The sequence below is a fragment of the Scyliorhinus canicula genome, chromosome 1, assembly GCF_902713615.1.
Source record: "Scyliorhinus canicula chromosome 1, sScyCan1.1, whole genome shotgun sequence".
In the NCBI taxonomy this organism is placed as follows: Eukaryota; Metazoa; Chordata; class Chondrichthyes; order Carcharhiniformes; family Scyliorhinidae; genus Scyliorhinus; species Scyliorhinus canicula.
This window is the reverse complement of record NC_052146.1, coordinates 84500947-84573035: the sequence shown is the minus strand read 5'-3', so window position 1 is coordinate 84573035 and position 72089 is coordinate 84500947.

The window sequence follows — 72089 nt, the reverse complement described above, 5'->3', positions numbered from 1 at the left end:
TATGTAGACAGTACATCACATAGACTGGTGGATCATATCAAACAGCATGTTCCAGCCACTGTTTGCAAAGGACAGGGTATAGACCGTACCCAACTAACCTGTGCTTTCAAAATGCAAAGCGCAGTGAATAATATTAGATGCTGTTCATGATTGGGCAACATTTGCCAAATAATCCACAGCATGCTAAAAATTAAAGATTGTCAGTGGGGTTTGAAGTGTGGTGAATTTGCATGTATTGGAAGCTATATGTTAATACACAGGGCCCTGTTATTTTCATACAGAAAGAACATGCACACATTTTGCCCCTGTTTCAATTATCCAAAAGAAGTGACAACCATTCCTCAGGACTATGCCATAACCAATAAGGGTCAAGCTACCAGGTTTAAATTACAAACAGTGCTTGGCAGTTAACTGTCAGTCACCATCGACTGGTGCATTCTCCATGGCAATACCTCTACTTATCAGAGTCCACTTGTCAACCAATCAGCACTCTCTCCTCATACAGTATAAATTGATTGTTTTCTCTGACACTGGTATTCTTGCAAATTGTCCTGGTGAGTGTAAAATGAAAAGCTTCGACAAAATGTCTCTTTATTGTGCAATAATTAGATAATTATGAGATATCCTTAGAATAAGTTGCAGCAAGAAACAAAATGTCAGATTCACTTCACAGGGTAATAATATTGAGATGGCAATATCCTTCTATTTTAGATCACAGAGCCTCGCAAGCATACGCATGCCAAGATGGGAGATTCAGGGAGCATATAGGCAGTTTGACGCTCATACAATGCAAAGTCAGTGTTTCATTCCACAAGAAATAATTAGAGTAAAATTCTGTGCTTCTGATATCGAGACGTGACAAGACATACAATTCAGGCAAATTTTATTACAGATGCATTGAAAAACGGGGATGATTAGAAACAAATAAGTATCTTAAGATCATTTTAACTAGAATCCAAGACCCTTCAGACAAAGGATATTCAAGGTGTCTCTCAGGTTATCATTATTTTTCCACTAATAAAAATATTACCTGCGATGATGGCATTGTTTCTTTTTGTTGCAAAGTAGGAGTGATGGTCCAGGAGGGTGTTGATATTTGCAGCAGGTTCTCCATTAACAATATCATCAGTGTATTGGCCTTCCCACCATTATAGCCCTAATACCTCACCTATATATTACCTTTCAAAGGGCAGCACGGTGGCCTAGTGGTTAGCACAACCGCCTCACGGCGCTGAGGTCCCAGGTTCGATCCTGGCTCTGGGTCACTGTCCGTGTGGAGTTTGCACGTTCTCCCCGTGTCTGCGTGGGTTTCGCCCCCACAACCCAAAATGTGCAGAGTAGGTGGATTGACCACGCTAAATTGCCTCTTAATTGGAAAAAATAATTGGCTAATCTAAATTTATAAAAAAAAATTAAAAAATATTACCTTTCAATAGAGAGAGCGCAACAAAGCTTCACCAGACTGCTCCCTGGGATGGTGAGATTGTCCTATGAGGAAAGATTGAGGAGACTGGGTCTATATTCGCTCGCGTTTCGAGGAATGAGGTAATCTCATTACAGGGCGTGAGAGGGTAGATGAAGGAAGGATGTTTCCCCTTGCTGGGAGTGGGTGTAAGCACCAGGGGACATGGTGTCAGAGTAAGAGGTAGGCCATTTGGGACAGAGATAAGGAGAAATTTCTTCAGTCAGATGGTGGTGAATCTTTGAAATTCTCTTCACCTGAGGGCTGTGGAGACACAGTCACTGAGTATGTTCAAGACAGATATTGATAGATTTCTATATATTAAAGGCATCAAGGATGTGGGACAGTGCGGGAAAATGGCATTGAGGTGGAAGATCAGCCATGATCTCGTCAAATAATGGAGCGGGCTCCTCTTGTTCCTATTTCCTGTGTTCCTAATGGGCCTCCTGGAGCAATGCAAATTTTGAGAAAAATTCCTGTGTCACATTAAACATTGAACAAAATAAAGCTGTCTGGATAAATGAAAATGTGAATACAAAGGCAGTTGCACCAAAAAAAGAAATGAAAGCTTCAATCCAGATTTTGTGAGCAGTGAACTGAAGACATAAATCGTTAATCCTTGAAAAAAATCTCACAGGCACAAGTGTAATTTAAGTGAGGCATTAGCCTCAGTCAATATTGTTCTGTCAGTAGGTTTGCTGCTCTGAGCCAAAGCCATAATTGGTACACGGTGGTAATGAGGAATTGTTTTTAAAATGTCTGTGTATATTTCTGCCCACCTGCTTCTCTGCTTTCACAACCCTCTCTGTGTTGCTTCTTGTGCATGCTTACCTGACTTTACTAAAGCTCTGTGATTCTGTGCACTGGTGTGTGCGCCCCTCTGACTAGCTCTGTGTTTCTGTGCCCCATGCACACATGTTTCATGTGACATCCAGAGGATAGCAATGCATCATGCATGATGCATTGCTGCAGCACGGTAGCATAGTGTTAGCACAGTTGCTTCACAGCTCCAGGTCCCAGGTTCGATTCTCGGCTGGGTCACTGTCTGCGTGGGTTTCCTCCGGGTGCTCCGGTTTCCTCCCACAGTCCAAAGATGTGCGGGTTAGGTGGATTGGCCATGCTAAATTGCCCTTCATGTCCAAAAAATGTTCAGTGGGGGTTACTGGGTTACAGGGATAGGATAGATACGTGGCCTTCAGTAGAGTGTTCTTTGTAAGGGCTGTTAAAGACTCGCTGGGCCGAATGGCCTCCTTCTGCACTGTAAATTCTATGATTCTATGTTGACAGGAGGGAGCAAACAAGTTAGCGTTGGGGGTAATTCTAGCATCAATGGAATTGAGAGTCAGCGCCAGGACATGGATAATAAGTGACTGGTCCAACATCACCCATATCTCACCGAGTTAAAATGACTCTAGTACGTGCGCCAGAAGCGTCTGGAAACAGGTTTGGAGGAAAATGTATCTAGGTTATTTTAAGACAGTGAATTCACTTTGAATTAATTCATTTATCTGCTGCACATATTTACTATTCTGTGAGAAATGTTTTTTTCTAATATGTCTATTTGCTCAATGACTGTGAATATTGCCTTTGTGTCCTCAAATATTCTGCTCATTGTATGAATGAAATAATTTGTTTCTTCTCTAGATATTTCAATATATTCAGCCCTCTCAATCAGTCTTCTTCTGATTCCGTTCCTTCAGCCTTTCTTTATAGCCTTCAATAGTCCTAGTCATTCTCTTCAGAATGATTTGTGCTGTGATCGTTTGTGTTGGATGCTCAAATTTTCACAGCATACTTCAGAATTGCAATCTCCTTTGGTCTGTACAATGTCAATTTGGTTTGTTTTGATGAGCAATCTTTTTAAAAAATCTTTATTATCTCATCCCCTTGGCCCAATATAATAATAATACTCTTTATTATTGTTATAAGTAGGTTTCCATTAACACGGCAATGAAATTACTGTGAAAATCCCCTAGTCGCCACACTCCAGCGCCTGAGGGAGTATTCAGAATGTCCAAATTACCTAACAACATGTCTTTCGGGACTTGTGGAAAGAAAACCGGAGCACCCGGAGGAAACCCACGCAGACACGGAGAGAATGTGCAGACTCCACACAGACAATGACCCAAGCCGGAAATTGAACCTGGAACCCTGGCGCTGTGAAGCACCAGTATCTGATTTGTCTTATTGACAAGATGCTCCAGGGTACAAATATCATTCACAAATCTGTTTTCCTTCCAGTTTCTATCAGTGGAATGGTTTTGTGATATCCTGTCAGAAGTTTTCATCGCCTGTCTCCACCCTGCTTCAGCTCATCTGCTGCTGAAGCCCTCTTCATACCATTTTTACCTCCAGACTTGCTTGTTTCAATACACTCCAACACTCTACACAATCTTCATTCGTTCGCGATAGGACTTTTCTCTCGGTTTTGCTAGATGAATTAAATTTTGTCGCAACATAAAAGTCTTACACCCTACCAAACTGTTGTGACCTTTAGGTCCTCTGGTGTCTGATTTGCTGTGAGAAATAATTGGAATCTTACCTCATATGAGTTCCAAGTCTCACAGTCTTCATCAAATTCATCCACGGTGCCCGTTTTTCCCACTATTCTGGATACCAGCTCCTAGGATTCTCTACTTCAATCAAATTCCTCCCTTTCAGTTCTTTTGGATGCGTGGCACGAGAAATTCCCTTAGCCACAATGTAACTTAGAGTTGTTCTATTTACCTGACTGTGGGTTGGCTTTTTCCCGAGTAATGGACGTATAGAGCAAGAAGACTTCTGAATCCCCGTACTCGCAGGCTGTTTTGCTTTGACCCATGTGCGGTCCCTTAGCCCAGACTCTACCCACTTCAATGGCAAGCATGTTTTTGAACTGTAGTTCTTCTTACCCGCGGTTGTGTTCTGTTATTGTTTTCATCGGCAGTATGTTTTGCACGGCGTGCGTGTGTGTGAGTCCGGTCCCAGGAATTTGTCCCGCTCTCGACACCTTCTCCACTATTTTTGTCAACTATTGATTTCTATCAGCAATTTGTTTCCTTGCCTCAATTCATATCGCCAGTTTTCTCTTTTGTTTCTTTTCTGTTTCCCGCGAAGATAAAAAGGTCAGAGGTGCCCACAGTCGGGATTCTTAGCAAGATGATGAGAGGCTTTATTAAGAGGTGCTGCTCGTACAATCTACAATGGAGAATTGCAAAGTCCAAGCAAACACTCTGCTGACTTTGCCACAGATCACAAGATGCTTCACCAGCAGGGGCGTATTCCTTGCTATGTAACAGTCTGATAACTCTCTTGTGATGGTTCTGGGATGGTTTCTGTTAAAAGTGCTATATCAATGTAAATTGCTGTTGTTGTCCTTGTTCCAATAGGCATTGTCACTATTGCATCCGATGTTGGGTCAGAAATTCTTGTAAATTCTCCCATCAACAGGTTCTGGCTGGGCCAGATCTTCAAGAAGAATTCCTCTGGTGGTTTTTCTTTAATTCAAGGTATGAATGACCTCTAAATACCAATGGGGGCAGATCATTATTTTTGGCTGCACTGCTAACCCCGAAGTACGTGAAATTGTGTGGGAAGATGTCGGGTGCATGTCTCAACACCATTGCACAATCGCATGGGGACTCACGGGTGTCAGAAGGGCGCCCCCACCCAACAATTAATAATCTAGTTTAATTGTTCAATGATGAATGCAGCAGGGCATGCCAGGAGCAGTACCAGACATACCTAAAAATGAAGTGTCAATCTGATGAAGCGACAACATACAACATAGAACATAGAACGATACAGCGCAGTACAGGCCCTTCGGCCCACGATGTTGCACCGACATGGGAAGTCAAAAACTAAAGGCCATCTAAAGGCGGGCAGCACGGTAGCATGGTGGTTAGCATAAATGCTTCACAGCTCCAGTGTTCCAGGTTCGATTCCCGGCTGGGTCACTGTCTGTGGGGAGTCTGCACGTCCTCCCCGTGCGTGCGTGGGTTTCCTCCGGGTGCTCCGGTTTCCTCCCACAGTCCAAAGATGTGCGGGTTAGGTGGATTGGCCATGCTAAATTGCCCGTAGTGTCCTAATAAAGTAAGGTTAAGGGGGGGTTATTGGGTTACGGGTATAGGGTGGTTACGTGGGTTTGAGTAGGGTGATCATGGCTCGGCACAACATCGAGGGCCGAAGGGCCTGTTCTGTGCTGTACTGTTCTATCTATCTATCTATCTAACCTACACTATGCCCTTATCATCCATATGCTTATCCAATAAACTTTTAAATGCCCTCAATGTTGGCGAGTTCACTACTGTTGCAGGTAGGGCATTCCACGGCCTCACCACTCTTTGCGTAAAAAACCTACCTCTGACCTCTGTCCTATATCTATTACCCCTCAATTTATGGCTATGTCCCCTCGTGCTAGCCACCTCCATCCGCGGGAGAAGGCTCTCACTGTCCACCGTATCTAACCCTCTGATCATTTTGTATGCCTCTATTAAGTCACCTCTTAACCTTCTTCTCTCTAACGAAAACAACCTCAAGTCCATCAGCCTTTCCTCATAAGATTTTCCCTCCATACCAGGCAACATCCTGGCAAATCTCCTCTGCACCCGTTCCAAAGCTTCCACGTCCTTCCTATAATGAGGCGACCAGAACTGTACGCAATACTCCAAATGCGGCCGTACCGGAGTTTTGTACAGCTGCAACATGACCTCATGGCTCCGGAACTCAATCCCTCTACCAATAAAGGCCAACACACCATAGGCCTTCTTCACAACCCTATCAACCTGGGTGGCAACTTTCAGGGATCTATGTACATGGACACCGAGATCCCTCTGCTCATCCACACTGCCAAGAATTTTACCATTAGCCAAATATTCCGCATTCCTGTTATTCTTTCCAAAGTGAACCACCTCACACTTCTCTACATTAAACTCCATTTGCCACCTCTCAGCCCAGCTCTGCAGCTTATCTATGTCTCTCTGTAACCTGCAACATCCTTCCACACTGTCTACAACTCCACCGACTTTAGTGTCGTCTGCAAATTTACTCACCCAACCTTCTGTGCCCTCCTCTAGGTCATTTATAAAAATGACAAACAGCAACGGCCCCAGAACAGATCCTTGTGGTACGCCACTCGTAACTGAACTCCATTCTGAACATTTGCCATCAACCACCACCCTCTGCCTTCTTTCAACTAGCCAATTTCTGATCCACATCTCTAAATCACCCTCAATCCCCAGCCTCCGTATTTTCTGCAATAGCCGACCGTGGGGAACCTTATCAAACGCTTTACTGAAATCCATATACACCACATCAACTGCTCTACCCTCGTCTATCTGTTCAGTCACCTTCTCAAAGAACTCGATAAGGTTTGTGAGGCATGACCTACCCTTCACAAAACCATGCTGACTATCCCTAATCATATTATTCCTATCTAGATGATTATAAATCGTATCTCTTATAATCCTCTCCAAGACTTTACCCACAACAGACGTGAGGCTCACCGGCCTATAGTTACCGGGGTTATCTCTACTCCCCTTCTTGAACAAAGGGACCACATTTGCTACCCCCCAGTCCTCTGGCACTATTCCTGTAGCCAATGATGACATAAAAATCAAAGCCAAAGGCTCAGCAATCTCTTCCCTGGCTTCCCAGAGAATCCTAGGATAAATCCCATCAGGCCCCGGGGACTTATCTATTTTCACCTTGTCCAGAATTGCCAACACTTCTTCCCTACGCACCTCAATGCCATCTATTCTAATAGCCTGGGTCTCAGCATTCTCCTCCACAACATTATCTTTTTCCTGAGTGAATACTGACGAAAAGTATTCATTTAGTATCTCGCTTATCTCCTCAGCCTCCACACAGAACTTCCCACCACTGTCCTTGACTGGCCCTACTCTTACTCTAGTCATTCTTTTATTCCTGACATACCTATAGAAAGCTTTTGGGTTTTCCTTGATCCTACCTGCCAAAGACTTCTCATGTCCCCTCCTTGCTCGTCTTAGCTCTCTCTTTAGATCCTTCCTCACTTCCTTGTAACTATCAAGCGCCCCAACTGAAACTTCACGCCTCATCTTCACATAGGCCTCCTTCTTCCTCTTAACAAGAGATTCCACTTCTTTGGTAAACCACGGTTCCCTTGCTCTACCCCTTCCTCCCTGCCTGACTGGTACGTACTTATCAAGAACACGCAATAGCTGTTCCTTGAACAAGCTCCACATATCCAGTGTGCCCAACCCTTGCAGCCTACTTCTCCAACCTACACATCCTAAGTCATGTCTAATGGCATCATAATTGCCCTTCCCCCAGCTATAACTCTTGCCCTGCGGGGTATACTTATCCTTTTCCATCACTAACGTAAAGGTCACCGAATTGTGGTCACTGTTTCCAAAGTACTCACCTACCTCCAGATGTAACACCTGGCCTGGTTCATTACCCAAAACCAAATCCAATGTGGCCTCGCCTCTTGTTGGCCTGTCAACATATTGTGTCAGGAAACCCTCCTGCACACATTGTACAAAGAACGACCCATCTAATGTACTCGAACTATATATTTTCCAGTTAATATTTGGAAAGTTAATGTCTCCCATAACAACTACCCTGTTACTTTCGCTCTTTTCCAGAATCATCTTCGCCATCCTTTCCTCTACATCCCTAGAACTATTAGGTGGCCTATAGAAAACTCCCAACAGGGTGACCTCTCCTTTCCTGTTTCTAACCTCAGCCCATACTACCTCGGAAGAAGAGTCCCCATCTAGCATCTAGCCACCGTAATACTGTCCTTGACTAGCAGCGCCACACCTCCCCCTCTTTTGCCCCCTTCTCTGAGCTTACTAAAACACCTAAACCCCGGAACCTGCAACAACCATTCCTGTCCCTGCTCTATCCATGTCTCTGAAATGGCCACAACGTCGAAGTCCCAGGTACCAACCCATGCTGCCAGTTCCCCTACCTTATTTTGTATACTCCTGGCATTGAAGTAGACACACTTCAAACCACCTACCTGAACACTGGCACCCTCCTGCGAAGTCAAATCTGTGCTCCTGACCTCTATGCTCTCAATCTCCCGTACCCCAAAACTACAATCCAGGTTCCCATGCCCCTGCTGAATTAGTTCACGCAGGACTATTTGCGTGCCAAACAACATAAGCAGCAAGTTGACTGAATATGGCATCAAGGAACCCTAACAAAACTGGAGTCAATGGGAATCAGTCAGCTAAGCGATTCCACAACTAACGATTATATCTAAGCTCTTCAGTCCAGCTACATCCAGTGAATGGTGGTGGGCAATTAAACAACTCAACACAAATATCCCCAGCCTCAATGATGGAGGAACCCAGCACACCTGTGCAAAAGACAAGGCTGAAGCATTCACAACAATCTTCAGCCAGAAGTGCCGAGTGGATGATCCATCTCGGTCTCCTCTGGAAGTCCCCAGCATCGCAGATGTCCTTCAGCCAATACGATTCACTCCACATGATATCAAGAAGCTGAAGATATTGGATACTGCAAGGACTGTGGGTCCTGACAATATACCAGCAACAGTACTGAAGACTGGTGATCCAGAAATTGTCAGACCCCTAGCCAAGTTGTTCCAGTAGCGTTACAACTCTGGCATCTACCCAGCAATGTGGAAAATTTCCCGCGTAGGTCGTGTACACAAGAAACAGAACAAATCCAACCCAGCCAATTACTGCCCTATGAGTTTAATCTTGTTGGAAGGGGGGTCATCATCAGTGTTATTAAGCAGTACTTATTCAGCAATAACCTGCTCACTAATGTTCAGTTTGGGTTCCAACAGGGTCACTCAGCTCCTGACCACATTCCAGCATTGGTTCAAGCATGGAAAAGAGAACTGAACTCCAGAGGTGAAGTGACAGTGACAGCCCTTGACATCAAGGCGGCATTTGACTACATATGGCATCAAGGAACCCGAGCAAAACTGGAGTGAATGGGAATCAGAGGGGAAACCCTCCGCTGGTTGGAGTCATGCCTGGCTCAAAGGAAAGTGGCTGTGGTTGTTGGAGGTCAATGATTGTCCAGGATGTCACTGCAGGAGTTCTTCAGGGTCATGTCCTAGGCCCAACCATCATCAATGACCTTCCCTCCATCATAAGGTCAGAAGTGGGGATGTTCTCTGATGATTGCAAAATGTTCAGCACTATTTGTGACTCCTCAGATACTGAAGCAGTCTACATCCAAATGCAGCAAGACCTGGACAATGTCCCAGTTTGGGCTGACAAGTGGCCAGCAACTTTTGCCCACACAAATGCCAGGCAATGTTCATCTCCAATAAGAGAGAAACCAACCATCTCCCTTTGACATTAAATGGCATTGCCAGCACTAAATGCCACAATATCATTGAGGAGAACCTGGACTGGACTAGCCATTTAAATGCTGTGGATAAAAGAGCAGGTAAGAGACTAGGAATCCTGTGGCGAGTAACTCATCTCCTGATTCCCCAAAACCTTTCTACCATCTACAAGGCACAATTCAGGAGTATGAAGGACTACTCTCCACTGACCTAGATGAGTGCAGCTCCAACAGCACAGCTTGATAATATCCAAAACAAAGCAACCTGCTTGATTGCCAATTGATGTACTCTCACCTGGGGCGGGATTCTCTCCTACCCAGCGGGGTGGGGGGTCCCGGCGTAGCGGAGTGACGCCAACCACTCCGGCGTCGGGCCTCCCCAAAGGTGCAGAGACAGGGGCCAAGCCCTCACATTGAGGAGCTAGGCCCGCGCCGGATGACGTGAACGGCCTTTGGTGCCACGCCAGCCGGGGCCGAAAGGACTTCGCCGGCCGGCGTAAGTCCGCGCATGCGCCGGAGCGTATTTCTCCGCACCTTTGAGGGCCAAGCCCTCACATTGAGGGGCTAGGCCCGCGCTGGAGCGGTTGGCACCACGCCGATTGGCGCCAAAACCGGAACAATGGCCTTTGACGCCCGCCGCCCAGCGCCGGGGCTGGCCGAAAGGCCTTCGCCAGTTCGCACATGCACTGGTGCGTCAGCTGCCGCTGACGTCACCACCGGCGCATGCGCGCTGGGGGATTCTATTCCGCCTCCGGAAGAAAAAGCGTGCCCCCATGGCACTGGCCCGCCCGCCTATCGGTGGGCCCCGATCGCTGGCCGGGCCACCGTGGGGGCACCCCCCAGGGTCCGATCGCCCCGCGCCCCCCCAGGACCCTGGGGGGCCTGTTCGCACCGCCGATCCCGCCGCCACCAGAGGTGGTTCAAACCACGGCGGCGGGAGAGGCCTCTCAGCGGCGGGACTTCGGCCCATCGCGGGCTGGAGAATCGCTGCAGGGGGCTCGCCACTCGGCGCGGCGCGATTCCTGCCCCCGCCAATTCCCGGGTGGCAGAGAACTTCTGCCACGGCGGGGGCAGGATTTTCGGCGGCCCCGGGCGATTCTCCAACCCTGCTGGGGGTCGGAGAATTTCGCCCCGGTGTGTCTGCAGCTGCAATCTCACTTTCAGCCTCTGCATGTGCCATCTTAGAGCTTTTACAATTATTGTTGTCCTGCGCAGATTGGATGCTACTTGTGATCACCTCGTCACTACTACCAAATAAACTGAATAGACCTTTATAGTCTTCCTCTTACATAAAAGATAGGAGCAGGAGGAGGCCTTTTGGTCCTTCGAGCCTGCTCCGCCATTCATCGCGATCATGGTTCATCACCCAACTCAATAGCCTAATCCTGCTTTTTCCCCATAGCCTTTGATCCCATTCACCCCAAGTGCTATATCCAGCCACCTCTTGAAAATATTCAAAGTTTTTGCATCAACTACTTCCTGTGGTAATGAATTCCACAGGCTCACCACTCTTTGTATGAATAAATGTCTCCTTATCTCTGTCCGAAATGATTTACCCTGAATCCTCAGGCTGTGACCCCTGGGGCGAAATTCTCCCCTACCCGGCGGGACGGGGGGGTCCCGGCGTAGCGGAGTGGCACCAACCACTCCGGGGTCGGGCCTCCGCAAAGTTGCAGAATTCTCCGCACCTTTAGAGGCTAGGCCCGTGCCGGAGTGGCTCCCACTCTGCCGACTGGCGCCAAAACTGGCTCCAACGGCCTTTGGCGCCACGCCGCCCGGCGTCGGGGCTGGCCGAAAGGCCTTCGCCGGTCTGCGTGAGTCCGCGCATTCGCCGGAGCATCAGCGGCCGCTGACGTCACCACTGGCGCATGCGCGGTGGGGGGGGTCTCTTCCGCCTCCGCCATGGTGGAGGCTGTGGCAGCAGCGGAAGAAAATGAGTGCCCCCACGGCACTGGCCCGCCCGCCAATCAGTGGGCCCCAATCGTGGGCCAGGCTACTGTGGGGGCACCCCCCGGGGTCCGATCGCCCCGCGCCCCCCCAGGACCCCGGGGGCCCGCTCGCGCCGCCAATCCCGCCGGCACAGAGGTGGTTTAAACCACGTCGGCGGGAGAGGCCTGACAGCGGCGGGACTTCGGCCCATCGTGGGCCGGAGATTCGCCGCAGGGGGCACACCGATCGGCGGGACACGATTCCCGTCCCCGCCGATTTCCGGGTGGCGGAGAATTCCAGCCACGGCAGAGGCGGGATTTACGCCGGCCCCGGGCGATTCCCCGACCCTGAGAGGGGTCGGAGAATTCCGCCCCTGGTTCTGGACACACCCATCATTGGTAATTTCCAGCTCATCATTTGATTCTTCACTTTCCTCATCATAATTGTTGTCATCTTAATTATCACCCTCGTAATCACCACCTTCGTAATGGTTATAATTGTAATCATCATCTTCTCCTGTGAAGTATAGTGCTGCTCGTGGAATTATTTGTTTATGCAACAATTTCCAAGTCATCAGCGAGCCTGGCCGCAGAACCTTCATCCCTGAGGGTGACAGGAAGAGGCTACCTGATGCAGCAGTGGCACCTCCCGGTTGATTGTCCAATTCCTCCTCCTCTCCCACCTTCTGTATCTCTGCGGATGAGCTGCCCCTTCCAGGGACTAATCATCCTCAAGATCCACAGCTTTCTGGAGGATTACATCATGGAGGGCATATTAACCCACCAAAATAATTGTTACCCATATGGGTGTATACTGGAGGGCACCGTCCAATCAGGCCAGGCACTGGAAGCATATCCTCTGAAGTCCAATGGCCCACCCAGTGGTTGTTCTGCTGAGCAGGTGGCATTGGTTGTATTGCTCCTGTGCCTCTGTCTGGAGCTCCCAAAGAGGGGTCAGTAACAATCTCTTCAAGGAATTTACCTTGTACCCGAGGATCATTCATGCACTTTGTGGGTTGGAATGAAGATCTGATGTGCCTGAGCTGTCAGAGGGTTAAAGAACCATGGAAACTGGCAGAAACGTGGACACAGCTATGGAGAGAGCTCCTCTTGTAGTCACAGACCATGTGGACATTGAAGGAGTGGCCTTCCCTGTTGATGAATCTGATAGGCCTGTTGCTGGGTGCCTTGATGCCCACATGGGTATAATCAACTGTGCCACACACCTGGGAAAGCCAGCGATGAAGACAAACCTCAGTGCTCTCTGTGCTTGCGAGGCTGTACCTGTTATGAAATGAATTCACTATCCAGGTTTGCAAAGAAGTTCAGGGCCATAGTGACTTTGACAGTCATTGGCAGGGCATGGTGACTGGTGTTGTGGGGTGTGAGGTTTGCAGCAATGGGAGCACAGATGCCAGAGACTGTGGGTAGAGTTACAGTGTTTGCTGCAATGGATCTCAGCTATCTCCAGATCATCTGCCTTCAGAAGTCAATCCTCTGTTGAGGGTTGGGCCTCTGACTTTGCCTTCCTACCTTTTTGTTCTTCCTCCATTCACTCCTGATGCCCTGGGCTCTGCCATTCCTCCCACTCATCACCACGGTGTCCACAATTTAACATTATGACGCTCATTTTGTTCCTTCTGGCAGCTCGACCACATTCTCCTTGTTCCTTGGTCTTCTGCTTCCATGATGCCAGGGGTTTCTGACACTGTTGAAAGCCCAGATACTGAGTGCCCACACTCTCCCTACAACCTATGCAGTGCCAAGATCACTCCTCACCAAGCACCTATGGCAGGATTCTCCCCCCATTTGGGCGGAGAATCAGGTTTGACACCAAATTGCAATTCCCAGGTGCTTCGACAGCGGCATCAATGCGTTCTACTCCGCACGTATAGTCAAGGCCATTTGCATTTCATTAGCAGGCCTTTTCCGGGACCTCCGTGATTCTCCACTTCCACCAGGGGAAATTCCCAACGGCGAGGGTCACTTGTGCTTTCAAAAATCATGCAATAGGCTTCTGAGGGAGAGAAAGAGGGTACCGAAAGTGTCCAATATCGCCAGACAGTTATGCCGCTGACTGGAAAGCTTCTGTCAGGGGTGGGGGGGGGGGGGGGGGGGGGGGGGGGGAGAGTAACAGGGGTGTGGCCAGGAGGTGGGTTTGTAAGGCCAGGGTGGATGAGCATAGAACACCATTGCCGCAGCATGCACGGCAGCCATGCAGCTGTGTAGGCCGCTGACTGCCCACTGTGAACTTAGTGCCACGGGTCGTTTAGGTGTCCCCCCAGGCCCTCCCCCCATCAGGTGCCGGTACTGGCCCCTTAGCGATCGTTGAATCGGTCCAGGTATATAGAAGTCCAAAAATTCTGCCACAGCTTCAAATCTTAGGGCGCAATTCTCCGGCCTTGTTGCGCTCTCGCTCGAGGGTAACAAGGCCAGTGAATAGCAGGAGATGCCAAAAACGCGATCCGCGTAAGGCGCCAAACAGTTTGCGATGCAACCAGTCCACTCTAGTAGGTGAAATGGGGATCTCCCCGTAGCACGGCGTGAAACCAATTATCACCACTTAAGCCCAATTTCCATACAATAACGAGAACAACCTCATATCTAACAGCGGCGTCTCCAGCAAGTGGTCATGCTGGCGCCATTTAGTACTCCTTTTGAAAAACGTGAACCTGGTGGAACGGCTTCCATGGGGAGCCGAGGAGGTGAGTAGCCATCTTTGCTTGGCAAGAGGTGTGGGACCCTCCACAGGGGAGGGTCTCCATGGGGGAGCAGGGGAGGCATGCTTTGGGGCCAACCGGGGTGGGGGGCAACCACTCCGGGCACCACCATGCCAACCCTGGATCATATGTTCCCATTCTGGGGCAGCACTTGACCCTGCCGGTCTCCCCTGACAACCACCCATAACCACCACCAACTGCTGAGGTGCCTGGCTGCGCGGCTGGTAAGGAATTGGCAATCATGGTTAAGTGAGAACTTCACAGGTGCCAAGTGGATTCCCGTGGGTGGGTGGGCCATGCAGCATGTGGGAGTTATTGCCTAGCAGCGCAATCAAACCTTGATGCCTGGACACTGTGCCTGAACACTGCAGGAGGCAACACCACACACACAACATCCAAACACCCAGGGGATGGGACACAGCTCCGGGGACTTGTCCATGGCCTGAGGGTTGGTGGGTACCAAGGGGAGGGAGCAAGGCGGAAACGCCTGGAGCGATGGCCAAAGAGTCTGGGGTTCAGCCCGCATTGCGGAAGAAAGTGACAGAGGTATCACAATGGTTGTGCAAAAAGGAGTTTAATGTGTTGGTCAATACCCCACTCCTGGTGGTGTCACCCCTCCAATCCCCCCCCACCCCCTACCTACCGCGCCCCCCCCCCCCCCAACAACCCCTCCTGTCTTTCCCGCTGTTACCAAACTCCTAAACGATCATCTTACTGACTGACCTGATTAATGCTACACTCCCGTATGCTTCACCCGATGCGGGTGTCTATGTAGTTACATTGTGTACCTTGTGTTGCCCTATTATGTATTTCCTTTTTATTTTATTTTATTGTCATGTACTTAATGGTCTGTTTGAGCTGCTCGCAGAAAAATACTTTTCACTGCACCTCAGCACACGTGACAATAAACAAATCCATCCATCCACCCCCCCTACCCCGGTGCCCTCAGTGATTCCCAACAAACTTGGCCCTCCTAGCTCTACCGTTACGTCTAGGTGTGTCCCCAGGATGCACATCAGAGGTGGAGGCAGCCAGCTGCCAACCTCGTCCCATGGCCCGAGATGCCACTGGCTGGCATCCTCTGGGGGCTCTGGGGCTGGAGGGCCTCGGCTCACTTGTCAGCAGCACATGCGTAGCTGTGCTGCCCTATCCTGTGTGCTGACTCCGAAACGCGGGCTCATCTGAGAGGTGGTGACCAACGTCACCACTCCATGGGATGGGTCTGGGTTGGCACCCAGCGCCCCCTCTTCCCGGTCGATGCCCAGAGGGTGCTGAAGCTCACCTTGGGGCGGAGGGGCAGCTGGTTCGAGCCCCGGCTACCCCTGCATCATTTGGCTCTGCCAGCCCTGGCAGTTCCCGATGGTCTGCACCATCGTGTCCGCACCCTCGGCGTGCTCTTTAGTGACTGGGACATGCTCTGCAACGCCTCGACAATGTCCACCAGCGACTGGGATGAGCTCCACAGCGACTCGGCCATGCATACCTGAGAGCGGGACACATCCGACAGAACCTCATCAAAGTTAGCCTGATACTGGGTGACATCCCCCAACGAGGTGCTCATTCTGTCGAGACCCTCAGCCATGGCCATCACCGACTGCGCGACGCCTTGGACACCTCCACTTATGGTGCTGATGGCGTGATCCAGGCTCTCGACTACGGTCGCCACCCTAGCAGTGTTGGCCTCGGTGCCATGCATTGCCAGTGACTTCTCCTGTGCCCATAGCCTCTGGGACTCCTCCAAGTGGCTATGGATCTTCTGGAGCGACGCTGACATCTCCTTCTGAATGCCCCGGCCGCTCCCTATTGTCTCCATCAGTTCCGGGTAACCCACTTCCAGAGGCTCAGCATCAGGCCATGGGATCTAGCAGCCCATCAACTGCTGTCTCACCTGGGGGCGTCCTACCTCCACCAGATGTACATCATCAGCGGTGTGGTGCTCACCAGTTGTGCCCCAGAAGCCTGACCACTAACATGTCCCATCGAGGTGTGTGAATCTGCGCTGGTGGAGGGTGGGGATGACAGCTGTGCTGCGACTATAACAGTGGCATCCTCGGAGCTCTCCTCCGAGGTGGTCTCCTCGGAGTCAGGAGAGGGGTCCGCCCGGGATGGGCCAGCGGCGTCGGCTGGAGGACCTGCAGGAGAATGGACATGTGGTCAGTGGGATGGATGGGTCACTAAGGCAGTCAGCACTCACATTTGACAGGTCCTCCAGGTGGAGCCCGGTGGTTCCTCACCTCTGCGGCGTCCGCCAGCCCTCCATTGGGACCGCTCTGGCCTCGGCCATACTGGTCACCTCCAGGGCCCGTTCCTCGAAGGAGGTGAGAATTCTGATGTTTGGCACCCCACCCCCAATCTCTCCAGCCGATTGTGAGAGAGCTTTTCCTGAGGAGACACGGAGAGAGCATCGTTATCCACACACGTATTCACAGTGGTAGGAGGTGGGGGTGTGAAGGAAGGGTTAGGGAATTGAATGGGGAGGGGGGGGAGGAAGGGTTGGGGGAAATGAAGGAGGATGGGGGTTGATGGGGAGAGGTCTCAGCAGGGGGGGGGGGGGGGGGGGGGAGAAGCATAGGTGTCTACTCACTCGTGCTGCCCGGTGTAGGTCGTTGACCTTTTTCCTGCACTGAAGGCCAATCCTCCTGGTCATACTTCCCAAGCTGACAGCTGCCACCAACTCATCCCAGGCAGCACTGGCTGCCTTGTGGCTCACCCTTCGGGACCCTCGGGGGAACAGGACATCCCTCCTGGCTGCCATCACATCCAGCAGCCTCCCTAGGACAGCATCCCCGAATCTTGGGGCTGGTCTCCTCGGCGCCATTGTTGAGAGCTGGCTGGGGTTGGCTGGGCAAGTGCAGCTTAAGCGCTGCTCGATGTTGTCAGTGGGGGGCTGGTGAGTGAGGTTCCGGCGAAACAGCTGGCGAGCATCATTTGCGGCGAGAAGACCGTGAGGCCTCGTTAAGTGGACCAATTAATGTTGAATATTGAATAGCATTGTCGGCCTCGTTGGCAACACGGCAACAGAAATGTAGATCTCCTAGTGCGGTTGGAAGAAGGAGACTCCAGTCGAAGGTTTCAAACGTTAATTCCTGAGGAAACTTTCCATCTCACACAAGACAACGATTTATGCTGTGCCGTATTAAACATGGCCTGGTGTGACTCAGGAGCTTCACTCTGGCACAGCAGTCTCTGGCTGTATTTGTTGTGAAGGAAGACAGTGGGTTGAGAAGGTGCACAATTCACTGACCTGTTTCACTGGGCCCACTTCTCGCCAGCTGAGCTTTCCATTTCCGTTCACGTCTTTCAATGTCCTTGCAAACAGTCAACCTCCAGAAGTCATGATCACTGAAGATATTCCTTGCCGAGGAATGCCAGTGCAGCGCTGTCAGCATAGAGCAACTCTCTTATAAGGACTTAGTGAACCATTGTTGTCAATCACAGGTGAACGAGATTTTTTTTTTAATTTAGAGTATCCAATTCATTTTTTCCAATTAAGGGGCAATTTAGCGTGGCCAACCCACCTGCACTGCACATCTTTTGGGTTGTGGGGGCAAAACCCATGCAAACATGGGGAGAATGTGCAAACTCCACACAGACAGTGACCCAGAGCCGGGATCGAACCCTCAGCGTGTGAGACAACAGTGCTAACCACTGCACTACCATGTGCCCCATAGGTGAACAAGGTTGAACAGCTTCTTGTCAGATCTGGTGTGTAAGTAGACACCCTCTGTAGGTGACTTGAAGATCGAGGACAGCAGCAAAGAAAAGAATGTGCCAAAGATGTCAGTGTCAGAACACAAACCTATTTGACCTCAATGTGGATCTCAAAAGATTTCGATGTTGCCCTGTCATAGCCGACCTTACCATTATGTTGTCATGGATACAGGAGTTCACACTGAGCAGCTTCAGTGAACAGCCAATTTTCTCCTTAAACAGACCGCTTCAGCTCACATAGTCGAATACCAAAGAGATTGATTAAGGGAACATACAGCAGTCTTCATTATTCAGGGCATTTCTCTTGCAACTGCTGGACTGAGAAGATCGTGTCAATTGTAGATCTTCCCAGTTCTAAAACCATTCCGGGATTGGGGATAGCTGTGTTCAGTCAGGATCTGCAGTCTGAGGAGGGAAACTCAGGCAAGTACTTTTCCCACAATGCCCAGCGGAGTGAGGCCGTGATAGTTGCCGCAATAACTGCGGTTCACATTTGTTCTTATATGGGGTCAGAATCTTTCCATACCCTGCATACCTCTGCATACCCTGCGGCTCTGCCTCCCTACTCCCAGCATAAATGGAGAGATGCGTGCAAATGCTGCAGGAGTGTCGGTTTTCTGTGCTTAATGAGTTTAGGCAGTAGAGCATCATCACCTGGAACTTAGTCAATGACAAGTGAGTTAATTGCTTTGCTGAGCTCTTCCACTGCAGGTTCAATATCCAGCTCTACCATCATCACAGGCAGGCTCCCTATGGTGTTTGTACCCTTGATTAAAGGCTCAATTATCTTTCAAATTTCAACTTGAATGAAGGCTCCAGATCCAAAATATTCTCTTTCCAGTTACAGACAGTTTTCCTGTGATTTCAGGCCTCCACAATTTGCCATGTTTAGTTAGTTACAGCTTTTCCTTCAGGTAAAGGTACAGCTGAGTGACCAGCACACCCAATGGGCGCGATTCTCCACCCCCCACGCGGCGTGGGAGAATCGAGGGAGGGCCCCCCGACAAAATTCATGCCCCCCTCGCGATTCTTCCCCCCCCCCCCCGGGCTCGGAAGAATCGCCGCTTGCCGTTTTTCACGGCGACCGGCGATTCTCCGACCCGGATGGGCCGAGCGGCCTGCTGTTCGCAGCCGCTTCACGACGGCGGCAAACACACCTGGTCGCTGCCGTCGTGAAACGGGAGTGAGAAGCCCATTTGGGGCTTGTAGGTGGCCTAGAAAGGAAAGAGCACCACGACTGTGCTCGGGAGGGGACAGGCCCGCGATCGGTGCCCACCACCGATCATCGGGCCGGCATCCAAATCGGACGCACTATTTCCCCTCCACCGCCCCGCAAGATCAAGCCACCATGTCTTGCGGGGCGGCGGAGGGGAAAGAGGGCCACCGCGCATGCGCGGGTTCGTGCCGTCAGCGTCATGACGTCAGCCGCGCATGCACGGATCGGGACTGGCCAACCTGCACATGGCGGCTGACGTCATTAGGCACGCCGGCCGCGGCCGAGATTTATGGAGTGCCACTCCTAGCCCCACCGGGAGGGGAGAATAGGGGGTGAGGAGCGGCCTCTGAGGCCGTCGTGAAACTCGGCCGAGTTCACGACGGCCCTCCCGATTTTTCCCGGGAGCGGAGAATTCCGCCCATTATGTCTTAGTTATACGAAGGATACTTTTCTGTACCATCTCTCCAACACTGCTTTGGTGCATTGGTGCCTCTTTCTATCCAGTTCATCCAGCAAGTGTATCAAGGAGAGATTCATTACAAATTAAAATGAAACTATTCCTACCAGATTTCATTGGTTTCTACATGAATAATTGTTTTCTGTCCTTTTCCAAAAAATGCCGACCCATTGAATTAATTCTAGCACCCGAGAGGACAACACAGCATCCGAGGCTTCCAGTGACAGTTGCACATCAGCTGTCTGTATCTTCCAATAACTCTACATCTAATATACACCTAGGGCCAAATTTTACACTCAGTGAACAGGATGTGGTATGATGATGATTGGTGCCATTTACACTATCATCACGCCAGTTTCCATGATACAATGCGTGGGCGGATCAAAAGTCAGGATCCCACCCATATTATTCCATATTTAAATGTCTATTGAGGCAATGCATAAGCAATCTGACTGAAATGATTTGCCCAGAAGGCAATAAAATGGCCTAAAGGACAGATTCCCGTCAGGAGTGAAAGCCGGTTTTTGTTTTTTAAGGACAGGTTTTTAAATTGCAGCTGCGTGGAGATCATAGAATTTACAGTGCAGAAGGAGGCCATTTGGCCCATCGAGTCTGCACTGGCCCTTAGAAAAAGTGCCCTACCTATGTCCATACCTCCACCCTATCCCCTCACCTCCACCCTATCCCCGTAACCCCACCTAACCATTCTTTTGGACACGAAGGGCAATTTATCATGGCCAATCCACCTAACCTGCACATCTTTGGACTGTGGGAGGAAACCGGAGCACCCGAACAAAACCCACACAAACACGGGGAGAACTTGCAGACTCCGCACAGACAGTGACCCAAGCCGGGAATCAAACCTGGGACCCTGGAGCTGTGAAGCAACTGTGCTAACCACTGTGCTACCATGCTGCCCAACTGCATCAGGCTTGCAGATGAACATGTGGCCGAAGGGAGGCCTCACTTCACTGGGCAGAATTGAATTTTGGATATTTGCTCTTCAGAAAGATTCTCGTCTCACATAGAGAGGTCTTTGGAAACTTTATTTAAAGTTCTACAGTCTGTACCCAAGGATGAGTCACGACCACCAGTGAGGAGGAGAGGCGGATTAGGAGGAGGAGAGTGAGAGGACTGCCTTGTTATGCTCTTGGCGTAGCATAAGCGGCTTCCTTGATGTGCACTCTGACAAAGGAAGGTTCAGATGTGGAGATAACTTCAACATGTTTATTGAACTATTTACAATTCTCCTACTTAGGTTTGCCTCTACTGTTAATCCTTCTATAGCTACTCAGACTGACGAACCAGTCTGCTACAATCCACGTGGTGGGTATGATGTTGAATCAACCCTGTGTCTGTACTCACTGAGTGGCTCCACTGGAAAGAGGAAGATCATGTGTGCTGTGTCCTTTATATATGGGTTGGTGTAATGCCCCCCTGTGGTAGTGTCACCCCTTTGTGTATCGTGAATGCCCATTGGTCGTGTCCTATCTTACTGACCTATTGCTGGAGTGTCTGTGTGTCATGTCTCTGGTGCCTCCTCTAGTGTCTAGCTAGTCTACATGTACTTACATTAACCCCTTGTGTATCTACAGTGAAGCATATCACCACAAGGACAAACGGATCAGAGACAGGGCCAGGAACTAGGAGTCCTCAGGATGGGGACCGAGCAGAATCTGACCCCAATGTTCCGGAGGAGTCACAAGACCTTCATCGGAGGCGCAGCAGACATGATGCTGCACCAAGAGTACACAGACAGAGATTCAGCTCCCTGCAGATATGCAAATAACTGAGATTCAGTGCTAAAGGTGACTGAGGCTCTCAAGGACATTGGGGGCCACCCGATCGATGTCTGTCACCTTGAGGGTCGCAGTGGTGCTGAACCTTTTTATGACAGGCTTTTTTCAGGCAGCCTACGGTGAGCAGACAGGACAACCCAGCTGTCCTCAAACCATCGCAGAAAGATCTTCATGATGGGATGTTAGAATTAATTAATTATGGAAAAGTTACAGCTCAGAAGGAGGTCGCTCGGCCCATCTTGTCTATGCCAGCATGAGGACACCAAGGTGCCATTTCTACTGCCGCCTTCCTGCACCTGATCCATAGAACTGTAGCTTAGAGCACTTAAGGTGCAGATCCAGATGCCTTTTGAAAGATTTTAGGGTCCCTGCCTCCACCACCAACTTAGCCAGTGAATTCCTGACTCTCACTACCCTCTGCATAAAAAGATGTTCTGGAGGGTCGCCAATTACATAGCTTTTATCCATGATGCCCAAAGCCAAATCAAGAAGTGCCGAGGATTTGCTGCCATTGCTGTTTTTCCCCAGGGTATGGGGAGCTATCGATTACACAGACGTAAGCATCAGAGCACCTGCAGGGCAGCCCTGCACATTCAGTAACAGGAAGGGATTCCACTCAATCAAAGTGCCGCTGGTTTGTGACCACAGACAGCACAGGCCATGCAAATGTGTATCAGATATTCGGGCCACTGTACCCCCAGGTATTCACAAATTCCTCACCTTCTGACTGGCACGGTGCTTTGGGTGGTTGGCTTAGAGGCGAAAGGGGCTGTCCGCTCAAGAAATGGCCTATGATGCCTGTCAGTATCCCAGGATCTGAAGAACAGAGGAGGCACAATGAGAGTCACAGCAGCACAAAGGTTATTGTGCAGCAGACAATCAGCCTTCTTAAAATACCTTTCCGATCGCTGGACCATTCAGGAGGTGCATTGCAGTACTTCTCCTCACAGGACTCCCTGAAGATCCTGTGCCCGCTTCAACATTGCCATTCAAAGAGGGGATGCCCTGGAGGGTGATGAGATGCCAGAAGAGGACCAGTCACCTGAGGAGGATGACAAGGATGGGGCAAACGATGCTGCTGGGAATGCCTCTTGCCGCGAGCGAGTAGATCGCCCTGATGCTTGGGACATCTTAATGTGGCAATGGTTTGTGGAGAGCCTTGTAACACACAAACATAACAAGATGATTCTATGATGTCAGGAAACATATCCCTCCATTCTCACCTACAAAGAGCAGCTCTGGCAGCCCTTCCATGTCGAACCCCTCCACTCACCCACAAGAATTGAAATGTACTCCAGCCCTCCCTCAAATTTGGATATCCTCCCTTCACCTGCAGACACTAGTCACACATTCCACACCTATCAAAAAGAATACACGCATGAGGAAATGTGACTTTTGAGTTTAATTACAAGCCTTCACAGCCAAAATTGTTAAAGAAACATGTCACCGTATGCTGTTATTTGCGACTCCAGTAAATATGGACAAGATCATATCTCCAGCAAGGTGCTCCCCTCTCACTTCCAGCTGCACTGGACTGAGGTGTCTGATCTGCCAGCTTCATTTCCCTGGATGCCTTCAGTGGGCTGTGTCCTCTGTGCTGCTTCGGCCTTGAGATTCTGGCCACTTCAGGAAACTCTTCTGCAGATGCATGTGAGTCTTCAGTCATCATGGCAATGGTTGAGGCCTGTGTCAATGGCTGTTGGATAAAGGAGATGCTGCCCCCCTCACAAAAGGCACGAGAGTGGTTCAGAGATGGAGGCAACTGCTGCCCATCTCCCACTACTGGGGCCAGTTGATTCACCTTGCCAACCGGTGATATTCCCGGAGTTGAGGCTGTGCACATGCCCCCAGTTTCCCTGTCTCCCTGGCTCTGGGCACCTGAACGCAGAGCCAGGTAGATGATATGGATGTCAGAGCTCATACTGATAATTGCATCTGCAATGTGCTGGATTTGCCCCTCCAGCACAGTCACCAGTCTGACTATGGTAGAGGCTTGGCACTTTGAGCATGTTTTGTTAAACCTCGTGATTAGGATGTAGTCACCGTCAGAGATGTTCCAATAAAGGTAATGTTTTCCTTACCTTGACAGAGTCTGTAAATATTCTGTGTTAGCACAACAAATCCAATTATATTATAGTTCTCACTTCAGTGAGTTGCACACTGTGTTACCCTGCACCTCAGTGTTCAGTGTTCAGTGAGTTGCACACTGTGTTACCCTGCACCTCAGTGTTCAGTGTTCAGTGAGTTGCACACTGTGTTACCCTGCACCTCAGTGTTCAGTGTTCAGTGAGTTGCACACTGTGTTACCCTGCACCTCAGTGTTCAGTGTTCAGTGAGTTGCACACTGTGTTACCCTGCACCTCAGTGTTCAGTGAGTTGCACACTGTGTTACCCTGCACCTCAGTGTTCAGTGTTCAGTGAGTTGCACACTGTGTTACCCTGCACCTCAGTGTTCAGTGAGTTGCACACTGTGTTACCCTGCACCTCAGTGTTCAGTGTTCAGTGAGTTGCACACTGTGTTACCCTGCACCTCAGTGTTCAGTGTTCAGTGAGTTGCACACTGTGTTACCCTGCACCTCAGTGTTCAGTGTTCAGTGAGTTGCACACTGTGTTACCCTGCACCTCAGTGTTGAGTGTTCAGTGAGTTGCACACTGTGTTACCCTGCACCTCAGTGTTCAGTGTTCAGTGAGTTGCACACTGTGTTACCCTGCACCTCAGTGTTCAGTGTTCAGTGAGTTGCACACTGTTACCCTGCACCTCAGTGTTCAGTGTTCAGTGAGTTGCACACTGTTACCCTGCACCTCAGTGTTCAGTGAGTTGCACACTGTGTTTCCCTGCACCTCAGTGTTCAGTGTTCAGTGAGTTGCACACTGTGTTACCCTGCACCTCAGTGTTCAGTGAGTTGCACACTGTGTTACCCTGCACCTCAGTGTTCAGTGAGTTGCACACTGTGTTACCCTGCACCTCAGTGTTCAGTGTTCAGTGAGTTGCACACTGTGTTACCCTGCACCTTAGTGTTCAGTGTTCAGTGAGTTGCACACTGTGTTACCCTGCACCTCAGTGTTCAGTGTTCAGTGAGTTGCACCCTGTGTTACCCTGCACCTCAGTGTTCAGTGTTCAGTGAGTTGCACACTGTGTTACCCTGCACCTCAGTGTTCAGTGAGTTGCACACTGTGTTACCCTGCACCTCAGTGTTCAGTGTTCAGTGAGTTGCACCCTGTGTTACCCTGCACCTCAGTGTTCAGTGTTCAGTGAGTTGCACACTGTTACCCTGCACCTCAGTGTTCAGTGTTCAGTGAGTTGCACCCTGTGTTACCCTACACCTCAGTGTTCAGTGTTCAGTGAGTTGCACACTGTGTTACCCTGCACCTCAGTGTTCAGTGTTCAGTGAGTTGCACACTGTGTTACCCTGCGCCTCAGTGTTCAGTGTTCAGTGAGTTGCACACTGTGTTACCCTGCACCTCAGTGTTCAGTGTTCAGTGAGTTGCACACTGTGTTACCCTGCACCTCAGTGTTCAGTGAATTGCACACTGTGTTACCCTGCACCTCAGTGTTCAGTGAGTTGCACACTGTGTTACCCTGCACCTCAGTGTTCAGTGTTCAGTGAGTTGCACACTGTGTTACCCTGCACCTCAGTGTTCAGTGAGTTGCAACCTGTGTTACCCTGCACCTCAGTGTTCAGTGTTCAGTGAGTTGCACACTGTGTTACCCTACACCTCAGTGTTCAGTGAGTTGCACACTGTGTTACCCTGCACCTCAGTATTCAGTGAGTTGCACACTGTGTTACCCTGCACCTCAGTGTTCAGTGTTCAGTGAGTTGCACACTGTGTTACCCTGCACCTCAGTGTTCAGTGTTCAGTGAGTTGCACACTGTGTTACCCTGCACCTCAGTGTTCAGTGTTCAGTGAGTTGCACACTGTGTTACCCTGCACCTCAGTGTTCAGTGTTCAGTGAGTTGCACACTGTTACCCTGCACCTCAGAGTTCAGTGAGTTGCACACTGTGTTACCCTGCACCTCAGTGTTCAGTGAGTTGCACACTGTGTTACCCTGCACCTCAGTGTTCAGTGTTCAGTGAGTTGCACCCTGTGTTACCCTGCACCTCAGTGTTCAGTGAGTTGCACACTGTGTTACCCTGCACCTCAGTGTCCAGTGTTCAGTGAGTTGCACACTGTGTTTCCCTGCACCTCAGTGTTCAGTGAGTTGCACACTGTGTTACCCTGCACCTCAGTGTTCAGTGTTCAGTGAGTTGCACACTGTGTTACCCTGCACCTCAGTGTTCAGTGAGTTGCACACTGTGTTACCCTGCACCTCAGTGTTCAGTGTTCAGTGAGTTGCACACTGTGTTACCCTGCACCTCAGTGTTCAGTGTTCAGTGAGTTGCACACTGTGTTACCCTGCACCTCAGTGTTCAGTGTTCAGTGAGTTGCACACTGTGTTACCCTGCACCTCAGTGTTCAGTGTTCAGTGAGTTGCACACTGTGTTACCCTGCACCTCAGTGTTCAGTGTTCAGTGAGTTGCACCCTGTGTTACCCTGCACCTCAGTGTTCAGTGTTCAGTGAGTTGCACCCTGTGTTACCCTGCACCTCAGTGTTCAGTGAGTTGCACACTGTGTTACCCTGCATCTCAGTGTTCAGTGTTCAGTGAGTTGCACACTGTGTTACCCTGCACCTCAGTGTTCAGTGAGTTGCACACTGTGTTACCCTGCACCTCAGTGTTCAGTGTTCAGTGAGTTGCACACTGTGTTTCCCTGCACCTCAGTGTTCAGTGTTCAGTGAGTTGCACACTGTGTTACCCTGCGCCTCAGTGTTCAGTGTTCAGTGAGTTGCACACTGTGTTACCCTGCACCTCAGTGTTCAGTGTTCAGTGAGTTGCACACTGTGTTACCCTGCGCCTCAGTGTTCAGTGTTCAGTGAGTTGCACACTGTGTTACCCTGCACCTCAGTGTTCAGTGAGTTGCACACTGTGTTACCCTGCACCTCAGTATTCAGTGAGTTGCACACTGTGTTACCCTGCACCTCAGTGTCCAGTGTTCAGTGAGTTGCACACTGTGTTACCCTGCACCTCAGTGTTCAGTGTTCAGTGAGTTGCACACTGTGTTACCCTGCACCTCAGTGTTCAGTGAGTTGCACACTGTGTTACCCTGCACCTCAGTGTCCAGTGTTCAGTGAGTTGCACACTGTGTTACCCTGCACCTCAGTGTTCAGTGTTCAGTGAGTTGCACACTGTGTTACCCTGCACCTCAGTGTTCAGTGAGTTGCACACTGTGTTACCCTGCACCTCAGTGTTCAGTGTTCAGTGAGTTGCACACTGTGTTACCCTGCGCCTCAGTGTTCAGTGTTCAGTGAGTTGCACACTGTGTTACCCTGCACCTCAGTGTTCAGTGAGTTGCACACTGTGTTACCCTGCACCTCAGTATTCAGTGAGTTGCACACTGTGTTACCCTGCACCTCAGTGTTCAGTGTTCAGTGAGTTGCACACTGTGTTACCCTGCACCTCAGTGTCCAGTGTTCAGTGAGTTGCACACTGTGTTACCCTGCACCTCAGTGTTCAGTGTTCAGTTAGTTGCACACTGTGTTACCCTGCACCTCAGTATTCAGTGAGTTGCACACTGTGTTATCCTGCACCTCAGTGTTCAGTGTTCAGTGAGTTGCACACTGTGTTACCCTGCACCTCAGTGTTCAGTGTTCAGTGAGTTGCACACTGTGTTACCCTGCACCTCAGTGTTCAGTGTTCAGTGAGTTGCACCCTGTGTTACCCTGCACCTCAGTGTTCAGTGTTCAGTGAGTTGCACACTGTGTTACCCTGCACCTCAGTGTTCAGTGTTCAGTGAGTTGCACACTGTGTTACCCTGCACCTCAGTGTTCAGTGTTCAGTGAGTTGCACACTGTGTTACCCTGCACCTCAGTGTTCAGTGTTCAGTGAGTTGCACACTGTGTTACCCTGCACCTCAGTGTCCAGTGTTCAGTGAGTTGCACACTGTGTTACCCTACACCTCAGTGTTCAGTGTTCAGTGAGTTGCACACTGTGTTACCCTGCACCTCAGTGTCCAGTGTTCAGTGAGTTGCACACTGTGTTACCCTGCACCTCAGTGTTCAGTGTTCAGTGAGTTGCACACTGTGTTACCCTGCACCTCAGTGTTCAGTGAGTTGCACACTGTGTTACCCTGCACCTCAGTGTTCAGTGAGTTGCACCCTGTGTTAGCCTGCACCTCAGTGTTCAGTGAGTTGCACACTGTGTTACCCTGCACCTCAGTGTTCAGTGAGTTGCACACTGTGTTACCCTGCACCTCAGTGTTCAGTGTTCAGTGAGTTGCACACTGTGTTACCCTGCACCTCAGTGTTCAGTGTTCAGTGAGTTGCACACTGTGTTACCCTGCACCTCAGTGTTCAGTGTTCAGTGAGTTGCACACTGTGTTACCCTGCACCTCAGTGTTCAGTGAGTTGCACACTGTGTTACCCTGCACCTCAGTGTTCAGTGTTCAGTGAGTTGCACACTGTGTTACCCTGCACCTCAGTGTTCAGTGTTCAGTGAGTTGCACACTGTGTTACCCTGCACCTCAGTGTTCAGTGAGTTGCACACTGTGTTACCCTGCATCTCAGTGTCCAGTGTTCAGTGAGTTGCACACTGTGTTACCCTGCACCTCAGTGTTCAGTGTTCAGTGAGTTGCACACTGTGTTACCCTGCACCTCAGTGTTCAGTATTCAGTGAGTTGCACACTGTGTTACCCTGCACCTCAGTGTTCAGTGTTCAGTGAGTTGCACACTGTGTTACCCTGCATCTCAGTGTCCAGTGTTCAGTGAGTTGCACACTGTGTTACCCTGCACCTCAGTGTCCAGTGTTCAGTGAGTTGCACACTGTGTTACCCTACACCTCAGTGTCCAGTGTTCAGTGAGTTGCACACTGTGTTACCCTGCACCTCAGTGTTCAGTATTCAGTGAGTTGCACACTGTGTTACCCTGCACCTCAGTATTCAGTGAGTTGCACACTGTGTTATCCTGCACCTCAGTGTTCAGTGTTCAGTGAGTTGCACACTGTGTTACCCTGCACCTCAGTGTTCAGTGTTCAGTGAGTTGCACACTGTGTTTCCCTGCACCTCAGTGTTCAGTGTTCAGTGAGTTGCACACTGTGTTACCCTGCACCTCAGTGTCCAGTGTTCAGTGAGTTGCACACTGTGTTACCCTGCACCTCAGTGTTCAGTGTTCAGTGAGTTGCACACTGTGTTCCCTGCACCTCAGTGTTCAGTGTTCAGTGAGTTGCACACTGTGTTACCCTGCACCTCAGTGTTCAGTGTTCAGTGAGTTGCACACTGTGTTACCCTGCACCTCAGTGTCCAGTGTTCAGTGAGTTGCACACTGTGTTACCCTGCACCTCAGTGTTCAGTGTTCAGTGAGTTGCACACTGTGTTTCCCTGCACCTCAGTGTTCAGTGTTCAGTGAGTTGCACACTGTGTTACCCTGCACCTCAGTGTTCAGTGTTCAGTGAGTTGCACACTGTGTTACCCTGCACCTCAGTGTTCAGTGTTCAGTGAGTTGCACACTGTGTTACCCTGCACCTCAGTGTTCAGTGTTCAGTGAGTTGCACACTGTGTTACCCTGCACCTCAGTGTTCAGTGAGTTGCACACTGTGTTACCCCGCACCTCAGTGTTCAGTGTTCAGTGAGTTGCACACTGTGTTACCCTGCACCTCAGTGTTCAGTGTTCAGTGAGTTGCACACTGTGTTACCCTGCACCTCAGTGTTCAGTGTTCAGTGAGTTGCACACTGTGTTACCCTGCACCTCAGTGTTCAGTGTTCAGTGAGTTGCACACTGTGTTACCCTGCACCTCAGTGTTCAGTGTTCAGTGAGTTGCACACTGTTACCCTGCACCTCAGTGTTCAGTGTTCAGTGAGTTGCACACTGTTACCCTGCACCTCAGTGTTCAGTGAGTTGCACACTGTGTTTCCCTGCACCTCAGTGTTCAGTGTTCAGTGAGTTGCACACTGTGTTACCCTGCACCTCAGTGTTCAGTGAGTTGCACACTGTGTTACCCTGCACCTCAGTGTTCAGTGAGTTGCACACTGTGTTACCCTGCACCTCAGTGTTCAGTGAGTTGCACACTGTGTTACCCTGCACCTCAGTGTTCAGTGTTCAGTGAGTTGCACACTGTGTTACCCTGCACCTCAGTGTTCAGTGTTCAGTGAGTTGCACCCTGTGTTACCCTGCACCTCAGTGTTCAGTGTTCAGTGAGTTGCACACTGTTACCCTGCACCTCAGTGTTCAGTGTTCAGTGAGTTGCACCCTGTGTTACCCTACACCTCAGTGTTCAGTGTTCAGTAAGTTGCACCCTGTGTTACCCTGCACCTCAGTGTTCAGTGTTCAGTGAGTTGCACACTGTTACCCTGCACCTCAGTGTTCAGTGTTCAGTAAGTTGCACCCTGTGTTACCCTGCACCTCAGTGTTCAGTGTTCAGTGAGTTGCACACTGTTACCCTGCACCTCAGTGTTCAGTGTTCAGTGAGTTGCACCCTGTGTTACCCTACACCTCAGTGTTCAGTGTTCAGTGAGTTGCACACTGTGTTACCCTGCACCTCAGTGTTCAGTGTTCAGTGAGTTGCACACTGTGTTACCCTGCACCTCAGTGTTCAGTGTTCAGTGAGTTGCACACTGTGTTACCCTGCACCTCAGTGTTCAGTGAGTTGCACACTGTGTTACCCTGCACCTCAGTGTTCAGTGAGTTGCACACTGTGTTACCCTGCACCTCAGTGTTCAGTGTTCAGTGAGTTGCACACTGTGTTACCCTGCACCTCAGTGTTCAGTGAGTTGCAACCTGTGTTACCCTGCACCTCAGTATTCAGTGAGTTGCACACTGTGTTACCCTGCACCTCAGTGTTCAGTGTTCAGTGAGTTGCACACTGTGTTACCCTACACCTCAGTGTTCAGTGAGTTGCACACTGTGTTACCCTGCACCTCAGTATTCAGTGAGTTGCACACTGTGTTACCCTGCACCTCAGTATTCAGTGAGTTGCACACTGTGTTACCCTGCACCTCAGTGTTCAGTGTTCAGTGAGTTGCACACTGTGTTACCCTGCACCTCAGTGTTCAGTGTTCAGTGAGTTGCACACTGTGTTACCCTGCACCTCAGTATTCAGTGAGTTGCACACTGTGTTACCCTGCACCTCAGTGTTCAGTGTTCAGTGAGTTGCACACTGTGTTACCCTGCACCTCAGTGTTCAGTGTTCAGTGAGTTGCACACTGTGTTACCCTGCACCTCAGTGTTCAGTGTTCAGTGAGTTGCACACTGTGTTACCCTGCACCTCAGTGTTCAGTGAGTTGCACCCTGTGTTACCCTGCACCTCAGTGTTCAGTGTTCAGTGAGTTGCACACTGTGTTACCCTGCGCCTCAGTGTTCAGTGTTCAGTGAGTTGCACCCTGTGTTACCCTGCACCTCAGTGTTCAGTGTTCAGTGAGTTGCACACTGTGTTACCCTGCACCTCAGTGTTCAGTGTTCAGTGAGTTGCACACTGTGTTTCCCTGCACCTCAGTGTTCAGTGTTCAGTGAGTTGCACACTGTGTTACCCTGCACCTCAGTGTTCAGTGTTCAGTGAGTTGCACCATGTGTTACCCTGCACCTCAGTGTTCAGTGTTCAGTGAGTTGCACCCTGTGTTACCCTGCACCTCAGTGTTCAGTGAGTTGCACACTGTGTTACCCTGCATCTCAGTGTTCAGTGAGTTGCACCCTGTGTTACCCTGCACCTCAGTGTTCAGTGAGTTGCACACTGTGTTACCCTGCACCTCAGTGTTCAGTGAGTTGCACACTGTGTTACCCTGCACCTCAGTGTTCAGTGTTCAGTGAGTTGCACACTGTGTTACCCTGCACCTCAGTGTTCAGTGTTCAGTGAGTTGCACACTGTGTTACCCTGCACCTCAGTGTTCAGTGTTCAGTGAGTTGCACACTGTGTTACCCTGCACCTCAGTGTTCAGTGTTCAGTGAGTTGCACCCTGTGTTACCCTTCACCTCAGTGTTCAGTGTTCAGTGAGTTGCACACTGTGTTACCCTGCACCTCAGTGTTCAGTGTTCAGTGAGTTGCACCCTGTGTTACCCTGCACCTCAGTGTTCAGTGTTCAGTGAGTTGCACACTGTGTTACCCTGCACCTCAGTGTTCAGTGTTCAGTGAGTTGCACACTGTTACCCTGCACCTCAGTGTTCAGTGAGTTGCACACTGTGTTACCCTGCACCTCAGTGTTCAGTGTTCAGTGAGTTGCACCCTGTGTTACCCTGCACCTCAGTGTTCAGTGAGTTGCACACTGTGTTACCCTGCACCTCAGTGTTCAGTGTTCAGTGAGTTGCACACTGTGTTACCCTGCACCTCAGTGTTCAGTGTTCAGTGAGTTGCACACTGTGTTACCCTGCACCTCAGTGTTCAGTGTTCAGTGAGTTGCACACTGTGTTACCCTGCACCTCAGTGTTCAGTGAGTTGCACACTGTGTTACCCTGCACCTCAGTGTTCAGTGTTCAGTGAGTTGCACACTGTGTTACCCTGCACCTCAGTGTTCAGTGTTCAGTGAGTTGCACACTGTGTTACCCTACACCTCAGTGTTCAGTGTTCAGTGAGTTGCACACTGTGTTACCCTGCACCTCAGTGTTCAGTGAGTTGCACACTGTGTTACCCTGCACCTCAGTGTTCAGTGTTCAGTGAGTTGCACACTGTGTTACCCTGCACCTCAGTGTTCAGTGTTCAGTGAGTTGCACACTGTGTTTCCCTGCACCTCAGTGTTCAGTGTTCAGTGAGTTGCACACTGTGTTACCCTGCACCTCAGTGTTCAGTGTTCAGTGAGTTGCACACTGTGTTTCCCTACACCTCAGTGTTCAGTGAGTTGCACACTGTGTTACCCTGCACCTCAGTATTCAGTGAGTTGCACACTGTGTTACCCTGCACCTCAGTGTCCAGTGTTCAGTGAGTTGCACACTGTGTTACCCTGCACCTCAGTGTTCAGTGTTCAGTGAGTTGCACACTGTGTTACCCTGCACCTCAGTGTTCAGTGTTCAGTGAGTTGCACACTGTGTTACCCTGCACCTCAGTGTTCAGTGTTCAGTGAGTTGCACACTGTGTTACCCTGCACCTCAGTGTTCAGTGTTCAGTGAGTTGCACACTGTGTTACCCTGCACCTCAGTGTCCAGTGTTCAGTGAGTTGCACACTGTGTTACCCTGCACCTCAGTGTTCAGTGAGTTGCACACTGTGTTACCCTGCACCTCAGTGTTCAGTGAGTTGCACACTGTGTTACCCTGCACCTCAGTGTTCAGTGAGTTGCACCCTGTGTTACCCTGCACCTCAGTGTTCAGTGAGTTGCACACTGTGTTACCCTGCACCTCAGTGTTCAGTGTTCAGTGAGTTGCACACTGTGTTACCCTGCACCTCAGTGTTCAGTGTTCAGTGAGTTGCACACTGTGTTACCCTGCACCTCAGTGTTCAGTGTTCAGTGAGTTGCACACTGTGTTACCCTGCACCTCAGTGTTCAGTGTTCAGTGAGTTGCACACTGTGTTACCCTGCACCTCAGTGTTCAGTGAGTTGCACACTGTGTTACCCTGCACCTCAGTGTTCAGTGTTCAGTGAGTTGCACACTGTGTTACCCTGCACCTCAGTGTTCAGTGTTCAGTGAGTTGCACACTGTGTTACCCTGCACCTCAGTGTTCAGTGAGTTGCACACTGTGTTACCCTGCATCTCAGTGTCCAGTGTTCAGTGAGTTGCACACTGTGTTACCCTGCACCTCAGTGTTCAGTGTTCAGTGAGTTGCACACTGTGTTACCCTGCACCTCAGTGTTCAGTATTCAGTGAGTTGCACACTGTGTTACCCTGCACCTCAGTGTTCAGTGTTCAGTGAGTTGCACACTGTGTTACCCTGCACCTCAGTGTTCAGTATTCAGTGAGTTGCACACTGTGTTACCCTGCACCTCAGTGTTCAGTGTTCAGTGAGTTGCACACTGTGTTACCCTGCATCTCAGTGTCCAGTGTTCAGTGAGTTGCACACTGTGTTACCCTGCACCTCAGTGTCCAGTGTTCAGTGAGTTGCACACTGTGTTACCCTGCACCTCAGTGTTCAGTGTTCAGTCAGTTGCACACTGTGTTACCCTGCACCTCAGTGTCCAGTGTTCAGTGAGTTGCACACTGTGTTACCCTGCACCTCAGTGTTCAGTGTTCAGTGAGTTGCACACTGTGTTACCCTGCACCTCAGTGTTCAGTGTTCAGTCAGTTGCACACTGTGTTACCCTGCACCTCAGTGTCCAGTGTTCAGTGAGTTGCACACTGTGTTACCCTGCACCTCAGTATTCAGTGAGTTGCACACTGTGTTACCCTGCACCTCAGTGTTCAGTGTTCAGTGAGTTGCACACTGTGTTACCCTGCACCTCAGTGTTCAGTGTTCAGTGAGTTGCACACTGTGTTACCCTGCACCTCAGTGTCCAGTGTTCAGTGAGTTGCACACTGTGTTACCCTGCACCTCAGTGTTCAGTGTTCAGTGAGTTGCACACTGTGTTACCCTGCACCTCAGTGTCCAGTGTTCAGTGAGTTGCACACTGTGTTACCCTGCACCTCAGTGTTCAGTGAGTTGCACACTGTGTTACCCTGCACCTCAGTGTTCAGTGAGTTGCACACTGTGTTACCCTGCACCTCAGTGTTCAGTGTTCAGTGAGTTGCACACTGTGTTACCCTGCACCTCAGTGTTCAGTGTTCAGTGAGTTGCACACTGTGTTACCCTGCACCTCAGTGTTCAGTGAGTTGCACACTGTGTTACCCTGCACCTCAGTGTTCAGTGTTCAGTGAGTTGCACACTGTGTTACCCTGCACCTCAGTGTTCAGTGTTCAGTGAGTTGCACACTGTGTTACCCTGCACCTCAGTGTTCAGTGTTCAGTGAGTTGCACACTGTGTTACCCTGCACCTCAGTGTTCAGTGTTCAGTGAGTTGCACCCTGTGTTACCCTGCACCTCAGTGTTCAGTGTTCAGTGAGTTGCACACTGTGTTACCCTGCACCTCAGTGTTCAGTGTTCAGTGAGTTGCACACTGTGTTACCCTGCACCTCAGTGTTCAGTGTTCAGTGAGTTGCACACTGTGTTACCCTGCACCTCAGTGTTCAGTGAGTTGCACACTGTGTTACCCTGCGCCTCAGTGTTCAGTGAGTTGCACCCTGTGTTACCCTGCACCTCAGTGTTCAGTGAGTTGCACCCTGTGTTACCCTACACCTCAGTGTTCAGTGTTCAGTGAGTTGCACACTGTGTTACCCTGCACCTCAGTGTTCAGTGTTCAGTGAGTTGCACACTGTGTTACTCTGCACCTCAGTGTTCAGTGTTCAGTGAGTTGCACACTGTGTTACCCTGCACCTCAGTGTTCAGTGTTCAGTGAGTTGCACCCTGTGTTACCCTGCACCTCAGTGTTCAGTGTTCAGTGAGTTGCACCCTGTGTTACCCTGCACCTCAGTGTTCAGTGAGTTGCACACTGTGTTACCCTGCACCTCAGTGTTCAGTGAGTTGCACACTGTGTTACCCTGCACCTCAGTGTTCAGTGTTCAGTGAGTTGCACACTGTGTTACCCTGCACCTCAGTGTTCAGTGTTCAGTGAGTTGCACACTGTGTTACCCTGCACCTCAGTGTTCAGTGTTCAGTGAGTTGCACACTGTGTTACCCTGCACCTCAGTGTTCAGTGTTCAGTGAGTTGCACACTGTGTTACCCTGCACCTCAGTGTTCAGTGAGTTGCACACTGCGTTACCCTGCACCTCAGTGTTCAGTGTTCAGTGAGTTGCACACTGTGTTACCCTGCACCTCAGTGTTCAGTGTTCAGTGAGTTGCACACTGTGTTACCCTGCACCTCAGTGTTCAGTGAGTTGCACACTGTGTTACCCTGCATCTCAGTGTCCAGTGTTCAGTGAGTTGCACACTGTGTTACCCTGCACCTCAGTGTTCAGTGTTCAGTGAGTTGCACACTGTGTTACCCTGCACCTCAGTGTTCAGTATTCAGTGAGTTGCACACTGTGTTACCCTGCATCTCAGTGTCCAGTGTTCAGTGAGTTGCACACTGTGTTACCCTGCACCTCAGTGTTCAGTGTTCAGTGAGTTGCACACTGTGTTACCCTGCATCTCAGTGTCCAGTGTTCAGTGAGTTGCACACTGTGTTACCCTGCACCTCAGTGTCCAGTGTTCAGTGAGTTGCACACTGTGTTACCCTGCACCTCAGTGTTCAGTGTTCAGTCAGTTGCACACTGTGTTACCCTGCACCTCAGTGTCCAGTGTTCAGTGAGTTGCACACTGTGTTACCCTGCACCTCAGTGTTCAGTGTTCAGTGAGTTGCACACTGTGTTACCCTGCACCTCAGTGTTCAGTGTTCAGTCAGTTGCACACTGTGTTACCCTGCACCTCAGTGTCCAGTGTTCAGTGAGTTGCACACTGTGTTACCCTGCACCTCAGTATTCAGTGAGTTGCACACTGTGTTACCCTGCACCTCAGTGTTCAGTGTTCAGTGAGTTGCACACTGTGTTACCCTGCACCTCAGTGTCCAGTGTTCAGTGAGTTGCACACTGTGTTACCCTGCACCTCAGTGTTCAGTGTTCAGTGAGTTGCACACTGTGTTACCCTGCACCTCAGTGTCCAGTGTTCAGTGAGTTGCACACTGTGTTACCCTGCACCTCAGTGTTCAGTGAGTTGCACACTGTGTTACCCTGCACCTCAGTGTTCAGTGAGTTGCACACTGTGTTACCCTGCACCTCAGTGTTCAGTGTTCAGTGAGTTGCACACTGTGTTACCCTGCACCTCAGTGTTCAGTGTTCAGTGAGTTGCACACTGTGTTACCCTGCACCTCAGTGTTCAGTGTTCAGTGAGTTGCACACTGTGTTACCCTGCACCTCAGTGTTCAGTGTTCAGTGAGTTGCACACTGTGTTACCCTGCACCTCAGTGTTCAGTGAGTTGCACACTGTGTTACCCTGCACCTCAGTGTTCAGTGTTCAGTGAGTTGCACACTGTGTTACCCTGCACCTCAGTGTTCAGTGTTCAGTGAGTTGCACACTGTGTTACCCTGCACCTCAGTGTTCAGTGTTCAGTGAGTTGCACCCTGTGTTACCCTGCACCTCAGTGTTCAGTGTTCAGTGAGTTGCACACTGTGTTACCCTGCACCTCAGTGTTCAGTGTTCAGTGAGTTGCACCCTGTGTTACCCTGCACCTCAGTGTTCAGTGTTCAGTGAGTTGCACACTGTGTTACCCTGCACCTCAGTGTTCAGTGTTCAGTGAGTTGCACACTGTGTTACCCTGCACCTCAGTGTTCAGTGTTCAGTGAGTTGCACACTGTGTTACCCTGCACCTCAGTGTTCAGTGAGTTGCACACTGTGTTACCCTGCGCCTCAGTGTTCAGTGAGTTGCACCCTGTGTTACCCTGCACCTCAGTGTTCAGTGAGTTGCACCCTGTGTTACCCTACACCTCAGTGTTCAGTGTTCAGTGAGTTGCACACTGTGTTACCCTGCACCTCAGTGTTCAGTGTTCAGTGAGTTGCACACTGTGTTACTCTGCACCTCAGTGTTCAGTGTTCAGTGAGTTGCACACTGTGTTACCCTGCACCTCAGTGTTCAGTGTTCAGTGAGTTGCACCCTGTGTTACCCTGCACCTCAGTGTTCAGTGTTCAGTGAGTTGCACCCTGTGTTACCCTGCACCTCAGTGTTCAGTGTTCAGTGAGTTGCACCCTGTGTTACCCTGCACCTCAGTGTTCAGTGTTCAGTGAGTTGCACACTGTGTTACCCTGCACCTCAGTGTTCAGTGAGTTGCACACTGTGTTACCCTGCACCTCAGTGTTCAGTGAGTTGCACACTGTGTTACCCTGCACCTCAGTGTTCAGTGAGTTGCACACTGTGTTACCCTGCACCTCAGTGTTCAGTGAGTTGCAACCTGTGTTACCCTGCACCTCATCAGCCAGATTTCAGTAAGCCTGGGGCCTTGTAATTGTAGAAAGGTTTGTAGTGTTCCCTTGGGGTCGGTACTAAGACCCTTGCTTTTCTTGATCTGTATTAATGATCTTGATCCTGGTGTGCAGGAGACAATTTCAAAGTTTACAGATGACACAAAGTTTGGAAGCGTTGTAAACTGTGAGGAGGACAGTGGCAGGTGATTTCAATGTGGAGAGGTGTGAGGTGATGCATTTTGGTAGGAAGACCATGGCGAGACAATATAAAATAAGGTGTAAAATTCTTAAAGGAGTGCAGGAGCATATCATATTCTGGGCTTTATTAGTGGAGCATAAAGTACAAAAGCAAGAAGATTAAGCTGAATTTATGTAAGACACTAGTTAGACTTCAGCTGGAGTATAATAATAATCTTCATTGTCACAAGTTGGTTTACATTAACACTGCAATGAAGTTACTGTGAAAAGCCCCTCATCGCCACATTTCGGCACCTGTTCGGGTACACAGAGGGAGAATTCAGAATGTACAATTCACTTAACAGCACGTCCTTCAGGACTCGTGGGAGGATACCGGGGCACCCGGAGGAAACCCACGCAGACACGTGTCCAGACCCCACACAGACAGTGACCCAAGCCGGAATCAAACCTGGGGCATTCACATGGTGAAGCTACAGTGCTAACCACTATGCTACCGTGCCGCCCACATTATGTATGTATTATGTATGGTTCTGGGCTCCACACTATAAGAAAACACATTGGACAGAGAGCAGAAGAGGTTTACAAGATTGGTTCCAGGGATGAGAAACTTCAGTTATGAGGACAGATTGAAGAGGTTGGGACTGTTCCCCTTGGAGAGAAGAAGTCTGAGAGGAGATTTGATAGAGATGTTCAAATCATGAAGGGCCTGGACAGAATAGATAGGGAGAAAACCCTCATACTTGGATCAAGAACAAGAGGACACAGATTTAAAGTGCTTTGCAAAAGAAGCAAATGTGACATGAGAAAAAACGTTTTCACACAGCGAGTGGTTGGTGTTTGGAATACATGGCCTGGAGGCAGGTTCAATCGAGGCATTCAAGAGGGAATTAGATAATTACTTGAATAGAAACAATGTGCAGGAGTACGAGGAAAAGGCAGGGGAATGGCACAACGTCATGATACTTGTTTGGAGAGCCGATGCAGATGAGATGGACTGAATGGCCTCCTTCTGTACCGTAACTATTCCGTGATGATTCTCAGGTCCAGTTCTGATTTCATGGCCAGCCCTCTCCATCCTTCACTGTTCTTGTGTAACACTCATGAGCTTATGTGTCACCCAAAGAGCAAATATAATGGAAGAAACAGAAACATAGAAAATAGGAACAGGAGGAGGCCATTTGGCCCTTCGAGCCTGCTCCACCATTCATCACGATCATGGCTGATCATCCAACTCAATAGCCTAATCCTGCTTTCCCCCATATCCCTTGATCCCCTTCGCCACAAGTGCTTCTAGTCTAAGTGTTTACCTAAGTTCATATCTAAGTGGTTCTTGAAAATATGGAGGGCAGGATTCTCTGCTCCGCCACACCTGTTTTCTGGTGCGGCGCGCCGCAGCCGGCAGCGGGATTCTCCGTTCTGGCAGCCAAACACGCCGTCAGGAAATCCGTGGACACGAATGCGTTGTGGGCGAAGCGGAGGATCCCATTGCTGGAGAATCCAGCTGATAATGTTTTGACTTCCTGTGGTAATAAATTCCTCAGGCTGACCGCTCTCTGGATGAAGAAATTTCTCCTCATCTCTGTCCTAAATGGTCTGCCTCATATTTTCAGATTATGACCCCTTGTTCTGGACACCCCCACCATTGTGAACATCCTTATTGCATCTACCCTGTCTAGTCCTGTTAGAATTTTATAGGTTTCTGTGACATCTCCCCCTCCATTCTTCTAAACTCGAGCTAATACAATCCTAACCTAATCAGTCTCTCTCTCCGATAAGGCCAAAACTTCACACAATATTCCAGGTGTGGCCTCACCTAGGTCCTGTATTATTGCAGCAAGACATCTCTGTTCCTGTACTCAAATATTCTTGCAATGAAGGCCAACATACCATTTGCATTCTTTACCGCCTGCTGTACCTGCTTGTTTACCTTCAGTGATTGCTGTATGAAGACACCAGGTCTCATTGCACATTCCCCTCTCCTAATTCATGGTCATTCAGATGATAGTCTGCCTTCCTGTTTTTGCTACCAAATTATACTGCATCTGCCATTCATTTTTCCATTCACGAGCTTGTCCAAATCACACTGAAGGATCTCTGCATCCTCCTCACAGCTCACCCTCCCACCCAACTTGGTGTCATTTTCAAATTTGGAGATATTACATTTTGTTCCCTCGTCTAATTCATTAATATATATTGTGAATAGTTGGGGTCTCATAACCGATCGCTGCGGTACCCCACTAGTCACTGCCTGCCATTTGGAAAAAGACCCATTAATCCCTATTCTTTGTTTCCTGTCTGCCAACCAGTTTTCTATCCATCTCAATACACTATCCATAATCCCATGCGTTTTAATTTTATGTGGGACTTTGGCAAAAGCTTTTTGAAAGTCCAAGTAAACCACATCCACTGGCTCCCCCTCATCAACTCTACTAGTTACATCCACAAAGAATTCCAGTAGATTTGTCAAGGATGATTTCCCCCTCATAAATCCATGCTGCCTCTGACTGATCCGCCACTGTTTTCTCAGTGCTCTACCATAACATCTTTGATAATGTATTCAAGAATTTTCCCCACTACCGACATCAGGCTCACTGTATATAATACCCTGTTGTCTCTCTGCCCCACTTTTTAAAGAGTGGGGTTACATCAGCTACTTTCCAAACTGAAGGATCTGTTCCAGAGTCTATAGAATCCTGGAAGGTGACCACCAATGCATCCACTATTTCTAGAGCCACTTCCTTAAATACTCTGGGATGTAGATTATCAGGCCCTGGGGATTTATCAGCCTTCAATCCCATCAATTTCCCCAACACCAATTTTCTACTAATATTGATCTCCTTCAGTTCCTCCCTCTCACTAAACCCTGTGTTCCCCAACATTTCTGTTATCTTATTTGTGTCCTCATTTGTGAAGGCAGAATCAAAATATATACCTAGTGGCTCAGCCATTTCTTTGTTCCCTATTATACATTTCCTGTTTCCGACTGGAAGGGACCTTTTGTCATTTGTCTTCACCAATCTTTTTCTCTTCACATACCTATAGAAAATGTAACCGTCGGTTTTTATGTTCCGTGCAAGCTTACTCTCGTAATCTGTTTTCCCCTTCTTAATCAATCCCTTGGTCCATCTTTGCTGAATTCTAAACTGCTGCCAATCCTCAGACCTGGGGCGGAATTCTCCGACCCCCCGCAGGGTCGGGGTCGGCCTGGGGCCGGCATAAATCCCGCCCCCGCCGTGGCCGGAATTATCCGCCACCCGCCATCCGCACCGCCGATCGGTGGGCCACCCGCGCCGATTCTCCGACCCGCGATGGGCCGAAATCCTGCTGCTGACAGGCCAATCCCGCCAACGTGGTTTAAACCCTCTCTGTGCCGACGGGATTGGTGGCGCAAGCGGGCCCCTGGGGTCCTGGGGGGGCGCGGGCGATCGGACCCCGGGGGGTGCCCCCACGGTGGCCTGGCCCGCGAGTGGGGCCCACCGATCGGCGGGCGGGCCAGTGCCGTGGGGGCACTCTTTTTCTTCTGCCGCCGCCACGGCCTCTACCATGGCGGAGGCGAAAGAGACCCCTTCTACCACGCATGCGCCGGTGGTGACGTCAGCAACCACTGACGCTCCGGCGCATGCGCGGACCGGCGAAGGCCTTTCGGCCAGCCCCGACGCTGGGTGGCGTAGTGCCAAAGGCCATTGGCGCCAGTTTTGGCGCCATTGGCGGAGCGGGAGCCACTCCGGCACGGGCCTAGCCCCTAGAGGTGCGGAGAATTCTGCACCTTTGGGGAGGCCCAACGCCAGAGTGGTTGGCGCCACTCTGCTACGCCGGGACCCCCCACCCCACCGGGTAGGGGAGAATTTTGCCCCTGTTGTTTTTCTTGGCCATTTTGTATGCTTCTGTCTTGGATAAATTACTATCCCTAATTTTCCTTGTAAACCATGGATTGGCTACATTCCTGTTTTACATTTGTGCAAGACAGGAATAAACAACTACAGAAAATGCTGGACAATCTCAGCAGGTCTAACAGAATCTGTGGAGAAAAAAGGGAGCTAACGTTTTGAGTCTGGATGACTCTTTGTCAAAGCTGGAGAGCTGGAAATGGGGTCAGATTTCTACCTTAATGGGGGGGGGTGGTGGTAGGGCTGGATAGGGGGCTGTTTGGTGGTGGCATCATGCTGGAGCAGGCGGAACTGGCGGAGGTTGATTCTTTGAATGCAAAGGTTGGTGGGCTGAATAGTGAGGACAAGGGGGATTCTATCCTGGTTCTGGGAGGGAGGCGAGGGGGTGAGGGCAAAGGTGCAGCAGATGGGTCGGACATGGTTGTGAAGCCTGTAGACCACAGTAGGTGGCAAGCCACGATTAAGGAAGAATGAAGACATGTCAGCAGCATCAGGAATAAACAATTGTTGCATTTCACCCATGCGTTCCTTGAATGTTTGCTACTGCCTATCCACTGTCATCCCATTAAGTAATGTTCCCCAATCGATGAAGGCCAACTCACGCATCATATCATCATAGTTTCCTTTATTAAGATTCAGGAAACTAGTCTCAGAATCAACTACTTCACTCTTCATCTTGATGAAAAATTCTGTTCTATTATGGTCACTCATTTCCAAGAGGTCATAGAATTTACAGTGCAGAAGGAAGCCATTCGGCCCATTGAGTCTGCACCGGCCCTGACAAAAAACACCCTACTGAAGCCCACGTATCTACCCTATCCCCATAACCCAGTAACCTCCACTTAACATTTTTTGGACACCTCGGGCAATTTAGCATGGCCAATCCACCTAACCCGCACATGTTTGGACTGTGGGAGGAAACCGGAGCACCCAGAGGAAACCCACGCACACACGGGGAGGATGTGCAGACTCCACACAGACAGTGACCCAGCCGGGAATCGAACCTGGGACCCTGGAGCTGTGAAGCAACTGTGCTAACCACTAAGCCACCTCGCACAACTAGATTGGTAATTATTCCTTTTTCATTACACAGTACCCAGTCTAGGATGGCCTGTTCTCAAGTTGGTTCCTCAACATATTGGTCCAGAAAACCATCCCAAATGCATGCCAGGAATTCCTCCTCTACTCTATGGTACTGTTACTAATTTGATTTGCCCAATCTATATGCAGATTAAAATCACCCATAATTATAGATGCTCCTTTATCGCATGCATCTCTAATTTCCTGTTTAATGTCATTCCCAACATCACCATTACAGTTTGGGGGTCTATATACAACTCCGATCTTTGTCCCTTGGTGTTTCTCAGCTCAACCAATACAGATTCCACATTATCAGAGCTCAAATCCTTCCTCACTATTGCGTTAATCTCCTCTTTAACCAGCAATGCAACTCCACCACCTTTCCCTTTTTGTCTGTCCTTGCTGAATACCCCTGGATGTTCACTTCACATCCGTAGTCACCGTGCAGCCATCTCTCCGTAGTCTGGATTATATCATACCCTTTTATATCCACTTGTGTGATTAATTCATCCATTTTATTTCAAATGCTCTGCCTGCTAAGGCACAAATCTTTTTTGGCTTGTCTTTTTAACATTACTTGTCGCACTCCCATTAGTTGTCACTAAATTTATTTAACATTTGAATCTCTTAATTTTTCTGCCTGTCACTTTTCTTATTCCCGTTTCTATCTTTTGCTTTTGTCCTTGATTTGTTCCCCCCCCCCGCACCTATCTGATTTTTGCATAAGTTCCCATCCCCCCCCTGCCTTTTTCATTTCAACAGCAGAAGATGGCCAGTCAAGCGATCAGAGTGGAGATTATAATTTACATGTGGTACCACATTCCTATTGATTATTTGTGTTTTCATGGAGAGAAAGCTTGCTTCTAGTTGGTTAGATTTTTATTATCATCGGTTGAACTGTCCTGTAAAATTTGGACCTTATTAGTATTTACGTGACTAATCGCAAAGGCAGACCCTGATTCAGAACTGAATTTTATTTGACATTTTTACAAGTTCATGGCAGGGTTATTCAGAGTCAGGAAATGCAAGTGTTTTTTTTTTGTTTGGGATTCAAGTAAGTGCATTTCTGAAAATATTATGCATATTGTGCCTATTCGTGTATAACATATGAAGCTCTCATCCATATTGATGAAATTCACATTGCTTTAATGAAGCCATTATATGATGTAGACTATATTCACAGTTTTATTTCATAACCTCATTGTAGATTTGAGCACACAATCACTCACTTTATAAGAGTGTCTGTTCCTACATAGTTAATAGAATTACATGCACCTTGGTTACATATTGTCTGTAGAAGGAAGATATCATCACATTGGGCTCCTAGCACTAGAAGTGACATCACCTGAGGAAGCCAAAATAACGCCTTTTGCCTTGGTTCCTGGATCTGGTCGGATTTGGCATAGCAGCCGGGGGTCATGTCTACTGAAATTCCTGCTGTCTGATGGTAGTCTTACTCATGGTTAGTGGGTGGGTTGCTGCATGGAGGGAGAATAAATGGGATTCCTTCACATTGAGACCAAACATTACTCAATCTAATTGGCAGATGTCCCACATGCAATACAGATACATTTATTGTTCCCAATCCATCAGAGAGAGAGATCTATCTGAATGTAGTAAGAAGTCTTACAACACCAGGTTAAAGTCCAACAGGTTTGTTTCAAACACGAGCTTTCGGAGCGCAGCTCCTTCCTCAGGTGAATGGAAAGGCTTGTTCCAGAAATGTTTATATAGACACAGTCTATACTCACCATGGACTATTCTCCAAATTCAGTTCCATTCTTGGACACACTCGTCTCCATCAAGGACGGTCACCTCAGCACCTCGCTTTACCGCAAGCCCACAGATAATCTCACGATGCTCCACTTCTCCAGCTTTCACCCGAAACACATTAAAGAAGCCATCCCCTATGGACAAGCCCTCCGTATACACAGGATCTGCTCAGACAAGGAGGAGCGCAACAGACACCTACAGATGCTGAAAGATGCCCTCGTACGAACGGGATATGGCGCTCGACTCATTGAGCGACAGTTCCACCGCGCCACAGCAAAAAACCGCACCGACCTCCTCAGAAGACAAACACGGGACACCACTGACAGAGTACCCTTCGTCGTCCAGTACTTTCCTGGGGCGGAGAAACTACGACATCTTCTTCGCAGCCTCCAACACATCATCAGCGAGGATGGACATCTTGCCAAGGTCATCCCCACACCCCCACTACTGGCCTTCAAACAACCGCGCAACCTCAAACAAACCATTGTTTGCAGCAAATTACCCAGCCTTCAGAACAGCAACCACAACACCACAAAACCCTGCCAGGGTAATCTCTGCAAGACATGCCAGATCATCGACATGGACACCACCATTACACGTGGAAACACCACCCACCAGGTACGCGGCGCATACTCGTGCGACTCGACCAATGTAGTCTACCTCATACGCTGCAGGAAAGGATGTCCCGAAGCGTGGTACATTGGCGAGACCATGCAGAGACTGCGACAACGAATAAACGGGCATCGTGCGACTATCAACAGGCAGGACTGTTCCCTTCCAGTTGGGGAACACTTCAGCAGTCAAGGACATTCAGCCTCTGATCTCCGGGTCAGCATTCTACAAGGAGGCCTTCAGGAGACGCGACAACGCAAAATTGCTGAGCAAAAACTTATAGCTAAGTTCCGCACGCATGAATGCGGACTCAACCGGGATCTGGGATTCATGTCGCATTACATTCGGCCCCCACCAACAAGCCTGGACTTGCAGAGGCCTACCGACTGAACTGGCTTGGGACAATTCACACCTCTTTAACCTGGAGTTACCTCTCTCTCTGCATCTTTGATGATTTGATTGCCTGCAGGTGCTCGCATTCCGGGGCATCTCTGACTGTGTCTATATAAACATTTCTGGAACAAGCCTTTCCATTCACCTGAAGAAGGAGCCGTGCTCCGAAAGCTCGTGTTTGAAACAAACCTGTTGGACTTTAACCTGGTGTTGTAAGACTTCTTACTGTGCTCACCCCAGTCCAACGCCGGCATCTCCACATCATATCTGAATGTAGCCATGGGTGACACGGTGGCACAATAGTTAGCACTGCTGCCTCACAGCACAAGGGACCTGGGTTCGATTCCTACCTTGGGTGACTGTCTGTGTCGAGTTTGCACATTCTCCCCATCTCTGAATGGGTTTCCTCCGGGTGCTCCAGTTTCCTCCCACAGTCCAAAGATGTGCAGGTTAGGTGAATTGGCCATGACAATATTACCCAAAATGTTAGGTGGCGTTAAGGGATATGAGTGGGGGATTGGGCCTAAGTAGGGTGCTCTATCGGAGCAGGGGCCAGTGCAGACCCAATGGGTCAAATGGCCTCCATCTGCACTGTAGGAATTCTAGGATTCTATAATGAAAGTCCCACCAGTCCATTCACTCAGAGCCCCTTCTTTCCAGTGGGCTTGCCTGGCAAGCACTTTGTTCGGGTTTTGGAATGTAACTAGCTGGATTAACACCTCAGGCTTTCTGTAATCATGTGGTCATGCCATGATCAGTTTAATAAAGTCTAGGTGGCATGGTGTGCAGTGGTTAACACTGCCGCCTCATGGCGCCGAGGACCCGGGTTCAATCCCAGTCCTGGGTCACTGCTCTCTCTGTGCCTGCGTCGGTTTCACCCCCACAACCCAAAGATGTGCAGGATAGTTGGATTGGCCACACTAAATTTCCCCTTAATTGGAAAAAAAATTGTGCACTTTAAATTAAAAAACATAAAAGCCTCTCACAGAAATATACTAATGAAGGCTGCCGTCCTTATATTTACAGCATGGTGCCAGAAGTGGCAAAGAATGGATTTTTGAAACCTGCAAAAGGAGCAGAGAAGACACTGAGAATCCGGTAACAGAGAAAAATTCAAAATCTGCAAACAGCTGCTGAAAACAACAAAGGAAAACAAATACTGTAAATTTGCATGTGTAAACAAAATAAAGGCCGGGATTCTCCGACCCTGCACTGTGCCTGAGAATCCCCACTGGGGAAGGCACAAATCTTGCCCCAACGCCGACTGCCCTATACTCCAGCACCGTTTATTGGGGGCCGGCAGGATTCCCGCCACTCCGGTCAGGGGCCGTTGACAGCGGCCCCCCCTACCCCAGCGATTCTCCGAGCCCTGATGGGCCAAGTGGCCATCCAGTTTTGGCCAGTCCCACCAGCGTGAATTACCCCCCTCACGCACGGTGGGACCTGGCAGGTAAGTATGCAGGGGCGGTCCTGGAGGGGCGGGGGGGGGGGGGATCTGACTCCGGGGTGGGCCCCCACGGTGGCCTGGCCTGCAATCAGGGCCTACCAATCCTGCGGGCGGGCTGTTTCCGTGGGGGCCTTCTTTCCTCCGTGCCGGGCCCCTGTAGGGCTTCGCCATATTGCCCGGGGGTCGGCGCGGAAAAGAGAACCCTCGCGCATACATGGAAAAACGCGGTCGGTTTGCTCATGCGCAAGATCACACCGGCCACCCACGCATGCGCGAACTCGAGCCGACCCTTCGGCGTCGGCTGGAGCGGCGCCAACCACTCCGCCGTCAAACTAGCTCTCGAAAATTTGGAGAATTCCTCACTTTCGGGGGCTGTTGACGCCGGAGTGGTTTGCATTGGTTTCCCGCTGGTGTGGAGACATGGTCCCCAGAAGGAAGAATCTTGCCCAAGATGTCTATCTTCTAGTGCTATGGCACCCTGGGCTAGGGTGCAGTCAATTCCAGCTTCCCTTAACCCAGAGTCACAACAATAATTCCTGGGAAAATATCCAAGTTCCTTGACCCTTGGTTGCCCTATAATTACAGTCACCAGGTTTGTAAATTGAAACACAATTACTTTTTGTTAATAACACGAACTAGAATGAAATATGCAGAAAATACACCCCCCCTACTTACACTCGCCCACCCTCTTCACACTTGCCCACCCTCTTCACACAAATACAAGACAGACAAGCACAGAGAGGAGAGGAATGGTGTAAAATAGGAAGCAAAGAATTTTCATAGAATTTCATAGAATTTACAGTGCAGAAGGAGGCCATTCGGCCCATCGAGTCTGCACCGGCTCTTGGAAAGAGCACCCTACCCACGGTCAACACCTCCACCCTATCCCCATAACCCAGTAACCCCACCCAACACTAAGGGAAATTTTGGACACTAAGGGCAATTTATCATGGCCAATCCACCTAACCTGCACATCTTTGGACTGTGGGAGGAAACCGGAGCACCCGGAGGAAACCCACGCACACACGGGGAGAACGTGCAGACTCCGCACAGACAGTGTCCCAAGCCGGGAATCGAACCTGGGACCCTGGAGCTTGAAGCAATTGTGCTATCCACAATGCTATCGTGCTGCCCACAAAGCAAAGGGTTTTGTTTCAGGTGATTGTTTCTCGCACACCTTCCTTCAAGGCTTTCAGCTTGAGATATCTGTTTTCAGTCTGCAATGGTTTTCACTGCCGATTCATTCGTTCAGGTTCTCTTTAGGTTCAGAGATACAGGAGGTCACAGAGAGAGAGGGAGAGAGAGAGAGAGAAAAACACTCAGCTTCTTCTCTCAGCATCCAGGACCTTTTACTCTGGGTCCTCTGCACCACCCCCCCTCCGCCCCACCTGGTTGAACCCAATCACTGTCTGTTGCCAGGCAGGATACGGTCCTTAACCAGTCCAGTGGTTACCAGCCAACCAATCAAACTGAATCCCTCCGATCTCTCAGGTGCTGATCTCTCAAAATCATTTCACATCAAGTGTTTGACCAGAAAAAAGCAAAACAATTTCCGCAGACGTCTGTGTCTGATGATGAACTATGTACGATACAACAGGTTGGTTCAGTCAAGTCTGCAGGAGACAAATGGGGCAGGATTCCCTGACCCCCCGGGGGGTCGGAGAATCACCCGGGGCCAGCATCAATCTCGCCCCCACCGTGTCCCGAATTCTCCGCCACCCCGAGATTCGGCGGGGGCGGGAATCGCGCCGTGCCGGTTGGCAGGCCCCCCGCGGCGATTCTCCGGCCCGCAATGGGCCAAAGTCCCGGCACTGACAGGCCTCTCCCGCCGGCGTGGATTAAGCAACCTACCTGGCCGGCGGGATTGGCGGCGCGGGCGGGCTCCGGGGTCCGGGGGGGGGGGGCGGGCACAGAGCGATTTGACCTCTGGGGTACCCCCACGGTGGCCTGGCCTGCGATCGGGACCCACCGATCGGTCGGCGGGCCTGTGCCGTGGGGGCACTCTTTTTCTTCCGCCTTCGCCATGGTCTTCACCATGGTGGAGGTGGAAGAGACCCCTCCCCTGCGTATGCGCCGGTATGATGTCAGCAGCCACTGACGCTCCGGCGCATGCGCGGACTTACGCGGGCTGGCGAAGTCCTTTCGACCCCAGCTGCCGTGGCGCCAAAGGCCGTTCACGCCATCTGGCGCGGGCCTAGCCCCTCAATGTGAGGGTTTGGCCCCTGTCTCCGCACCTTTGGGGCAGCTCGATGCTGGAGTGGTTCACGCCACTCCGACAGGCCGGGACCCCCCGCCCTGCCCGGTAGGGGAGAATCCTGGCCATGGTTTGTGGCTGTAACCATGATAATTGCAGATAGATAGTATCAAGTGAACAATGTGTCAGAGACACTGGTGCGTCGTGCAACGTAACCTTCAGGAGGTCTGCGTGAAGTGGCTCAAGATTGTGATCCAAAACTGAAACCCTTGACAGTAAGATTGAGGCTATATGATGGCACAAGACTACAACTGAGAAGACAAGTTAGTCTGACAGACCAATGCAAGGCAAGAAGGAAGTTCTGGGTCCCCCCATCAAAAAATAGAAAAAGGAACCTTTCCCAAAAATATCTCATCCCCATCCCCCCTCCCCCCCCCCCCCCCACCAAGAGAATGCCCTCCACCCCACCAAAAGAACGCCCCTCCCCCTCCCTACCACAGGAGACCCTTCTCCAAGCGAATCCCACCCCCTGCCAGGACCTCCCTAACGGAAGCCCCCACCCTTACTGTGCCCTGGCACTAACCCCTGGCACTGACCCCTGGAATCGGCCAGGTATGACCCTCTCCCCACTGTGGGTTTTAATCACCTGTGCGCCTCTGGCAGGTTCCCTTTGCCAGGTTCCTATTTGTCAGGTCCTGGAGGGATAATACAATCAGGAACCCCTCTCACGATACGTCATAGATGACATAGAATTTACAGTGCAGAAGAAGGCCATTTGGCCCATCGAGTCTGCACCGGCCCTTGGAAAGAGCACCCCATTTAAGCCCTGACGTAATATACGTAATCCAGCAACCCACCCAACCCCTTTGGACACTACGGGCAATTTATCATGGCCAATCCACCTAACCTGCACATCTTTGGACTGTGGGAGGAAACCGGAGCACCCGGAGAAAACCCACGCACACACGGGGAGAACGTGCAGACTCCGCACAGACAGTGATCCAGCCACGAATCGAACCTGGGACCCTGGAGCTGTGAAGCGACAATGCTAACCACTGTGCTACCGTGCCGCCCAGTGTATGTTTGGCTGTGAAAGGTCAAGAATGCCATTACATCTGGGCGGAGACAATCTGAACTGGAAATCCCACCGGCACAAAAGCCGTTTGGGGACTCTGATTGCATTCTCCACCTCCACCAGCTTTCCTGCTGGTCCGGAAATGGGGGCAGAGAACGTCTGCCTCTGTGTGCAATACATGTGCACACACTGACTAGTAGGCCAAATATTGTCAATGGGTGAGAACAGTGGGTGAATAGTGGCTAACAGGGTCTTGCAAATGTGCCTTTAGTTCAATATGAAGAGGGGGATGTTTGGGTCTTGCAACATAACAGCTAGATATTCCAGCCATTCGCTTCATGCAGGATTCTCTGGTGCCACCAGCACCTCACCCCCACCATGGGGTTCCCGGCGGCATGGGTTGGCTTCAATAGAAATTCCCATTGACAATGATGGGAGCAGAGAATCCTGCCTCCAGCAAATGGTGCACTGCCTCCCGCCATCGAGAAACACTCTGGGAGGCTAGAGAATCCTGCCCAACAAATTTGATTGACACCTCAGGCTTGCCGTAGACATGTGGCCATAGAGGCAGACATCTTGAGGCCAGTTCAAAAAAACGCCTCTCACAGAATCACATTAATAAAGACTATTGTTCTTGTACATTCAACACTCTGGACTGCACCTTCAAGGGGTATGATGGGTTAAATTCACCACCAAGAAAGCACAACAGTGCCTATACTTCCTCAGGAAACTAAGGAAATCAGCATATACACACTGACTCTTACCAACTTTTACTGATGCACCATAGGAAGCATCCTATCTGGCTGTATCACAGCCTGGTATGGGAACTGCTCGGCCCAAGACTGCAAGAAACTTCAGAGAGTCATGAACACAGCCCAGTCCATCACATGAACCCGCCTCCCATCCATTGACTCCATCTACACCTCCCGCTGCTTGGGGAAAGCGGGCAGCAGAATCAAAGACTCCTCCCACCCGGGTTATTCACTCTTCCAACTTCTTCCATTGGGCAGGAGATACAAAAGTCTGAGAACACGCATGAACAGACTCAAAAACAGCTTCTTCCCCATTCTTACCAGACTCCTAAACGATCCTCTTATGGACTGATCTGATAAATACTACACTCCTGCATGATTCACCCGATGCTGGTGTCTATGTATTTACACTGTGTACCTTGTGTTATCCTATTATGTATTTTCTTTTTGTTTTATTTTATTTTCATGTACTAAATGATCTGTCTGAGCTGCTCGCAGAAAAATACTTTTCACTGTACCTCGGCACACGCAACAATAAACAAATACAAATCCAATCCAATTCCCCCTGACCTACTATCCAAAATGGCTGAACTGTCATGAACAGAGTTTGGAATGGACTGTGCTCCTACCAGAGGGGTGGACTTTCTGAAGCAAATTCAGGAAAACTGTGGTAACCATCTCTGTACCAGGTTGAGAACAGAGGTAGTTTTACAGCGAGTGCATTCATCTGTGAAATGGAAGCAAACGTATGATAACCTAACAGATTCAATTTCCAGAGCGATGCTGTTTTTGTAATGAGAGGTCCCTGTTGGGCGTTGCAGCATTGCTCAAGATCAAGGTGCATCCTTGACTACCAGCGCAATAGCAAATTTACCATCAGTTTCAAAGCAGTACAGCTATTTCCCTTAGCCACCAAGTTAACCTTCTCTCATCTACTGATTTTGTCATTCGGTCCATTCTCCGCTTCAAGAAGATAATCACTCAGATTGGTGAGCCCAATTTTCTTGTTACTATCACGTAAATTGTTTCAACACCTTCATTTCAATCATCGATAATTGTGCACAACACAAAGATATAAAACTGGAATTGATAAGAAGCATACAAATTGAAAATGACAATAACTGTTGTTACTGAGCAACATCTGGATGATTCCTCTGGGCTCCTTTTAAATGTGTGATAGTCACCACTGTTGTATATATATCACATATGAGATGTAATACAGTAAGGCTCCTGTACTACAGGTACGGGGTAGATCCCTGCCTGCTGGCTCCGACCAGTAGGCGGAGTATAAATGTGTGGGCTCTCCGAGCTGCAGCCATTTCAGCAGCAGCTGCGGGAGGCTCCACATCTCTGCTTAATAAAGCCTCGATTACTCTCTACTCCCGTCATAATTGATAGTGCATCAATTTATTAAGCAGAGATTTTACAACGGTGGATCTCTGCATCAAGCCTGATCGCCTGTAGCTGCACCCTCAAGCAGACAACGCCAAGTCGGCCTTCGCCCACTGGCTAGGTTGCTTTGAAGCCTACACCAGATCTGCAACAGATTCACCCTCAGAGGCACAGAAGCTCCTGACCCTGTATACACGGCTGAGCTCTGATATCTTTCCCCTCATTCGGGACGCGCCTACCTACACTGAGGCCATGGCGCTACTGAAAGAGAACTACACTCAGCAGACCAACAAAATCTACGCCAGGTACCTCCAGCATCAGCTCCCCGGTGAGTCTGCGGAAGATTTCTGGCGTGCCCTGCACGCCCTGGGGAGGGACTGCAATTGCCAGGCCGTTTCAGCCGTTGAACATTCCGAACTCCTAATTAGGGCCGCTTTTGTTACGGACATAGGGTCGGCGTACATCCGCCAGCGCCTCTTAGAAGGGGCTACCCTCGACCTCGCGGCGACCAAGAAACTCGCAATCTCACTAACGGTTGTCTCTCGTAATGTACAAGCATACGCCCCCAACCGCACAGCACCCCCCCCTCCTGGACATCGTGGACCCCACCAGCGAACACCCCATTGTGGACCCCACCAGCGACCGCCCCCAGCCAAGACCAAGCCTGCGCCGCGCGGCAGCCAACCAACCCCGGGGGACACAAGTGCTACTTCTGTGGGAAGACAAAGCACCCCCGGTAGCGCTGCCTGGCTCTGCAAGGCCTGCGGGAAGAAAGGACATTTCACTGCTGTGTTCCAGGCCCGCTTGATCGCTGATCACTGCTGTAACCAGGCCCGTTGTCCCTGCACCCCCCACGTGCGAACCGTGGGCGACGCCATCTTACTCGCCTCAAACCATGTGTGGCCTATGGGCGCCGCCATCTTCCCCCCATCAGGCCTCGTGCAGCCCGTGGACGGAGCCATCTTTAACGCCGCCCGCCACATGCGCCCCATGGGCGCTCCCATCTTCCCCGCCTCAGGACCCCTACTCGTCAGGCACCTCATCGGGCCACTCATCACCTGAAACTGCCACCGACCAGCCAGGGGCCTTCCAACACCAGCCACGCCTCGCCTCCATCACGATCGACCAGTCCCGACCGCACAATCTCGCGATTGCGTCGATGACAGTAAAGGTCGATGGGTGCAAGACATCAAGCCTTCTTGACTTCGGGAGCACTGAGAGCTTCATCCACCCCGATACGGTAAGGCGCTGCTCCCTCACGGTACATCCCATTAACCAGAGAATCTCCTTGGCCTCCAGATCCCACTCCGTGGAGATCTGGGGGTACTGCACCACCACCCTCACCATCCAGGGTGTAGAGTTCAGGAACTTCCCGCTCTACATCCTCACCAACCTCTGCGCTGCCTTGCTACTCGGCCTGGACTTCCAGTGCAACCTCCAAAGTCTCACCCTGAAATTCGGCGGGCCCCTACCACCCCTTACTGTCGACCCTTAAGGTCGACCCGCCTTCTCTGTTTGCAAACCTCACCCTGGATTGCAAACCCGTTGCCACCAGGAGCAGACGGTACAGTGCCCAGGACCGGACCTTCATCAGGTCTGAGGTCCAGCGGCTGCTACGGGAAAGCATTATAGAGGCCAGCAACAGCTCCTGGAGGACCCAAGTGGTAGTTGTGAAAACCGGGGAGAAAAACAGGATGGTCGTTGACTATAGTCAGACCATCAATCGGTACACGCAGCTCGACGTGTACCCCCTCCCATGCATATCAGATATGGTCAATCAGATTGCACAGTACCGGGTCTTTTCGACAGTGGACTTGATCTGCCGACCACCAGCTCCCCATTCGCAAGGCGGACCGCCCATGCACCGCGCTTGAAGCGGACGGCCGCCTTTACCACTTCCTTAGGGTTCCCTTCGGCGTCACTAACGGGGTCTCTGTCTTCCAACGGGAGATGGACTGAATGGTTGACTGGTATGGACTGCGGGCCACTTTCCCGTACCTGGATAACAGCACCTTCTGTGGCCACGACCAGCAGGTCCATGACACTAACCTATCCAAATTCCACCACACCGCCAAACTCCTCAACCTAACGTACAACAAGGAGAAGTGTGTGTTCAGCACCAACCGCTTAGCCATCCTCGGCTATGTGGTGCAAAATGGAGTTCTAGGGCCCGACCCCGATCGCATGCGCCCCCTCATGGAACTCCCTCTCCCCCACTGCCCCAAGGCCCTCAAACGTTGACTGGGGTTCTTCTCATACTACGCTCAGTGGGTCCCTAACTATGCGGACAAGGCCCACCCATTCATTCACTCCACTGTTTTCCCACTGCCGGCCGAGGCTCAGCAGGCTTTCAACTGTATCAAGGCCGACATCACCAAGGCCGCGATGCACGCGGTCGACGAGACGCTGCCTTTCGAAGTCGGGAGCGATGCATCAGACGTCACTCTGGCCGCCACCCTCAACCAGGCAGACCCGTGGCGTTCTTTTCACGCACCCTCCATGCCTCCGAATTTCGGCACTCCTCCATCGAGAAGGAGGCCAAAGCCATCGTTGAAGCTGTGCGTCATTGGAGGCATTACCTGGCCGGCAGGAGATTCACTCTCCTCACTGACAAACGGTTGGTCGCCTTCATGTTCAACACACAGCGAGGCAAGATCAAGAATGATAAAATCTTGAGGTGGAAGATCGAGCTCTCCACCTACAATTACGAGATTTTGTATCGCTCCGGTAAGCTCAACGAGCCCTCTATGCCCTATCCCGAGGTACATGTGCATGCGCACAAGTGGACTGACTCTGAACCCTACACGACGCTCTCTGTCACCCAGGGTCACCTGGTTCTTTCACTTCATCAAGGCCCGCAATCTGCCCTACTCCATTGAGGAGGTCAGGGCTATCACTAGAGACTGCCAGGTCTGTGCGGAGTGAGGACAGCACGGTGGCACAATGGTTAGCATTGCTGCCTACGGCGCTGAGGACCCGGGTTCGAATCCCGGCCCTGGGTCACTGTGCGTGTGGAGTTTGTGCATTCTCCCCGTGTCTGCATGGGTTTCACCCCCACAACCCAAAAGATGTGTAGGATAGGTGGATTGGCCTCGCTAAATTGCCCCTTAATTGGAAAAAATAATTGGGAACTCTAAAATTAAAAAAAAAAAGGTCTGCGCGGAGTGCAAACCCTACTTCTACCAGCCAGACTGAGCGCACCTAGTGAAGGCCTCCCGCCGCATTGAACGCCTCAGCGTGATTTCAAAGGGCCCCTCCCCTCCACCAACCGAAACACGTATTTCCTTAACATGTATTTCCTTAACGTGGTCGACAAATACTCCAGATTCCCATTTGTCGTCCCATGCCCCGATATGACGTCTGCCACCGTCATCAAAGCACTCAACACCATCTTCGCTCTGTTCGGTTTCCCCGCCTACGTCCACAGCGACTGGGGATACTCATTCATGAGCGATGAGCTGCGCCAGTACCTGCTCAACAAGGGTATCGCCTCGAGCAGGATGACCAGTTACAACCCCCGGGGAAACAGGCAGGTGGAGAGGGAGAATGGACGGTCTGGAAGGCCGTCCAGCTGGCCCTGCGGTCCAGAAATCTCCCGGCCTCCCGCTGGCAGGAGGTCCTCCCCAACGCCCTTCACTCCATTCGGTCGCTCCTGTGCACCGCGACTAACGAAACCCCCCATGAACGTATCCTTGCCTTCCCCAGGAAGTCCACCTCCGGGGTTTCACTCCCAACGTGGCTGGCAGCTCCAGGACCTGTTCTCCTCAGCAAGCACGTGTGGCTCCACAAGGCGGACCCGTTGGTCGAGAGGGTACAGCTACTCCATGCAAACCTGCAGTACGCCTACGTGGCGTAGCCCGACGGCCGCCAAGACACAGTCCCCCTCAGGGACCTGGCACCAGTTGGGTCCCCCCCCCCCCCCCGCCCCGGCGCCACCCTTCCCCCAGCACACCCCACCACAGCCCCCGCTCCAGGACGATCTGTCCTCCCCTTAGTCCCACCCGGGGATGAAGATGAGGTCGACACGTTCCCGGAGTCACCGGCGACCGAGCCAACGCCTGCATTGCCACCAGGACTGCGGCGCTCACAACGGAGGATCAAGGCACTCGATCGGCTGAATTTGTAAACGTTCACTAACATGTTAATCTATGCATGTAAATAGTCTTCCACCACCCCCGCTGAACTATTTTTTAACAGGGGGTGAATGTGGTAGTCACCACTGTTGTATATATACATCACATGAGGTGTAATACGGTAAAGATCCTGTACTGCAGGTACAAGGGTAGATCCCTGCCTGCTGGCTCCGCCCAGCAGGCGGAGTATAAATGTGTGGGCTCTCCGAGCTGCAGCCATTTCAGGAGGCTACACATCTCTGCTTAATAAAGCCTCGATTACACTCTACTCTAGTCTCATCGTAATTGACAGTGCATCAAACTGCAAACAGTTTAATAGGATGAGGCACAAAAACATTTTCTGATTTGAATGATTAAAACTATCCATTTGCAAAATGCTAATCCAAGACTAGCTGTAACAACATTGGTTCCACAATCCATGACTTCAGAGAAGCTGCAGTGATTAACATTCATATTTGTCACCACGATTAGAACATCAGGGTTGAGGACTCTGGGTCTGTACTCGTTGGAGTTTAGAAGGATGGGGGGGGGATCTTTTGGAAACTTACAGGATACTGCGTGGCCTGGATAGAGTGGACGTGGAGAGGATGTTTCCACTTGCAGGAAAAACTAAAACCAGAGGACACCATCACAGACTAAAGGGACCGACCTTTAAAACAGAGATGAGGAGGAATTTCTGCAGCCAGAGAGTGGTTAATCTGTGGAACTCTTTGCCGCAGAAGGCTGTGGAGGCCAAATCACTGAGTGTCTTTAAGACAGAAATAGATAGGTTCTTGATTAATAAGGGGATCAGGGGTTATGGGGAAAAGGCAGGAGAATGGGGATGAGAAAAATATCAGCCATGATTGAATGGCAAAGCAGACTCGATGGGCCAAGTGGCCTAATTCTGCTCCTATGTCTCATGGTCTTATGATCTTATGATCTTATGGAGGAACAGGGTAGGTAGGGTTCATTGTAGAAGTGAAACAATGCAATCTGGGAAGGTGAAGAACAAGAAACATTGATCAGATTGTGTAATAAGTTCACAGAGGCAGAAGCCCCTTCACCAGAATTCCTTTTATTTACAAAACCAGCCGTACCAGCCTCCCAGACAGGTGCCGGAATGTGGCGACCAGGGGCTTTTCACAGTAACTTCATTGAAGCCTACTTGTGACAATAAATGATTTTGATTTTCATTTCATTCCATTTTCAACCAAACAGCCTAACAACAAGGTGCATCCAGCTTGCCGTCCACACAGGGAGTGGAGAGGATCTGACACTCACTGTTGTATACAAAGAAAGGGGTTCTCTGATTGGCCCATTAATTAGGGAACTAATTGGCCAATCTCAAAGGCCAGGCCTAAATCATTACAGATAGACAAATTGAACCAATTGCAGAGCAAATAGCAGGTGTTACACAATCTGCAACCTGTTTGAAATTACACCTCTCAGTAAGAAAAACGGAGCAGAAAAAATTAGGAGTGGGCAAAATTGAAAATACCTGCATATTTTCACATAAAAAAATGGGGGGCGGGATTCTCTGTTTTCCGAGGCCGAATTCGTGAAATGCAATTGGGCAGAGAATAGGTTCCGATGTCAAAATCGCGGCGGGCACTGATTTGACGCCAAATCGCAATTCTCCATCACCTCAACTGCAGCGTCATTGCACGTACAGTGGACACTCTTTGCATGTCAATAATAATAATAATAAATAATAAATAATAATAGCTTATTGTCACAAGTAGGCTTCAATGAAGTTACTGTGAAAAGCCCCTAGTCGCCACATTCCGGCGCCTGTTCGGGGAGGCCGGTACGGGAATTGAACCCGCGCTGCTGGCATTGTTCTGCATTGCAAGCCAACTATTTAGCCCACTGTGCTAAACCAGCCTCTAGTGGGACTGACCCAGAATTTTCTGGGGACTCCACGGTGCTCCGCCTCTGATGGGCCGAGTTTCGGACGGCGTGGTTCACTTGTGCTTTTAAAAATCGTGAAACCAGCGTTGTGGCTGCTGAGGGAGAGAGGAAGCATACGGAAAATGTCCAACATCGCCATAGTTTGCTGACAGTTGTGCCGTTGGCTGTGGGGGCTTCTGCCAGGGCCAGGGGAAGTAGTGGGGGGTGGCCAGGAGGTAGGCTGTGGGGTCAGGGTGGACGGAAATGGAACACCATTGCTTTGCTGCAGCCGGCAAGGCAGCCATGCAGCTGCAGACACCGTTAACAGCACACAGTGAACCCCCCAGGCCACCCTCCTGGAGGCCCTCTGGCCCCAGCTGATCCATCAGCTGTCGGGGAAAGCTCCAGCATCAGTGCCACCTTGTTGGCTGGGATGAGTGTGTGTGGGGATTGTAATGTGTATGTGCAGCTGCAGCTTGCCAGCCTCCCGACTGTTAATCATGGACCCGGTGAATCCCGCACCCTTTCTCATTGGAATCGATTGTGTTCCACGTGGCGCCGGTGCGAGCCCCTCCGCAGTCACTGAATCGGTCCATGTTCAGAGCCAGTTTTGCTGTCGTGAAAGTCCATGAATTCTGCGTTGGCGCCAACACTTAGGGTGAGATTCATCATCGGCCGACGGCGAAATGTGATCGGGCGTAGAATAGCTTCCGATGCCAAAATCGCGGCAAGGGCTGGTTTGACACCAAATCGGGATCCTCCGGCACCCCGAAAATGGCGCAAATGCGTCGCTCGTCAGGTCGCGTTTAAGCACCGTTGGCATATCATTAGCGGGCCTGACCCTCTATTCTCCAGGGCCTCCACGATTCACCGCCTCCGATGGGCCGAGTTCCCAACGGCGCGGTTCACTTATGGTCTCAGCGGTCGGGAACCTGACATGGCGGCTGCGGACTGTGTCCAGCGTCTCCACAGTCGGCCCGAAGCCATGCTGCTGGCCGATGGGGCTTCCGTGAGGGCTGGGGGGGCTGGTAGGTGGTGGCCAGGGGGTGGCCAGGGGGTCAGTATTTGGCAGGTCGAGCCCACACACAGACGGCACCATGCTTTACGGCGTAACCGCTGCATGTCCTCACCGTGCGCATGCGCGGCCACAGACCCGACCATTCTCCAGCTGTTTTTGTCGTGGGGGCCAGGAGTTTTACTCAGCGGGGCTGCTAGCCCCTCACCGGTCACCAGATCAGTTAGGGTTCGGCGCTGATTTTTCTGCTGTAAAACGTCACCGTTCCCACGCCGGCGTTGGCACTCAGCCTCCAAATTGGTGAATCCAACTCTTAGTCTCAGAAATGGAAAATCCCGCCCAGTAGGTTTTTAGGTAACTATGAAGACACCCTCATGTCAATATGATACTGTTTAATAGGAAGATACAAAAGTTCACTGGATTAATTAGTTCTCCTGAAATAAACTTTATCAATAGTACCTGTACATTTGAAAGGGATTGTATTGTGTCATGCACAGTACAATAATTTCTAACTCACAAAAATAAGTTGTTAGAGAAGATAAACTTGCTCAACCTCCTATCGGAAGCTATTATTGTATTTACACTCCTCTGTATTCAAGGGAATATATTTGAATTCAACCCGAAATGCAGAAGCTTTTACTTTTGGAATATATGTAACTTCCTCTTGAGAAATAATTTATTAATCGTTCCTGTATTTACTGTATGATGAGCCATCAATTGCACGAGAGACGAGTTGCTTTACAAAAGTTAGGCTTTAATAAACTAGAACTTAGCCCTGCGGTTGTCTACAATAAAATGGACGACCGCCGGGCGTTTGACTATTTATACCTCGGCAAGGAGGCGTGGTTAACTCAGCCTCTCAACCAATCGGTCGAGAGGCACATGACCGACCAGGGCCAATGGTAAGCCGGTGTTTTGCCCCAATGGCAGACAGCTATGCAAATCATATCACCACACTGTACAGCAGTGCACTGAAGTCTATGTGACTGTTATTACCTAAAGGGCTCAGGTTGCAAGCACCTCGCCTCAAGAGGCCTGCTGAAGGTGTCAGAGTAACGGCAACTAATCAACAGCAACATATCTCAAAATAGCTCGGACCACCTAACTTAAAGAACAAAATTGGAGAAAGAATGTGATTTGAAGGGAAAGAGCAAATGACTTGAAAGAAATGTTGAGGCTTGTTTACAGGATTATGTAGATTTCCCATTTGGCATTATAGAAGCACTGATAACACATTTATTTTGAAGTATTGCTAATTGCGGGTTGCAAATCAGTCTATTCAGTCACATGAAGACCCATGGCAGAACCTCACAACCCTGAGTAAACGTCAATCTCAAATCGAGAGACAGACAATGAGAATGTCATCAGTAGCGGGTAACGGAAGTGGATCCATAAACACAAACATGCAAAGAAGAAGCATGAGGAGGCCATTCAGCCCCTCAAGCCTTCCTCACCATTTTATAAGATTATGGCTGATGTGATTGTAACCTCAATTTTGCCTCCTGCCCACCCCCAATAACCTATCACCCCCTCGCTTACCAAGAATCTATAATCCACCTCGGCCTTAAAACTATTCAAAGATTCTGCTTCTGCTGCCTTTTCAGAAAGACAGTTCCAAAGACTCACAACCCTCTGAGAAAGAATTTCACCTAATTTCTGTTTTAAATGGGTGACCCCTTATTTTTAAACAATGACCGCTGGTTCTAGATTATCCAACAAGAGGAAACATCCTCTCCACACCCACCCTGCCAATACCCCTCAGGATCTTATATGTTTCAATCAAGTCACCTCTTACTCTTCTAAACTCTAGTGGATACAAGTCCAGCTTCTCTAACCTTTCCTCATAAGATAAACTGCACATTCCTGGTATTAGTCCAATAAACCTTCTCTGAATTACTTCCAATGCGTTTACATCATTCCTAAATAAGGAGACCAATACTGTACATAATACTCCAGATTTAGGAAGCACGGTTGCATAGTGGTTAACACAGTTGCTCCACGGCTCCAGGGTCCCAGGTTCGATTCCGGGTTTGTTTCTTTGTCTGTGCGAAGTCCGCACGTTCTCCCGTGTCTGCGTGGGTTTCTTCCGGATGCTCTAGTTTCCTCCCACAGTCCAAAGATGTGCAGGTTAGGTGGATTGGCCATGCTAAATTGCCCCTCGTGTTCAAAAAAGGTTGGGTGGGATTACTGGGAGGCTTGGGTAGGGTGCTCTTTCCAAGGACCGGTGCGGACTCGATGTGCCGAATGGCTTCCTTTTGTGCTGTAAATTCTATGATTCTATGATGTGATTGATCTCAGCAATGCCTGTATAACTGAGCATAACCTCCCTACCTTTGTAATCAAATCCCCTCACAATTAATGACAACATTCTATTCACTTCCTTAATCATGTTATAAATAATATGTTATCAATAGCAGGTTAGTATGTTATCATTTTAACTAACATCTCTAAATCTTTTGCAGAATATTTTAGATCACTCTTGAATCCATATGGTTTTACTTTTATAAGACATCGGACGAGGTTCTCCGGCCTCCTCACAGGGCGTTCCTCAGCAATGGGAGGTGGCCCGCCATTGACCAGAGGCAGAATCTTTTGGTTCTGCCACTGCCAATGGGATTTCCTATTGAATTCATCCCATGCCACCGGCAAACCCCTGGGCGGGGGGACACCATTGGTGGGATCAGGAGATCCCACTGGCATGAACAGCCGAAAGATCACGCCCCAAAATATTCCTTCCTCACTTCGCCAGTTGCTTCCCACCCATTTACCCTCACCTGGCACAGAAACTCCACACCCCACACTCTTGCTATGTGAGTAACAACAGCACAACTGACGGCCTTTCAAACTGGAGCAGGGAAAAGGAGCAAAGTCACAAATGGAGATCTGACCACTGGACTCACTCTCCAATTTACCCCATTACAAAAAGTGAGAGGACATGTGTCCCACGCCGTCGGGAAGTCGGCCCATCGAGGGCGGGCCTCAGTGACGTCCTGAGGCCGTCCCGACGGCGTGTGGTGTACCCATTTTTCACTGGTGTTCTATTGTAGAGGAATTCTCCAGCTCACAGGATCATTACATTTCAGTCCCTAACTCTCCTTCGAAATCAAATAGTCTGCTGGTTTGATGGTTGTACACTACTGTGTCCATTTTAACATGACAATAACGTGATGAAGGCATCCACAGTGCAATTTATTTGATTTAATGTTCTTGACTGTCATCTCCTTCCTGCCACTCTTACCCTGTACCCCTCTGACTATGTTAACACACACATTCAAATTCCAATTTCTAATTCAGATCTTTTTAATTAAAATTAGAACCAGTTATCTGCATGATACAAATGGGGCGGGATTCTCCGATCGGTGACACCAAAATCACACTCGACGATCAGCCGGAGAATCCATATTCACACCGGAATTGGGGGGCGGTGCCGCTTTTACAATACCCCGCCCCCTCAAAAATGGCGTACCCGAGGAGCACACCACACACCATCAGGAAGGCCTCAGGATGCCACCTGAGGCCCGACCCCAGTGGGCCGACTTCCCGACAGTGTGGGACACGTGTCCTCACACTTTTCGCAACCCTGGCTTGGCGGCTGTGGACTGTGTCCAGCGCGGGGGGGGGGGGGGGGGGGGGGAGCCATTCCGCTGGCAGGGGGGGCTTCAGTGGGGGCTTGGTGGGATTGGTCCAGGGGTGGAGAGGGGGATTACAGGGGGACAGTTTTTGACAGGCCTGGTCTGCCTGCGGTGGGCACCATGTTGTACGGTGCGGCCGCCACAGGCCACTGCCGTGCACATGCGCGGCCACGGACCTGGACATTCTGCGTCCGTATCGGCAGGTAAAGCCGGTTATGTGGCACGGCTGCGAGCCCCTCACCAATCCTGGAATCGGAAAAGGTTCGGCGCCGCAAATTCTCTGTTTGGGCTTGCACATAGCCGCTGAAATGGAGAATCGAGCCCATGATTTTTCTTGATCAGGGATTTAATTCACTGAAGTGTCAAGGTGAAATTAGGAAGACAAGGTGCAATTTGAAGTTTATTTGAGGTTAGCCAAAGTTCCTGAGTTCTTTCTGTCTGGTCGGACACATTTGATGCTACACATAGACAGCATCTTCTCCCAAATTCACAAGATAAATAATTTAGGACTCTTATAAAATGTGTTCCCAAGCCCTGTCCCTTTTTATTGAGGTTACTCACAGATGAGGCCAGGAATAGAAAATGCACCATTACCCTGCCAGCCTTGTTAGACAGTGTTTGCCATAGTAAATGCGTTTCTGCTTATTTGATGTGACATTTAGTGCTTCTTGCCATTTACGACCGGGGGGAATTTAGTTCAGTTGAAGTTGGAGTCACATTGGCAGTGATGGTAAAGAGTTGCAGTTTTATATTATTGACATATCCATCAGACTGATTTTTATTATTTATTTATTTTGTGCCCTTGTGGGTTGGTCAAAATTTTTAATCCCTGGAACAGTTTAAAAGAAGTCAATATTCAGATTTTTGCACATTCCACACCTTTTTAATGTTGCAGTAACCACTAACTGCTTACTCAAGACACTGGCTGCAAAGTCCGGCCCCATAGAGCCAGTGCTATATGGGAGCTGGTTGAGTTGTAACATGGTGAATATAGATAGAAGGGCCTCCTGACCGCTTCCAGCATTGCCCAAATTGATTGGCATGTTTCCGAGGAGCGACGGTCACTGCCATTCTGCATATTTACCAGAGCACAGTGAGTGGGCAGATTGTGATGTTAGTCAATGTTTAAAGCTGATTTGACAGTCAACCTACAATTTTGCACCTTGGTGTTCGATCAATGGGCAATCACAGTTAAACAGGCATCAGCTATACAAGGGACAGTGCTACTTAAAGACATCAGTATCCAATTTACAGGGTTGCTTTTGGCTATATACTTGTTGCTGTAGGGTTAGTGGAATTACTGGGTTGTTGGAGGAGTTGTGAATATTTGATTAAGTTGGCAGGGAATGGTATTGGACATTGTGAAGGCACTGTTTGCTGCTGTAAGGGTTCTGGGTAAATCACTTGCCCCTAGTTCTGGGATTATAGTTGCAGTTCTTCCTGGGCTTCAGCATCAGAGGAAGATGGAACAAAGGCAGCAGAGAAGACAAGTTACTCACTGAGGGAGTCCTAACTCTAAGCAAGGGTCCTCACACTGGGGTTTTCAGGAAACACTTTGCCCACAAAAACCAGGAGCAATGGGCGCGATTTTCCACTGCCCACGACGGGTCGGAGAATAGCGGGAGGGCTCCTTCCCATGGCTGGAGCAAGTGACATTGTCAACATAGGATCATAAGACAAGGTCATAAGAATTAGGAACTGGATTAGGCCCTTCAGCCCATCGAGCCTGCTCCTCTATTCAATAAGATCTTGGATAATCCGATTGTGGCCTTAAATTCACTTTTCTGTCTGCCCCCATAACCCTTAACGTTCTTGTTGATCAAATTGAATATATTCAATGGTCAAATCTCCACTGCTCTCTGCATAAGAGAATCCCAAAGACGAACAGCCATCTGAAAGAAAATGATCTTCATCTCCATCTTAAATGGGAGGTCCCTTATTTATAAATTCCCTCCCCCACCCCCACCCCGGTTCTGGGATTTCCCACAAGAGGAAGCATCCTCTCAGCATCCATCTTGTCAAGTCCCCTCAGAATCCTCTAAGTTTCAATTAAGATCACTGCACGTTCTTCTAAACATCAATGAGTATAGACCCAACCCACTCAAAAATTCCTCAAAGGGCAACCCCTTCATCCCAAAATTCAATATAGTGAACCTTCTCTGAACTGCTTCTAAAGCAGTCATATTACTCCTCAATTAAGGAGACCAAAACTGTGCACAGTACGCGGCACGGTACTGTACGGCCGTCTATGATACTGGGTGGCACGGTAGCACAATGGTTAGCACTGTTGCTTCACAACACCAGGGACCCAGGTTCGATTCCTGGCTGGGGTCACTGTCTGTGCGGAGATTGCACGTTCTCCTCGTATCTGCATGGGTTTCATCCCACAAGTCCCGAAAGACTTGCTTGTTAGATGAATTGGACATTCTGAATTCTCCCTCTGTGTAGTCAAACAGGCTCCATGGTGTGTCGACCAGGGGATTTTCACAGTAACTTCATTGCAGTGTTAATGTAAGCTTACTTGTGACACTAATAAAGATTCGTATTATTATTACTCCAGGTACAATCTCATGTATGCCCAGTACAGCAATATCAAAATCCTCTCTTTTTTTGTATTCCACGCCCCCTCCCCCTTTGCAATAGAAACCAACATTCCATTTGCTTTCCAAATTACTTGCTGTACCTGCATGCCAACATTTTGTGATTCATGTAAAAGGAGACGCAGATCCCTCTGTATTGCAACATTCTGCAGCCTGTCCCCATTTAAATAACATCCTGATTTTCTATTCTTCCTTCCAAAGTGGACAACAGCATGGGTGCGATCTATCGATAATACCGTGCCCGAAAGGCAATATGTCGTGGCACAACATGGCCGGTAAATGGTGGGAGACCCTCCTCTCAGGATCGATACGAGTCGCCAAGCCTCACGAAATCCAACGCGATCTCGCGAGACGTCGCGATCACTTTTTTGGCAAATCAGCATATTGGAGCAATTCTCGTCTCATTCTAATATGCAGTTCGCTGAGGTAACCAAGGCATTGGGATCTATCCTCTTTGTCTTGGAGACCTCGGGCGAGCACCATTCAGTACTGGTCTCCACAAACAGGGACCTGATGGAACGGCACTCGTCGGGGTCACCCAAGGGATTGGAGGCCCCCAGGTGCATACCCTCTGGGCAGGGTGGTGCCCTGGTAGCTGGTGCCACCTGGGCACCCTGGCAGTGCCACCTGGGTGCCAGCATGGTGCTGCCAAGGGGTTCTGGTGGCATTTCCAGCTGGCAGGGTTACTGCCTGGGTCCCAGGCTGGCACTGTCAAGGTGCCAAGCTGGCATTTCTTGTGCAGCAATGGTTGGGCAGGGGGGTGCCCTGCGGGGGTGAGGGGGGCCCACGGGGACCCCCTTACAGTGCGTTGCGACTGGGGAAGGGTTCTGGTGTCACATTGGGGGCTCAAGAGATCGGAACACCTGCACTGAGAAGTTTTGATGAGCAGGGTTCCTCAGTGCAGGAAACATCACTAAGTGCAGCCTCGTCCGCGTGTTCCCTGCTGAGGTCCCATATCTAAGCAGGTAATGCAAGCGCTGGCAAACACGTGGCTAAAAGCGCTCGCAATGGGACATAGTTCCCATTTGGTAAAACGTACCCCATATTTCCCATATTATACTATTACGCACTGTCAATTCCAGGCCCACTTGACCTGGCAGCAAATACAACTGGTTAACTATTATCTAATCCCTAACCCCCATCTTTAACTTGCCCCACACTCTAAACACACACAAGACAGACAAACACAGAGAGGAAAGATGGGTTTAAAAAATAATAATACGAAAAATAAAAGAATAAAAGTCTGTTTCAGATGGAAATTTTCCAGTTAGATTCCTTCAGTTGGATGTTCCTGCTTTCACTCTGTAATGGTTTTCACCGTAGATTCATCAGGATCTCAAAACTTCTCTGCAGTCTCAGAAACAACAGGCAAGAAACCATTTTTGGAGTAAAAGAGAGAGAGAACAACTCACAGCTTCTTCTCTCAGCGTCCATTACCTTTCTCTCTGGGTTCTCTGACCCCCCCCCCGCCCCAACCTGGCTGAACCCAATCACTGTCTGTTGCCGGGCAGGATATGGTCCTTAACCAGTCCATTGGCCACCAGCCAACCAATCAAACTGAATCCCTCCAGTCTCTCAGGTGGCAGAAAACCTGAGTTCTTATGTTCAAAGTTAAATCTACATAGCACAGCGTACTATTTTGTAGCTTTTGAGCTCCTCACTTCCTTTGCTCGACTTAAAGGTAAATGTCCATTAAATATCCATAGATCAAAAATGATAACGACAAAGTAAAAGAATTGGGCAATACGGGAATCAATAGAATTGGTCCTTACAATACTCCATCTGCCACATTTCTGCCCACTCACTTAGCCTATTCCAAAGGGATATAGGCAAGTTGGGGGAAATGGGTGGACAGGAGGCAGCTGCAGTTCAATGTGAAAAAATGTGAAGTGATTCATTTTGATAGAAAGAACATGGAGAGACAAATTGAAATAAAGGGTTCAGTTCTACAGAGAGTGGAAGAGCAGAGTGACCTGGATGTATATGTGCATAGATCATTGATGGTGGCAAGACAGGTTGAGAGAGCAGTTAATAAAGCACACATTGTGCTAGGCTTTATAAATAGGGGCATAGAGTGCAAGAACAAGAAGGTTACATTGAACTTGTATAAGACACTAGTCTGGCCTCAATACTGGAGTATTGTGTCCATTTCTGGGCACAACATCTGAGGGAGGATGGGAAGGCATTATAGACAGTGCAGAAAAGATTCACTGGAATGGTCCCAGTGATGAGGGACTTCAATTATGAAGATAGATTGGAGAAGTTTGAACTCTTTTGCTTGGACAATAAATGGTTGAGAGGAGATTTGATAGAGATAGTCAAATCATGAGGGATCTGATAGGGAGAAACTGTTCCCGCTCATGAAAGGTTCAAGATCCAGAGGGTACAGATTTAAAGTAATTGGCAAAAGAAGCAAAAATGACCTGAGGGAAAATGTTTTTCCACTGCAAGAGGTTGAGCTCTGGAATGCGCTGCCTGAGGGTGTGGCAGAGGCAGGTTCATGTCAAGTATTCAGAAAGGAATTATACTGTTATTTGAAAAAGAAGAATGTACACGGTGGAGAAGGTGGGATAATGGCACTAGGGGTGAATGTTCATTTAGAGAGCTGGTGCAAACATGCTGGGCTGAATGGCCTCCATTTGCACTGTAATGTTTCTGTGGTTCTATATTTCTTTGCTGACTCTCTGTATCCTCTTCATAACTTGCTCTCCTACCTACCGTTGTATCATCAGCAAATTTGGCTACAACACAGTGTATCACTTCATCCAAGAAAGATAATGAGACCCACCTCAGACTAAGAAGTGTTCATTCCCAAATCCTGAAACCACCCAGAACTTCATTCTTGGCTGGAATGGGTATTTCAGAAAAAGAGGACAGTCACGGTCTCATGACCAACCCCCACCCCCTTCCAGATAGTTGGCTGGAAACAATAACTCAGAATGTCATTGGTCAATTAAGGGGCAACATCATATTTGGAATTGAGCTGTCAGCAGTCACATGGTGAGGCAGCCATGTTTTCTTCCAACAGGCAGTCTGCAAGAGAACACCAAGGGCTGCATAACAACAAGGGCTGCATAACAACAGCAGCAATCAGGCTGTGCCATACCATCTAGAAGGACAACAGAAGCAGGTATCTGGGAGCACCGTCACCTGGAGGTTCCCCTCCAAGCTACTCACCGTCCTGACTTGGAAATATATTGGCGTTCCTTCACTGCTGCTGGGTCAAAATCCTGGAAGTACATTCCTAACAGCACTTTGGGTGTACTTGAACCTCAGGGGCTGCAGGGGCTCAAGAGGCAGCTCACCACCACCTTCTGAAGGGCAATAAATGCTGGCCAAACCAGTGATGCCCACATCCCATCAATTCATTTTTTTAAAATAATTTGCCTTTTAAGAACTGGGAAATTGCAAAGTCTTTAAGGACCTTCCAGTCACTTCCAAAACTCCAAATAATATTTGCACCACACAAGTGCCAGGCAAAGGCCATCTCCAACAAGAGAATATCTACCCATCTCCTCTTGACATTCAATGGCATTACCCACTATCAACATCCTGGGGGCTACCATTGAACAGAAACTGAATCAAACCATCACCCCTTGACATTCAATGGCATTACCGTCACTGAACCCCCACAATCAATATCTTGGAGGATATCATTGACCAGAAACTGAACTGGACTAGCCATATAAATATTGTGGCTGCAAGAGCAGGTCAGAAGCTAGGAATCCTGTGGCAAGTAACACACCTCATGACTCCCCAAAGCCTGTCCACCATTAACAAGGCATAAGTCAGGAGTGTGATGGAATACACTCCACTTGCCTGCATGAGTGCAGCTCCAACAATGCTCAAGAAGCTCCACACCATACAGGACAAAATAGCCCGTTGAATTGCATCCCTTCCACAAACATTCACTCCCTCCACCACCAATGCACTGTAGCAGTTTTGTGTACCATCTACAAGATGTACTGTAGGAATTCACCAAGATTCCTTAGGCATCATCTTTCAAACCCACGAGCACTACCATCTAGAAGGACAAGGGTAGCAGATACCTGGGAACCCCACCAGCTGGAAGTTCCTCTCCAAGTCATTCAGTATCCTGGCAAGGAAATATATCGCCATTCCTTCACTGTTGCTGGCTCAAAATCCTGGAACTCCCTCCCTCACGGCACAGTGGGTGTACCTACATCATATGGACTGCAGTGGTTCAGGAAGACAGCTCACCACCACTTTTTCAAAGGCAATTAGGGATGGGCAACAAATGTTGGCCTAGCCAGCAATGCCCACATGCCATAAAAAAAAATTTTTTAAATGTCAGGAGGTAAAATTTCCCAAGCATGACAACCAAGTGTTAATAAAAATCTGAGCCTGCCAGACAAAACATAACTAGAAATTTTGAAAACAAAGGGGTAGAAGGCACTATAGCCTTGAATACATTTGAGCCCCATCACAAGAGAGATGAAGAGAAACTGAAGCGTGAAAGAAAACTGTTTGAGATAACTGCTGTATCAGATTCATGTGTGGATGGAGTAATGAGTGCAGAATGTATGATCCTATATTCTTTTGCTTTCCCTGGAAAAAAGTAATCAAAATTGCATTTTCATCCGTGCAGTCGAGGCCAGAGTTAACACATTTAAAACATTGGACACAAACAAGCTGTTAAGATGGCTTCTGCAAATCATGTGACTTTAGGCATAATGGACTCCAGGCAGTACCAAGTCTGTCAAATATAGGGACATGGTGGTGCAGTGGTAATGTTACCGAGATGGTAATCCAGGGGCCTTAGTTAATGCTCAAGGGGCATGGATTCAAATCCCACGATGGCAGCTGGTGAAATTTAAATTGACTCTTAAACATCCTCTGAAATTGCTGAACGAGCCACTCAGTTCAGGGGCAAATAGGGATGGGCAAAAAAGTGCTGGCCTTGCCAGTGATGCCCATTCCATGAATGAATTAAAAAATAACGTAATTAAATCTGAATCTCACCGCCATTTGTGGAACTTACACATCTCATTGTTTAAGGACACGGTACTAACAGCTAAAGATTATGGCTGGGATTTTCCACTCCCATTTGTGGTGGGCATTCAGGGGGAGAATTCAGCACCAGGAACAGAAATTGGTTTCCCATCAATGTGAAATCACAGTGGGATCATCCAACGGTGTCCACCATGGCAGATCACAAATCCTGCTGGAAGCCTGCGTGAATCTGATTTTCATCTCGTTAATGGGATGCAAAGTAAGTCCTGACTGTAATTGTCCCCCCTCCCCCCCATGCTGACAGGACTAGACAGGGTAGATGCAAGAAGGGTTTTCCAGACATTGAGGGTGTCCAGAACCAGGGGCTACAGTCTGAGCATACAGGGTGCACCATTTAGGACAGAGATTAGGAGATCTTTCTTCACCCAGAGAGTGGTGAGCCTGTGGAATTCATTACCGCAGAAAGTAGTTGAGGCCAAAACATGTTTCCGAGAAGAATTTAGATGTAGCACTTGGGGCAGAGACGATCAATATGGGTGGTTGAGGGGGGGGAGGTGGGGGGGGGGGGGGGGGGGGGGGAGCTGGGATTAGGCTATTGAGTTGGATGATCCTAATGAGTGGTGGAGAATGCTCAAAGGGCTGAATGGTATCCTCCTGCTCCCATTTTCTATTATTCTATGCCCGCTTTACCATTATGCTAGCAGGAAATCATGCAAGACTAGAGCACACCTGGACAAGCATGGCATGTAGGAGTCAAGACTTACCTTTCATGACTCAGATTGTGGAAATCCCAGGTGAAGGAGAAGCTGGAGACTGACAGCTATTGAACCGTGGAGGAACACATGCATCGCATGGCAGGTGGCTCCTCATGCACATGGCTCTGCCGTGAAGCATCTCTCAGAAGGTGAGAGGTCTCCACACAACTTCAACTTTGCTGTTTCTTTGGATATGTTTCAGAACTCCAGGAACTTCGCCATGAGATGGTACGGATGAGCAGCAAAGGGGAGGGGGGGGCGTGGTGGGGGAGGAAGGTCTCAGTGTGAGTGGAAGAGTAAGGTGTACTGCAGGCGCTGTCAGATTGGCAGGCGGAGGGGTTGCCCAAGATGTTGGGGAGGTGGAAGGTGATGACATGAGGTCCACAGTAATGGGAGAAAGGGCATTAGGGAAAGGGAAAGGACAGGCAGTAACAACTACCATGCTGCACAAATCAAAAGTGAAAATGAATATACTTTCAGATTATAAAGTAAAAATATTTGTTCACCCTGCAACCACTTGTGATCAGAATTTCTTAACTTTTCTAGGCCCACCACTTCTCCTGGATGCTGCCCTGATACTCGAGTAGGGGTGGAGATAGCCTGTGTAGTGGTGGGCCATCATCTCAGATGACGTCGGTGTGTGACTTCTGAAGAGTAAGATCCTACAGTGCCAATGCGGGAAGGAAACAGGGTACCTTAATATCCCTCAAGGTGCCCCTTCCCCTCAAGGAGTCTAACTTGAGGGCACTGGCATGCTTTGGCGGTCCTCCTGTGGGCCAGCTGTTCCCTCTGCAGTAACAG